General features: G+C 44.0%; 1 protein-coding gene across 3 annotated transcripts; it reads right to left on the reverse strand.

Moving 5' to 3' along the window:
* Positions 1–5,868: 5,868 nt before the first annotated feature.
* On the reverse strand, positions 5,869–60,272 carry CCDC102A (coiled-coil domain containing 102A). 3 transcript variants are annotated; one of them, XR_007950942.1, is made up of 11 exons: positions 57,782–60,272; positions 37,898–38,780; positions 36,251–36,468; positions 35,281–35,389; positions 31,372–31,488; positions 30,161–30,370; positions 23,571–23,741; positions 22,101–22,204; positions 14,254–14,800; positions 6,819–6,889; positions 5,869–6,430 (listed from the first exon to the last, which is right to left on the reverse strand). XR_007950942.1 is itself a non-coding variant. In XM_051979915.1 (9 exons), exons 2-9 carry the CDS (start codon positions 38,567–38,569, stop codon positions 14,674–14,676), a joined length of 1,728 nt encoding a protein of 575 aa, XP_051835875.1. In that variant the 5' UTR covers positions 38,570–38,780; positions 57,782–60,272; the 3' UTR covers positions 13,909–14,673. The 3 variants fall into 3 exon arrangements, 1 of the variants encoding a protein (XP_051835875.1); XR_007950941.1 differs by having other exon boundaries at positions 6,819–6,925; XM_051979915.1 differs by lacking the exons at positions 5,869–6,430; positions 6,819–6,889 and having other exon boundaries at positions 13,909–14,800.
* Between the last annotated feature and the right edge of the window lie 11,518 nt (positions 60,273–71,790).

Below are 71,790 nucleotides of genomic sequence, written 5' to 3' on the forward strand. Positions count from 1 at the left end.
CTTTGTGGAAGGGGGTCCCCTGCACCTTGGATCATACCTTAAGGGACTAACCAGGACCTGAAGGGTTAAGTGCCAGCAACACCAACTTCTTAATTCTTTTCTTGAAGCACCAATCATCTTTGGGGTTCATCTGAGTTCCATTTCTTTTTGGAGCTAACCTGTTTGTTTTAGGCTATCAGGGATCCTTTCTTCTCCATGGGCCTCCAGTTTGGGAGTCACCCATGGACTTTCTTCATTGTTTTAGTTGCAGAATCCTTCTGATAGGGTTGCTACTTCTTTTCCAAGAAATGCTACTGTTGCAGATATCACTTTCCTTTGGACACTTGTTCCCCAAAAAGTCTTTGACCTCATGAGGATACAGGGTAGCTACCAGGGCTAGAAATGCTCACTTCTTAGGAACTCAGCATTGTTGGTTAATGCCCAAAAAAAAGCGGAAAGAAGGGAGCCAAGAACTCCATTTAGGGAAGTACTTATTTTCACTTCAGGGTTTGAAGCTGACATTTCCAAAGAGGAGAGCAGTGGGGAAAGGAGAGAAAAGAAATCCCCCATTATTCATCCACCCTTTCTGGAAGTCAAAGGAAGACTAATCTCAAAAGAGAGGTAGATCTGGCTTTCTTCCACTTCGTTTACATCTCACTGAAGAACTCTTCCTGACTCTATGGTCAAACCCTTTTGACACAACTTCCATGACTGGTGACCAATCATGAGATTCTGTGTCATCTCACCAAGACACATGTCACTAAGCAAAGAGCCAGAGCAAATGTTGCACTACAAAGTTAGTTACATATTTGATACAAAGTGTAAAGTATAAAGAGAGAGATTCAAATGCTTTAAAAAAGTGATGATCTTTCTCATTTTTCCATCCCCCCGTGTATCATTTTTATCAATATCATAAAAATCTTAGCTTAAATTTTAGCTTAAAATGTATGAAGACTTTTAAGATACCTGTCTAGATGGGCAAACTGAGGCTAGGAATGATTCATTCATACTACTGCTCCTTAGGAAATTTAGACTTAGAAATGGACTCAGTCCCTCAGAACATTCTCCCCACTCAGTAAACTAACACTCCATAAGTCGGACTCTTTAAAAGGGAAAAGAGCTGACAGAGTCTTTTCAAACATAATGACTGTTCCTACTTTCCCATTCATTCACATCCACAATCATGGAGTGATGGGAGGACATTCTATAACAAGTGAAAAGAACTGACAGCAAGAGGAGATAAAATCTGGTGCCACATGGATTTCCCCAGAGTTGCTGCCTGATAGAACTAAAGCCCTTAGATTAGTAAAAGTTGTTTGTGTATTGTGTTTCTGTTTTAAAACTGTGCTTATCCTTATTTCAAATAGGGGTTGTTTCATTCTTTCTACAATTACCATCAGATTCTAACATTGTACCTGACACACAACAGATTCTTAATAAATACTTATCAATTGTAAAATAAAATTGTGCATATGGGATTTACCTCTGTCAATCTCAGCCAGGGTAAAAATCACATGGACCTTTCTCTGGTCCCTATGTAAGTGATAGGTAGGGAGAGAGGTATACAGATATTTAGAGGAAACTATTAGTTAAAACCATAGTTCACATTTATATAGTGTCTTGAAGTTTACAAAATACTTTCCTTACTAAAAAAATGTATTATTTGTGTTGTTATTCCCATTTTTCAAATGAAGAAGGAAATAGTCATAGGATCAGAGAGTCATAAGGAAGAGAAATTGCTTTCCTATGGCCATACAGCTAACAAGTGTCAGAGTGAGAGTTAAACTTCTAAATTCTGTGCTCTTTCTACTACACTACCCAAAATATTCTACCTTCCTTCCTTTCCTTAGTTTAGATTATGACAGTTTAATCTCTTGACTTTGGAAGAATATGAAAGGAGAAAAGGAAAGTTGAGAGGTTTCTGGCTCACTCCCTTTTCACTTTAGATGAGGGTCCTAGGATTATATTCTCACTGGTTTATAGTCCATGCTTATGTGTCATTCTGCTCTCTTAACTTCTATCTAGCTTGTCTCTGGATGGTACGTATCACACAAGAATAATATATTTGATACGCAAGTGACTAGGACGGGCAGACCAACGCTTAGGAGTCAAAAACACCTTTGGCTTTTCTTTAAGCAGACAAACTAGGCTGTGGAGGCTGAGAAGTCATATCCTTAGATCTGATGATAGTGGGACATTTTCAAAAGGTCTCCTTGTTTTTTTCTGTCCTCCATCTGCTCCTGCTGTCCTTGGCCTTAAACTTGTCTGTCTGGGGGAATGCCTCAGAGAAGAGATAGCTGGGAATCCTCCAATCTTTTCACTCCCATTGACATCTTAAGTCATCCTTATTCTCAGCTCCCTCAGGCAAAACCAAACAGTTACACTTTCTCCAAGGTTCAAAATCAGAATAAAGGAACATTTGCCCAGAGAGCCTGCCCTTTTAGCATTGTTGGTGATTGTGTGTATGTGTACTGATGAGCTTTTTACATTATTGATAATTTTGTTGGGTTGTGGGTTAGAATGATAGAAAAATCAGCTGAGGATCAATGGATTTGTAGGCAGAGAATCTGAGTTCGAATTCTGCACATTCCTTTGGCAAGGCATTCAACCTCATGGGACTCAGTTTTCTCATCTTAGAAAAAGGCAGTTGAACTAGTGAGTTTTAAAAACTCACTAGTTCTTAAGATCACCTTTAAAAGCTCTAAGTCTATGCCCCTATGACCTATGACATCCTACAAAATCCCTCTAGTGCCTCACATTGAGAAACAGTTCTTTAGGGTGAGGTATCATGGGGGTGTGAGAACCAGTTCTTGAGTTGTTTTATTTTCATTACAAACATTTATATCTGTAATATATATATATATATATATATATATATATATATATGTATATATATATATCAGCAAATGCTATAAATCAGGGCTTGATTTATTGTTTTGTTGATTATCTAAACTTAAGAAAGAAGGAAAAAATGTCAATAAGGCAAATTGAATTTTAAAATGTGCTACACTTTTAAGAGAGCTGGATGTTAAATATTTACCAGCACATCCCTGGGGTACCTATTGTAGAAGATTAATCTTGTTAACATATAATTTAGAGCTTTAGGAAATCTAAGTCGTTATTTTTCAGGGAAGAAAACCATGTTTTCCTTTCCATAGTCTACTCAACTGCCAAAATAATCTTCCTAAAAGCCTAGCTAGACCTGTCCCCACCCTACTCAAATACTTCTAATTCCTTTGTTGAAAGGCTTAACTACAAACTCCTCAGCCTGGCATTAAAGGCTCATTGTCATCTGACTCCTGCTAACCTTTCTGGTCTTATTTCATACTGCTTCCCTTCTTGGACCTGCCCATGTAGTCAAATTAGATGACTAGCTATAGCCTGACCTCAGCACGGTATTCCCTGCCTCCATAGGCTTATATGAGCCACTGCCCACAGCTGGAATGAACATCCCTGCCATCTCTGCCCCTCAAAAACATCAGCCTTTGTTTTTTTGCCAAGCTCAGCTCAGGTGCCACCTCCTCCCTCAAAGGTTTACCCATCCCCCAGTCAGTAGTGCTTTGAAAACAGTCTTCTTAATCTTAGCAACTTTTTTTTGAGACTGTCCCCAGTCCATCCTGTATACCTCTTGTCTGCACAGTTATTTGTATGTTGGTTCTTCCACTAAGAACTTTGAGAGTATGGACGGGGTTTTTCTTGCCTTTTTTTTTTTTTTTTAATTCCCAGAAATGAGCACAATGCCTGGTGCACAATAGGTGCTTAATAAGCTATTATTGATGGAGTTTGTCTCCCTCCTCAAATTAAGTAACTATTACATGTTTGTATACATATTGTGTTCCTGTCTCTTCTGTATAATGTAAGCCTCCTGAGGATGGAGACCATTTTTGTTTTTATATCCCCAGTGTCTAGAACAGTCCTTTGGACGGATCTAAGTACATAATAGGTATTTGTTGAATTGAAGTTATTTGCCCAAGGTCATTCATTACATAGCTAGTGACCTATCTGAGGTCTGAATACAGTTCCCTGATACCAAATCCAAGGCTCTTTCCAAGACCTGTTTCCTCCATGAAGCCTCCCTAAAACCTCTAGTCCATAGAGATTGCTTTCCTCCTCTGAATTTTAACAACATTCCTTGCCAAAACTACTCATTTGGCACTTATCTTAAGGTAAGTGTGTGTGTGCTCTGTGTGTGTGTGTGTGTGTGTGTGTGTGTGTGTACTTTTCTTATTCCTTCATCTAGACTATAATATCCCTGAGGGCAGGTTATACTTTATCTTCCCCTCTCAGGAGATCTTTCACTATGTTAGGTACAAAATAATCATCAAGTAAGCATTTGCTATTTTTCTGAGGAGCAGGAAGTGGTGTGTGCTGTACAATTATATATTAAATGAATATTCTTTCCTCCCTTTTTTTGACTCATTCTTTCAACAGACATTTATTGCTTATTGTGTGTGCCCAGAATCATGCTAAGCGCAGCAAATTGTGTGTATGCAAATCAGTATTTCAGCATGCACCAATAATTTACTAGGACTGAAATCCTGTCTCTGACATTAGATAAAGGCCTCTGGTCCATTGTTTTCCCATGGCACCTCCCTGCTGATGCCAGTGCTAAAGCCAGAATTCTCTTAATTACAGTAGTCTCCTTGATCCTGTTCAGTAATCTCCTTCTTCTGACAGCTGTGCCCTCTTTCCTCTCAGGCAATATCACCATCCCAAAGACTAACTTCCCTCCTGCTTCTCTTTCTCCTCCTCCTCTTCCCTCACTCCAGGAATCCTGTCCTTAGTCTACGCCATCTTCCTCTGACATTCTCATCCCAGCTAGACCAGGACCTTCTGGCTACCCTCACTAGAGAAAGAAATTGCTTGGGGTAGATTAGAGCTACCAAACTTGGGGCTCCTTGTGACTCCTAGAGAGGGGGAGGGGCGTACCTGTAATCCCAATTCTAATCCCACGCTTGCCTCCACACACACCCTGCCATCTCTCCTGTGACTGCATCCCGGGGCTCAGCTTTCAGTAGGGAGTATGATAGATCTGACTGGCATCTGGCCAGATCATTCCCCGTGTGCTCCCTGATTCCTCTGCTCTCACTGAGGCAGGTCTCTGCCGGGGCAGCCAGAACAAGGGGGGAAGAAGCTAGGATAAGCCACCGTTATCAGGAGAGAAGTGGGGCTGGAGAGGGGAGGGAGGGACCAGGATCTGCAGCAGAGACTGAAAAGTGAGTTAAGGGCTGAATCTGCCCTATGCAGTCCCTGGGAATTTGCTCCATCCTCCAAGGAAGGCTGTCCCATTGTACAAAGAGGCCCAATTCCTTTTCAAGAATGTGCCAAGTGGTCAGAGCAGAAAGAAGGAAGGCAGAGAGAAAGGAAGATCAGGAGGGAAAGAGAGATAGAGGGTGAGTGAGGGGTTATGGAGGGACATGGGGTCAGCGCAAGCTCTCCCCCCGGAGCCCTTGGGTTGCTGCTGGCTCGGACACTCCAGGGGCCTCTGTTTAGGCAGCCTGTCATGCTAATAGAGATGGATGAGGCGGCAGAGGGAAAAGAAACAGATACTGGCCATTTCTCGCCCAGCGGATTGTCCGACAGGCATTCACGGGCAGGGTGGTGTCTGCCCTCACGCGGGCTTCCCTCCTCCCCCACCCCCACTTCCTGGTTGAACAGGACATCCTTGGGATGTGTCCCCTCAGGAAGTGGGGCCATGCCCCAGACTTGTGCCTAACTCTTTTCAGTTTTCCCAAGCACTGTCAGAATGATTCACTCCCAGCCTGGAAACTCAGACGCTTCCATTAGTAGGTTACACAGGGTGAGGATTTCAAAACCTCTGGACTCTTTTGTACCACTCGCAATTTGGAAAGTGTAGGAAGCAGACTTATTTATTCAAGATCGCTCAGAGATTGCACAAATGGTCATCGACTGTCAGAGCTGAAAGGGACTTAAGAGAGCCTCTAGTCCAAGGTCCTCATTTTACAGAAGAGGTAACAGGCTTGGGAAGGGGCAGTGGTCTGTTCAAGGTCACACAGGGAAAGCCTACGATAAAAGTCTCATCATTTTCTTCCAAGTCCTTTCCCCGTGCCATGCTGTTTTTCCAGAACCATAGTTATTACCATGCCCTAGCCTACACCTTCCTATTGTCCTTCCCATCAGGCTTAGGGAGATGTTTCCAGAGACTATATCTCTGCTGACCTTCCAAGCTTCAAGCGAGGAGATGATCTTGGGCAGGTGCCAGGAAGCCATTCCCTTCACCAGAGGAGAGCCCCACTCCATCTTGGTGTCCTGAAAGTTGGTGCAAGGTTTAAGTTTGCTGAAAACATTACCTATCCCCTATCCCTGCAACCACCTCCCCTCATTCTGATGTCTGCAGCTGGCCCCCTTGCTTTATGGTCATCAAATTCGTCGTGTGGCCAGTTCCTCTCCTCCATCCGGATTTGATCATCCATAAAAAAATTAATGTTCACTGCAAATAAAAAAACACACACAACGGAGGAAGGCTTTTTAGGCAATCAATTAAAAGCCTGAGAGAGAGGGATTATCTCATTGAAATATCAATTTTTAATAACACTGCATCTTTGAGTTCCTCTAGAAAAACTTTTTCCATTTTATTTCCTTGGTTTATGGCTTTTCTTCTACCCATACACTATATAACGGTCAGAGACATTCTCCGGGATAACACCTGGCAGAGTCTAGGGCAAGAGTCAAATGGTTTTTTCGGTTAGAAGAGTTCAGTTCTCTTCTCTACTGCCTTGTGGTCTGCTGGCTCAGCCTAGGAACTGGAACCTTTTTTTGCATTCAGTACGTGCTTAGGCAAATAATTTCCGCTTGTCTTTGCCTATTTCTGTACTTACCAGAGAAATGCGGGGAAGCTGGAGACAGTGCAGAGAAGGATGGAATTGGTCAGAGGTTGGGAAAAAATACCCTGGAGGAGAAGTAAAAGGAATTGGGATGATTTATCCTAGAGAAAAAAAAAGCTCAGTATTACTTAGTGGCGATCTTCAGATTCTCTTGATTAACAACTACTGAGCTCCTACTATGTGCTATCAAGTGTCATGTATGTGTTAGAAGGTTTACAAATAATAAAAAGCTTGTTGCGTGCCCTCCCTTCTGAGTGGAATGTCTTTTTTTCCTTCTCAATAATATTTTATTTTCCTAATTACATGTAAAGGTACTCTTTAACTTCCCCCCCCTGAGGCAATTGGGGTTAAGTGACTTGCCCAGGGTCACACAACCAGAAAGTGTTAAGTGTTTGAGATCAAATTTGAACTCAGGTCCTCCTGACTTCAGGGCTGGTGCCCTATCCACTGCACCATCTAGCTGCCCTTAACATTCATTTTTGTAAGATGTTGACTTCAAATTTTTTCTGTCTTCCTCCCTTACTTTCCTCCTCCACAAGACCCCAACAATCTGACATAGGTAATACAAGTACGATCCTTTTAAACATATTTCCATATTTATCAGGTTGTGAAAGAAAGATCAGAACAAAAGGGAAAGACAATGGGAAAGCGGTAAAAAGTGAAAATAGTATGCTTTGATCCACATTCAGTCTCCATAGTTCTTTCTCTGGATGAGGAAGTAATTTTCCATCCCAAGTCTGTTGTAACTGTCTTAGATCACTGTACTGCTGAGAAAAGCTAAGTTCATCATAGTTGATCATCACATAGTCTCGTTGCTGTGTGCAATGTTCTCTTGTTTTACTCACTTCACTTAGCATCAGTTCATATAAATCTTTCCAGGCTTTTCTGAAATCAGTCTGTTCATCATTTCGTATAGAATAGTAATATTCTATTACATTCATATACAATTTATTCAGCCATTTTTCAACTAGTGTATCCATTCAATTTCCAGTTCCTTGCCACTATAAAAAGAGCTGCTACAAACATTTTTGCAGTGGAATGTAAACAGGATCCCCCTCAATTTTGTATTTTTATCTCAAACACCTAATGGGAAGGTATCTGACATGGAAGAGACATTTATTAAGAGAATGTGGATTTATGGATTGGTCAATTGATCAATTGGTCAACATGGATTGGAATATAATACTTATGAGAAATTCAGTGATTTCTCTTCATTGAGGAGCAAAGGAAAAATGAGCCTGAAATGAAGCTTGAGACCCTAGAAATGATAAGGAGATGGATCAAAGAAGCTTGAGACCTTATAGATGATAAGGAAATAGATCAAAGACTGCTGATTCGTCCTCCTTTCTGCCATAGCTATCAGAAAGGCCCTCTTGATTACCAGGGTAATGTGACAGTGAAATTAGTGAGCAGCCCAGGGTACAGGGTAGAATCTTTTGCAGAGGTCATTTCAGTAAAACAGCCTCTTTTTCTTGAGAAAGCAGCATGGCTTAGGAGATAGAGGGGTGTCCTCTGACCCAGGCAGAGACGATTCTGTGATTGACATGGTAAGGTACTGACCTAACTCACTACATGGTCTGCCTGCAAATTAAATTTAGCTCTTTCTTTGATCACCACAGTATCACACACAGGAAAAGAGGAAGCGGTGAGTTTTCTTCCAAGCAATTGCCAGTGTTTTCCTAATAGTGGAATCAAGAATAAACCAACCCTTAGATGTTTTTCACAGATGGTAGTTCTATCTTCTCCACTGGGAGAAACATTCTTAACTTATCAGCTGCTGCCCAGAGCAGGAACTACCAATTCTCTGGGGCCAGGAAGCTTAGGGATCTGTTTCTTCTATTGCCTCAGCCTTTATCTCCTGGGACAATTGAGATATTTCCATGAATCTGTGGATAGGAGTTTCTACCAATTTCCACCCCCTTACCAACTACTACCTTTCTATCTTCCTCCAACAAACTCAGAGCCAGGGGGAAAACCCAAGGGCAGAGCCCTGGATGGGAAACCTTGACTCCTTAGTGTATTTGACATGATCAATTCTGCATGTAACCTTGGACCTTCGTTTGTCTATTTTGGGGGTGGGGTCAGAGCCGTGGTAATGAAAATTTGGCTCTTAAAATTCATGAGATTTAAAAAACGAAAATCCTTAAGTCTGTTGAAGCCCAGATGATCTACAAACCTGGGTATTTTAAAATATCCTTTCCCCATCCCCAGTCCCATCCTCCATCTCAATAGTAGCTACCTTTCAGGGGGGAGGAATGATTCATGAAGGTGTTTTGCTGTGGGACAGTCAGAAAGCTCCCAACTCAACATCTCTCTCCCTAGGGAAGACTGGTATCAGTGCAGAGCTTCTGGTGAGAATCCTTGTCACATGCTCGTCTCTTCCTCTCCTGGCTTTCTCCCATCCTCCTTTCAAGATTTCCTTTCTGATTCCTTTTGCTTTTCCCTTTCCCTCCCTTCTCCCCGTCTGTAAAAGAAGCTAGCCAGAGACCTAGAATACCCCGTTGTTCTGGCTCAGATATGTTGAGCTTGGTCGGGATGGGCAGCCTCTTGCCCAAAAGTATTGATTTGGGGGCCCAATGAGGGATTGCAGCACTTCCCCCAAAACATTTCAGGGCTGGGCAGAGTATTGGAAAAGGCTGTTCTGGAAGGAGACCCATGACCAGCCCCAGGGGATGACTGGGGGGATGGGGGGGAAAGGGGTTGTTCAGGGAGTCAAGAGGAGGAACCAGCAGAACAAGTAGGTTTGGTTCAGCTCAGCACTTTCCCTTCTTCTCTCCCTCTCCCCCCCATTACACACACACCCCAGAGTGGTAGGAGGAGCTCACAGACAAGTTGTCTGGGCATCTAATGTCCTTTTTCCTCCAGGGTCCTAGCTTTGGAGGAGGAAATATCTTTAAGGGATTTCCTGCTCCTCTCTCCCCCTCCCACTCAGTGCATGAAGCCCCCAGCCTTGAAGGGTGATGGGTAGGGCTGGGGGAGGGGAAGCAGCTGGCATCTCACAACCTTGCAATTAACAGCCAGCAAGGAGCCAGCCTGGCTTGGGAACAGCAGCTGGTTCCCTGGACCCCGTTGGCCTCCCTCCCCCAAGTGCTTACCACTTCTTCAAACATGTGACCCTTTTCTCTGCACATACTCATGAGGCCGCTAAGCCAGATGGGTAGTCAATTCACCTCAACTATTCATCAAGCACAGACTGGGGCAAGTTTCAGAAGCCCTAAGGGACACTGGGCTGGGGGATGGGACTGAGGTAGCACAGGTTATCACTAAAAGATACCGTCTCTTGGGTCAATGCTTGTCTTGGATCAGAAGCAGTATTTTGGCATAGGGAGGAGAACACCTTAATTAGGTCCCTGGTAAGGAAAACTTCTCGGCAAACCATCTCCTAAGCTCCCTAACTCAGGCAGTTTTGCCTGGGGGCCTGTGATCCTTACTTTACCCGAGAGATTTTGGGCTCGGCAGATTGAGAGCTTCAAGTTTGGAGAGGGGAGGGCCTGGAAGAATAGACTAACTGGGTTAGAACTGGAAGAGATTTTCATTCTCAAGGCCAGCCACCTGATTTTACAGAGGAGCAGTTAAGCACCTTGCACAGGTAATGAAATCTAGCCTCAGTCCCTCAAATTTCCCTACTCACACTACCCACTAAAGCAATGCCTCTCCAAGCTCTCTTCCTCCATCACCCACCTTCCAGTCCAACCCTAATCATTCCATTTTCTTTCTTTTCACCAGAAAACTGTATAGGAAGGCAAGCAGAGAAATAGACACAATGGGAAAGAGGAACAAAGGCAGGACTACAGGGGAAGTGGAACAATGAGATGAAAATCCCTTCTTAGAGTTAATCATAAGTAAAAAAAAAATAATGGCTGGTCTCTATATAGTATCTGCCATGTGCCAGACACTGCTAAGTACTTCACAAATATTATGTTATTCGACCCTCACAACATCCCTAAAAGATGGGTGCTGTTATTATCCCTACTTTATAGTTGATAAAACTGAGGCAGGTAGAAGTTAAGTGAATTACTTGGCCAGGGTCACACAGCTAGGTCTCTCTGACCCTAAGCCTAAAACCCTTATCTCCTTTGCTACCTTGCTGCTCTAGTTTGTTTAAAACAAACTGGGCCATTGTTCCCTTCAGTCCTCTCATCGTGACCCTTGAGGATATTCTGTCCTCAGATCTCGAGCTGGAAGGAATTATGGACTCTCTATTTGAGCGTGAGCTCCTTGACAACGGCTCCTGTTGATTTTCTTTATGCTTAGCACAGTGCCTGGCACATAGTAGTCAGTAAGTGGCAAAGTATTCTGGAAGCGTTTCTCCAAAGCCTTTCAGAAAGCTGTGAGTCCAATCTGGGGAGAGGGGAAGGAGAGGAAGGGTAGCCCGACTTCTTTTCTCCTGCTACCCAGAAGCCAGATGGGTTGTACAAGATGATCTTTGAAGGGCCTTCCGGTTATAACTTCCCTCTCTGGGTCTCAGCCTGTGAATCCACAAAGTGTGAAAGGATGATCTCCATGGTCTTCTCTGGTTCAGATCCCTGTGTACCTAGGCCCTATCTTTAGGTCCTTAGGAGCTTCCACTGTGTCTCCCCATCTTAATGGGAGTGGGAGAAAAATACTCATCCAGGGACTCCATTGAAGAAGATGGCTCAGGGTGTGAGAAGAGAAAAAAACAGAGGAAATGGAAAGATGCTGAGGAGAAGCTGTGAAGACATTCTCATTTGGCTGAGGTCTGGCCTGGTACGGAGAGAGCCAAAAGGCATCAGGCGAGAACCTGGCTGCCCTGGCGCTGGCAACTCTCTCTGTCCCAACTGGCAAATGGTCTCTTTTCTGGTTCGGTCCCTCCTCCTTTCCTCTTTCCCTCTCCCTCCCTTCCCCGGCATGGGAAGAGTTCCATTGTGAAGAGGTGATTGCTACCTTTGCGAGCTGCTACTGCTGCTGCCTTTAAGGCTCTCTGAAGCTGATCACTTCTGGCTCGTTCCCTGTTGTAAGGAGGCCATTCCCAACTCATACATGCAGACACGGGCATCATGTGTATGTAGGGCAGGTGAGGTGAAGGCAGAGGAAAGGGGGGATCAGGGGGCGGTGGGAGGTTCTCCTCCCACTTAGGAGATGGGAGACCCTAGGGCTGGGCCCAGGGCAAAATTGTGAAGTTGGTCTACCAGTGTTGCTGCTGCAATGGCCAGCGTACTGGTCATGGAGTCAGGAGAGCTGGGTGCTGCAACACTAGCTCGGAACATTTCCCGTTCTGAGTGTTTCCCTATCTGTAAAACAGCTGGCTTGGACTAGATCCCTTCCATTTTGATGATTCTTTTATCTCTGCCTCTGTCTGCCATCCTTCAACCAACCTATTTCCTTCAACACCCAAGGAACTTTTCCTGTGTTCCGGTGGGAAAAATCTTGCCCTTATCGAGCTGCTGACTAGTCTTACTTAAGGCAGCAAGTGATACATTGGTATTTAGGATTAGGATTACTTCTAGCAGGAACATTTTCATTTTTATAGAAAATACCTGAAGCCAAAGAAAAGACCCAAAAGAATCTGTTAGAGAGAACTTTCAATGGAAGGTGATTGTTGGGAGTGGTAGGATATTAAGGGACTGGGGGACTCTGCCTGGTGTCCTGGAGGGTCAGACGGGGGAAGCAAGCACAAAAGGGAGACTCTGGGGGGCTCAGCTGGGACACCAGCTCAGCCAGTGTCAAGGCTGCTTATAGACTCATGACACATATCAAAGATGGAAGGGCCCTCAGGGACCATTCAGTCTAATTCCTTCATTTTACAAAGCCAAGATTAGCCCATAGGTCACCTGACTTGTAGATCTTTAGTCATTTCACTTCCTGGAATTGGTAAAGCCCAATAAGACCCCGGACTGCAACAGGACATAGCAATCCCAAGCTTTTTCTGAACGGCACCAGAATTCCCATCCCCCAAGATCTCCCCCGCTCTGTCTCCCAATCTCCTAGTGGAGGTGGGAGGTTCCTAGAGATCTTGCCACATGCAAGGAGTGGACAGGGGGCAGCCAGGCAAAGGAAGATACAGCCTCTGTAATTACTGCTCTGTTCAGACACTATCTTGCTTGAGGTGCCAGGGAGTCTGGCGGGGAAATACCAGCCCAGCCTGACTAGGTCTGTTGTGTGTCTGAGAATGTCCCGGCAGCTGAATGGGATGGGGGATGGTAGAAGGGGACCCCGAGTGTGGTGGGGGAAGGAAGACCGCTTCGAGATTTGGCTTTGAAGGTTCTTGCCACTCTATGCACAGGATTTAGGGCCAAGGGGAATGTCTTTTTAGTTTCTCCTTATGGTCAAGTTCCTTTTTTATTTTATTTTTTTATCTACCCAGGGCAGGAAACAGTCCCTCTCCTAGAGAAGGCTCCTGACCCATCCCTCTGGCTGAGCCTTGGAAAGTGGAGGGGACCCGGGGGCAGGAGAACGTCCTTGTGTTTCCCCATCACCCAACACTCCCTCCAGCACCTCCTCTCAAGGAAAATGAGCGTCCAGGAAGAGAGATGTTGCCTCCCGTTTCTATGGCAACAAGCCCCACATTGCCCATAAAATCGGCTTGCACCATCGTTTTTAAATTTTTTATCATCATTTTAGGCCTGTCTCCAAGAACGGTATTAGAGTGGGGCTTGGTGACATGGAAATTGTCAGGGCCCATGTTTTATTAACAGCTTGTCGGGGAAGAGGTGGAGAGGGAGTGGGGTGGGGCTCTTAGAACAATAACCTCCCTGCAGTAGATGTTGGTCTGCCCTCCTCACCTCCATGGTCGGAGGATCATATGCTATCAGCTTTAGAAGGGATCTTGGGAAGTCAGCCGGACCAATCCCTTCATTTTGGGGGGGGGGTCTGGGGGTTCACAGCAGCAGAGCCTGAATCAGGCTGTGGGCTCCTCACCCCCCACATTTCAGGGTTTCTCCCCGAGGATGGAGGTCCCAGATACTCAGGGCGCTATGTCTAGGGCGCTAGCCCCCATGACCTTGAGGGGAGGAGGAAGAGGCAGTGGTGTCTGAGACTGTCCCTCCCATCTCAGAGAGATACTTTCAAGGCCAAAAGCCTTGTTTTTGCCTCCTGTTTTTCCATAGTCAGGCTCAATCTCAGGTGATGTTAACTCAGTTTATTAAAAAAAAAAGTCTGAATCTGTAAAAATATGCTTGTTGGCCCACTCTTCTGTCCCATCAGACCCCTGGAGATGGGCTTGGGATGGTCTTCCCAATGGCTTCCTGGCTCCCTTCTTTTAATGCAGAAGTCCAAAGGGATACCCCAAACCAGGGAGAGGGAGTCCGAGTTAAATCCCCAAATCCTTTTAACAGCAGCCAGCCTCTCCCTTAGTTCATATGTTTATAAAAATAAAACAGGTACAAGGACACACACACTTATATGTATGTATGTATGTATATAAAATATATATATATATAAAATATGTATAATAAAACGCTTCTCCCACCTTTTCAGGGACTTGGATAGGCAGGACTGTGGTTGACCTCAGCTCCCACTTTGCTCTTTAGTGGCCCAATAAAGTCATTATCTTATTTTTAGTGTGTCCTTGTTGACTTTGCAGAAAGTTGAGGGTAGGGTGGAGGCCAGGGGAGAAAGCAGAGGCACAAAGGGGAGCAGGAGGAATTGGCTGGGGGACAAGGGGCATGAACTCTGGCCATGGGGGTCCACTGGATGGCCTCAGCCCGACCCGAGCGGGGTGCACCTATCTCAGGCTGGTGAGGGCCAGGTTTCAAGCAGCTCTGTCCCACTTTGTCCCACGGCTCGCAGCCCCGGGCCGTCCATGTGAAAAAAGACCAGCCGCGACTCCCAGAGAAGGCCCAAAAATGGTCCTCGATGCAGGCTGCACCCTCCCTCCTCCTTCCCGGCCCTAAGGGACTTGGATCTGGAGGTCTTCATCCTCATCCAGGTCACTCGTACCATCCCCAGCTTCTTCAGCTCCAAACCGAGAACTCCGGATCTTCCCAAAGAGGGGGGCGTTCTGCTGCCGGCGGAGCCTGCGGGACCGGGCCAGGAGTAATGAGATGGGTCAGAGACTTGGCAGAGAACACGGGGACAAGTTCTGAGCGCCGCCGGCCCCACCCGGGGCAGCAGTAGCTGCCGTGGAAATGCCCATCAGGCAAGAGGGGCAGCAGGGGAGGGCCCAGGTCCAAATCCTGCCTCTGACACCGGCTGCCAGCGAGACCGGAGGCGAACCTCAGTGCAAAAATGAGGGGAGGGGTCAGTGGGGCTCTCAGCCCAGCTCCAAGCTGGACCATCAACCTGTCCCCAACAGACCCCAATCAGGGAAGGAGCACTGACTGAAGAGAACAGGCACTGCTCTGGTTCTCCATTACCCTGTAATCTCGGGCTAGTCTCTTAGCTTCACTGCGCCTCAGTTTCCTCATCTGTTAAATGGGATTAATTTATTGTCTTATGTCGTGTTTCATTTGTGTCAGACTCTCCGTGCCCCCATTCTTGGCAAAGATACTGGAGCGGATTTCCATTTCCTGCTCCAGCTCAGTCTACAGATGAGAAACTGAGGCAAACAGGGAATTGTCCAGGGTCATGTAGCCGGTGTTTGAGGCTGGATTTAAACTCGGGTTTTCTTGACTCTAGCCCCGGTGCTAGTCTATTTTTATATTCCCCTGTCTATACACGTTGGGTAGTCAGGTAACTCAGGGAATACACTAGCTGTAAAATACAGGGAATATTCTCATCGATATCCCAGTCCAGTGGGTGAAGGCCTGCATACAGTAGGCATTCAGCGAATTTAGGCATTTATCATTGAAATGACTAATAAGAACACTGTTTTAGACAGAGTAATCGGCCACCTACCACAGGAAAGAGCGAGGAGACTAAAATGGGAGGTGGGGAGGAGGCTTCCGAAATGATGGATCAGGGTAGAGGCAGGGAGAGCGGAAAGGCAAGTAGACCGGCTGGGGAGAAGGGGACACCTTGAAGGAATTACTTACTGACTGATGGAGAAAAAGGCTTAATGAGAGGGATGAGCAAAAGTCAACTAACAGTTTGAAACTTGGGTTATTAAGAGTAATAATGCTTATAACAGAGAGAGGAGGTCCCCACCTGGGAGTGTAGAAGGTCAAAGAGAGGATAATTGTGAGGGAGGAAGATCTGGGTGAAATCCTTACTGATTGTGTGATCCTGGACAGTCACTTAGCCTCAGTTTCCTCAGCTATAAGCTGGACGTGATACTAGGATTCACAGGATTGTTGTCAGGATCAAATGAGATCTTATATGTAAAGTGCTTTGGAAATCTTAAAGCACTATAGAAATGGGAGCTAATATTATATTCCTCCTGGAGCAAAGGCAGCGTGGAAGAGGCAGCGGCTCCTGCCTGGCTCACCCCCACCCCCTGCGGCCCCTTTTCCGCGGCTCTGAGCAAGCGTGTGGAATGGACTTGATAGAAAAGACCTGAAATTGCTTTATAGCTTTTTCTAATCCATAGTACTTAGCAGCAGCACATTACAGGCTGGAGATGTTATTTAGGGAGCGGCAGGAGGGAAGTGAGGGGAGGTGGACAAACAAAGAATAAGGCTGTCTTCCGGAGGGCAAGGCCTTGGGCTTGGGAGGACCAGAAATTCCCTTTGGGCCTTAGAGCTCATCCTTCTTATGTCTAGGAGTGGGGGAATGGGGGAAGTGGGGAGGGGGACTGGAGAAAATGGTCTCTGTGCTCAGTTAAAGAGAATGGGTAGTTTGACAGGAGAGGGATGGGAATATACTTTCCACGGTTTTCATTTTATAGCTCTTCCTCCCAATCTTTCTCTCCCTATATAAATGAACACACACATGTGCACTGAAGAGGGACAGCATCTCCTAGGCTTCTCTGTCTCTCTGTCCGTCTTTCCCCTTCAGTAAAAGATGTTTCTCTTTTCTGTCATCCTGTCTCTCCTCTCTCTCTTTTTCACTCTTTGTCTCTCTTCTCTGTCACTGTCTTTCTACTTTCTGTTTCTCTCTTTTCTGACACTGTCTCTTTCCTTTCTGTTTCTCTCTTCTCTGACACTGTCTCTCTCCTTTCTGTTTCTCTCTTTTCTGACACTGTCTCTGTCTCTCTGTCCTTTCTGTTTCTCTCTTCTCTGACACTCTCTCTCCTTTCTGTTTCTCTCTTCTCTGACACTCTCTCTCTCCTTTCTGTTTCTCTCTTCTCTGACACTGTCTCTCTCCTTTCTGTTTCTCTCTTCTCTGACACTCTCTCTCTCCTTTCTGTTTCTCTCTTCTCTGACACTCTCTCTCCTTTGTTTCTCTCCTCTCTGACACTGTCTCTCCCCTTTCTGTTTCTCTCTTCTCTGACACTGTCTCTCTCTCTCCTTTCTGTTTCTCTTTTCTGACACTGTCTCTCTCTCTCTCCTTTGTTTCTCTCCTCTCTGACACTGTCTCTCTCCTTTCTGTTTCTCTCTTCTCTGACACTGTCTCTCTCCTTTCTGTTTCTCTCTTCTCTGACACTGTCTCTCTCCTTTCTGTTTCTCTCTTCTCTGACACTGTCTCTGTGTCTCTGTCCTTTCTGTTTCTCTCTTCTCTGACACTGTCTCTGTGTCTCTGTCCTTTCTGTTTCTCTCTTCTCTGACACTGTCTCTGGGTCTCTGTCCTTTCTGTTTCTCTCTTCTCTGACACTGTCTCTCTCTCTCTCCTTCCCCTCTCTTTCACTTTTTGTCTCTGTCTCTCATAAGAGCTGAGAGGCACCAGAGCCAAAGCTTGGAGATTCTTCACTATCTTTTGGTCCAGCCCACATCTGACTTAGCCAAAGCAGTGTAGCCAAGTGGTATATCCTCACGACTCGTGGCCCTGATCCACAGTACTTCTCATTACACCACCCTGCCAAGCCTATCTTCCCTTCAGCCTCTCAGTCTGTCCCGGATCAGAAGCTTTACAACTCATTTGTTAGGGGATAACTGTGTTTATGTAGCACCTTAAGATTTGCAAAGTTCTTTACAAATATTCTTTCATTTTATCCTCATAACAACAACCTTCAGAGGTAGGGGCTATTATTATTCCCACATTACAGTTGAGGACATTGGTAAGAATACTCTAACAGGAGCAATTATCTCAACCCAGAGTGATAGAAGTCAGGCTACCTTGGGGCTTGTGGGGGCTGAGGAGCTGCCCATTCTCTAGTGATCCCTGTGCCTGGATCTGGGCCAGATGCCTTTCCTTCCTCCAATCAGGATGAGTGAGGAAGGAGGAAATAGCCCAGGACATAAGCCATTTCCCACTAACAAGCTCCAGGAACTCCCCTCTGCGCTCAGAATCATATTTAGCCTCTCTGTCCGGTATTCAAAGCCCTGCACACTCCGCTGAGCCTTGCCTTCTACTAGTCCCCAACATTTAACTCTCAATGTATAGGTCATTTGATTTGAAAGAATCTTGGAGATCACTTAGTCCAAACCATTTCATTTATAAGATGAGATCCAGAGGAATTTCGTTCAAGGTCACCCAAAGAGTTAAGTTTTGTAAGAAAAAAGAAAAGCCAAGACCCAAATTTAGGGCTTCTGATTCCAGCAGGAGTGCGGGAGTCTGCACAATCCCACCATCTGTCCAGTGGACCCCTCCATTCCAGCCCGGCCAGGCTCATTATAAGTCCAGCTCTTCCCCTTTGTCAGAACATTCTCCCTCTTGGGGCACTGACTTCCTTCCTGTCCTCTCTGCTTACCCAAAGGCTGCCTGTTCATGAGGGTCTTCCCCATTTTACTGACATCAATCTCTCTTCTCTGAATGCTCCCACAGCACTGGGGGATCCACACCCGTGTCCTGGGCATGTTAACCGGATACGAATTGTTATTATGACTTCACTTCATCCCCAGTGTCTGTCTTAGATGTATTCCGCCCACAGTATAGCTGTGGTCCTCCGTAAACACTCAGAGCCCCAGATGGCCTTTTTGGCTCCCTGAAGGGGGAAGGTGACCTCTGGAAAGTGCAAGGACGTAGAGAGGAGATGGAGCAGGAACAGGGGTGTCGGGCGCTCTGTCTTAGCGCGTTTACTTTCCTGTTGTCAATGGAAAAGCTCCCAGCCTCCTCCCAGGCCCTCGCTCTTCCTCGCATTAAAATTCCATCGGGCCAAAATTTACGAGCCAAACTTCAACTCAAAGCCACTCGATTGATGGAGAGGGCCCCCCCTTCTCACCCTCCTCCCCCCCCAACCCATAACTCTCCCGGTAAAGTGGCCTCAATGGCTGCGTCTTTACTGGAAGGCATGAATTATTAAGGGAGGGGGGAAGGGAGGGGACCAAATCTCCATTACTCCTGCATGATTTAGTGGCGCTGTCCCCAGAACATTAAAAAACAAAAAGTTGAAGAAAAAAAAAAGGGAAAACCACTTGGTAGCCCCTCCCTAGATGAAGGCACTTCAGAGCTTAGATCTCATTGGGCCGTGGTCCATTTCAAGGGGATTTATTGCTGAAAAGGCACTTGAACACCAAATAAAATTTAAAAAAAAATCTTAAAGAACTTTTTAAGAGCTAGAAAATGGGAGATCTTAAAACGTGTAGAAACTCCTTTTCTGTTTTTGCAACCCTAAAGTGTTTTCCTTCAGGGGGTGTGGGAGCCTAAATAATCCACTGGTACATGAGATCTCTTCTCTTTTGGGGCACAAGAGATGAGGACTCTCCCCAAGAAGCAGGATTCAGAACTACACGGGCAGCAGACCCAGTGGAAGAGTCTCCTGGCAGGGCTATGACTTGTATGTGAAAAGGAGACACCGAGACCTTAAGCTGGCAGTGCCCAGGGACCAGGTCAGGAGGCTCAGGAGGAGCAGCCAGCCCAGCCCGACTGGAGATGGCTCTGTGAATGTGGGCCTTCCATCGGGGTGAGCCCTCCCCTGTTTGAATGCTGCTCTCAGAAGTTTGGATGGTTTATTAGTCATTAATATCTTAGTTTACGGGATCCTTTTCAGATGATTGCTGGGTGGGAACAGATCTAGGCAATGAGACACAGAAGGGCCATTTGGAAGAAGGGCAAATAAGAGGGAGCCAGGGAAGGAAGCTAACATCTAAGTATACTCTCAACTCTCTTAGCCCTTCAGAGATCCCTGTCCAAACATTTGATGTCTTAATGGAGAGAGTACTGGACTTGGAGTAAGATTAGGCCTGTGTGCGAGAAGGTTCTCATCATGCTCTGTCTGCTCATCATGTCTTAATGAGAGATGCTATTATTATCCCCATTTTACAGATAAGAAAACTGAGGCAAAAGGAGTCAACTGACTTACGCAGGATTCACACAGCTACTAAGTGTCTGAGACTACATCTGAACTCATGTCTTTGTGATTCCAGGCCCAGAACGCCATCTACCGTATCACCGAGCTGCCTAGGTGGGGGGAATAGATGTTTTTCTTTCATTTTTGGCTGAGGCAATTGGGGCTAAGTGACTTGCCCAGGGTCTCACAGCCAGGAAGTGTTCAGTGTCTGAGGCACATTGGAACTCAGGTCCTCCTGACTTCAGGTTCGGTGCTCTCTCCACTGCGACCCCTGGGGAGTAGATTTTTAAACCGGCCAATCCTGCTTATGGAAATGAAAGGTCCCATGGGGTGGGGAGGGGGGTTCTTGGCTCCAGGGACATCACTGTTGTCACCCACCAAGGATCTTGGAGGGCAGGGCCTGAGCAGGAAGCGCTGAGCTCCATTTACTGGTGAAAAAGGATGAACTGGGCCCTCTGTGCTCTCTGACCCTCCTGTACAAGGACCTCAGAACCCTCTTTCCTGAGAGGTTCCGATGGGGAAACAAAAGGCGAGAAAGGCAGAGAAGAGCTCTGGGGCTGTAAAGGAGGCCTTAACTCCAGTCCTTAAGAAGGGATGGGACGGGCCTAGCAGGGGCCTGGAGAGATCTAGGGACAAGAAGGGAGGTCTTTGTTTGTTCTTTCCCAGAGCTTCCCCTCCCCTTTATGTAGAGATGCTTCTCTGGTTTTTGAGAGGCAATCAGGGTTACGGGCCTGTCGAGGGCCGCACAGCGGGCGTCTCTGAGGCTGGACTTAAAGCCCCAGGCTCCTCACGCTCTCTCCACTGTACCACCTAGCCACCCCTGAGTAGAAGGCAAAGAAACGAGGAGGCGGGCGAGGAAAGGAGGAGGTTAATAAAGAAGAAAACATGCCCTGGGTTACAGGGGTGCTGGAGTACAGAGCACTGCGTTCAGAATTAGGAGGGACTTGCCCCAGTTCAGTGCCCTGACCCAGAGACAGAACAAGGCCCAGCCCAAAGGGGAGACGGAGAAGGAAAAGTCCAGAGGGGAAGAAAGAGAAAGGAACGAGAATCCAGGAAGAGCAAAAAGAAATGGGAATCACAGAGGGAAGGGCAAGGAGAAGCAGGAGGGAAAACAAAAGCTTTGATAGCTGGTGAGAGAGGGTGAATGAGAGTCCGGGCGGCGAGCTCCCCCGGGGCCAGCCCTCACACACTCGCTGAGAAGGCAATCTCTTTAAAGGCACTTACTGATCATTTCCCTTTTCCTCAGCTCCCTCTGTCCCACTACTGGGTCCAGGAAGGAAGATGAGGGTAAGTGGGTTAGACCAGAGTCACGCAGCTGATGGCTTTGGCTATTTGTCAAGGACAGAGGGTCTGGACCAGTCCCTGGGGGGCTCACCTACCCTTTGAGATGCAAGAGTGGTGAAGAGACAGTGGGAAAGTACTTATGAGAATTCCCAGACTCCCTCTGATCCAGCCTTACCATTCTTTCCCACCACGTTCGGGTAGCTGAGCCACCCCCAGCTGCTGGGGGCTGAACCCAGATCAGAAGTGGGAATCTCCTTCCTTGGCTGGGGCCCAGTCCTGAGGGACAGGGACAAAGTTGGACAGCCACAAGGAGCTCCTCACTGACGCAACCCCTACTCTTCTTTAACCCTTTCCACACGCTTCCTGCCTTCGGTATTTGTCCTTCCTGTTCTCCTCATTGCTCCTGGGCCCCCCTTCCCCAGATTCAATCCTCACTTCTCCAGCCGTGCAGGCTTCTTCCTGGTCCTCCCCCCATCCCCATCCTCTCCCTTCTCAGGTCACTCCTCTCTGGCCCTTTGCCCTCCCGTTTGGCCAACAGCAGGATCTTGCCCTGGATACTGAAGGAACTGATCTTCTCCCAAATGACCCATTTCAGGTTGTGCCCATTGTGGCCGGCCCATTCCTGGTTAAGGTCACCTGACCGAGATGAGCAGGGGGAACCCAATTCCTGTGGCTGGACCTGAATCCAGAGAGTCTTCCCTGAACCACTGAGGCACCAAAGCAAATCTGGTGTGATGGTTTTGCTGCTGGAAGAGGTGGCTTTCTAACCTCCCCCCTCCGCTGCTCCTCCCCTCGCCCCCCAAGGCCCCTTCTTCAATCATATATACCTTGACTGCAGATGCTCCAGCTGTACTTGAAGGTTTTCACCGTGCTCTGTCTGCTCATCCAGAGACCTCTGCAGCTTCCGAGCCTGATTATGGGCTTCATCCAGCTATGGGGTGGAGACAATAGCAATCATCCCGGGCTCAGGTTCCTTCCCCCCCTCCAGGGTTGCTGTGAGAGGGCAAATCCTCTGCTCTGTCTGCCTCTCCCCTTCCTCTCTGCCTTGCCAAATCCTGGTCATTCCTCAAGGCCTATCCCTAACCCCTCCGTGTAGTCATCTTTGTCCCCACCCTCTGCCCTCAGCTCACAGGTATCCCTCCTTCCCATGAGCCCCCACAACCTGCAAATCCCTCTCCCCACATTTAGTATGCTACATGCTCTGCCCAGAATCATCATTTTAAAAATTCTCTTAGCATTCTAATTTTAATTTTTCAAAATATATGCAAAGACAGTTTTCAATTTACTGATCATTTCCCGCTCCCTTACATAGCAAGCAATCCAATGCAGGTTAACAATCTTTTTTTTTTTTTTTTAAACAACTACAACCATTGATAATACATGAATAATGAAAATTCCCATTTTATGATATTTATCATATAACCTGACATGATATTTATATATCACAATACTATCACATAACCTGCTATAATATATTGTCATATAACCTGATCTTCTTACAACAGCTCTGTGAGGTGGGTAAGGCAAAGATTGCTTTCCTTTGGACACTGAGGCTGAGAGGTTGTGACTTGCTCAATGTTGCTCACCAAGTAGAGGTCCAAACTGGAATTTGATGACAGGACTACTGATTCTGGGTCTACAGCTGTCTCTACAGCACTATTGGGTCACTTTTTACATGTCCGTATCTCAACTTTCTTTTGGGAAAATTCTGAGGGCAGGAGTTGAACCTTTCTTATCTCTGTGTGTCCCGTAGTGTAGTGCACAGAACCTCCACACTGGGACTGTGCAAGGTGATAAGGTGGAGTCAGGAAGCCCCAAATTCAAATCCTGCCTTCAGACGCTCCCTATATATATATTATAGGGCAAATCACTTTTTCACTCTTAGTTTCTTCATCTGTAAAATGGAGATGATAATACCACCTACTGAATAGAATTGTTGGGAGGAGCTAATGAAATGATATATGTAAAATATACTCTCAACTTTCTTAGTCCTTCAGAGATCCCTGTCTGAACATTTGATATCTCAAGAGAGTGCTGGACTTGGAGTGAGGTAAGGCCTGAATTAAAAATCCTTCTTCAAGGCTGACTAGCTGGATAGTCATTTAATCCCTGTCAGCCTCAGCTTTCTCATCTGTAAAATGGGAATGATAATGGCAGCTTTTTCCCAGGACTGTTGGGAGGATCAAACGAGCTAATAAAAACGCATTTTAGAAATCCCATAGCCCTATGTAAATGCCAGCCATCACTTTAGTTGCTTTTCCACCAGCTCCACCATCTGGCCCCCCGGCCCCCGTCACCTCGTCTTCGGCTTGGGCCAGCTCCTTCTTCAGTTCTTCCACGCGCAGCCTCAGCTTCTTGACCTCCCCCTCGTGCTGCTCCACCCGACGGTTGGCGTGGGCCAGTTCTGCCATCTTCTCCTGGTACTGCTTCTTCAGCTTGGTGTGCACATGCTTGAGGTCTGCCAGCTCCTGGAAAGAAGGCAGGGGCCAAGGATGGGGTGAGGAGCCCGTGGCCTAGTAGGGCTGCCAGGGCACACCGGCTCTCCTTTGTGGAGCTGTGTTACTCACGGCACAGCCCCCCCCAAAATAAAGCGAGCTAGATTCTGGAACTAAAGAGAACCCCAAAACCACTTCCCTCGGAGGGTGAGACGCAGACAGTGGTGGGCAAAAAAGCAGAGGGGGGACCCACGCCCAGTTCTGCCCAAACTCCTTCTGCGGCCCTCCCGGTGCCTCAGGACACCTTCAGAGCTTGCAGGTGCAGAGAAGGCCGAGGAGGCTTTCCTCCATCAAAGAAAGCAGGTTTTTGGAAGGGGAAGCCTGCCCCAGGTGGAGTGGCCCCAGGCCTGTGCCCGCTCCGGGCTCCCCCTGACATTTTCTTTTTTGCACCACCAGCTACGTCGCCAGGGTAAGGAGCTCTGGACGAATGACTCCTTCCACCAAAGCAAGACAGCCCCTCTCTGCCTCTTCCTCACTCAGTCTCAGAGCGCTGCCCGGGAGCACTGAGCGGGCAAGGGACTTACGGCCGGGATGCGTCAGTCTTCCCCAGTGAAGCCGTCTCTTTGACCACATGTCACGAGGCCATTCTCACTTAATGTTATCATCAATGATTTGAATACAGGCAAACAGCACTAACAAACATAACGGAAGATGAGGACTAGCATTTTATCGCACCCACTACGTGCAGTGGGGTGGAGCACCGGACCTGGACTCGGGAAGACCCAAGTTCAAAGACTGCCCCAGATTCTTCCTGGTTTTCTGATTCTGGGCAAGCCACTTAACTCTGTTTGCCTCAGTTTCCTCATCTGTCAAATGATTTGGAGAAGGAAATGGCAAACACTCTAATATCTTTGTAAGAAAACCCAAATAGAGCTATAAAGAATTGGACATTACTGAACAACAACACTAACAATGTACCAGGTACTGTGGGAAGCACTTTACAAATACTATCTCATTTGATCTTTACAACAACCTTGGGGGTAGGTGCTATTATCCCCATTTTACAGTTGAGAAAACTGAGGCAAATGGAAACTAAGTGACTTCTGCAGTAAGTTACAACCAGTACAAATCTGAGGTTGGGTTTGAACTCAGATCCTCTGACCTCTAGACTCATCATTCTGTGCATTAAGCCATCTAGTTGTCTTTATCTGGAATACACTGTATAGTTCTGAGTGTTGTTACTAAGAAGCTGGAGAGTATGAGAAAAAGGGCAATGGGGAGAGTGAAGACTCTTGATATTGAGCTATATAAGTCTGGCTGAAGAAGTCACTGGGCATCTCAAATTCAACACAAGAGAGATAATGTATCTCTCCCCCCCTCCCTGAAAACCTTTCCCTTCTTCTGAACTTTCTTCTTAATGTGGAAGAGACCACCAGGCTTATAGTCACCCACATTTGCAACTGGTATCATCCTCAACTTTTATTTCCCATTCATCATTTATAGCTAAATTGTCATTCCCTTCTCTAAAGCATCTCAAAGAGCATCTCTCTCCCCCATGGCAACTATCTCATTCAAGTTTTCATCATCTTTCTCCTGGAACGTTTTAATAATTTTCCTAACATTTCTCCCCTTTCAAGTCTCTTCTGATTCCAATATATCCTCTACTCAGCTGCCAAAGTATAAAGTATAAGTTTGTTCACGTAACATGTACTCCCTGCCCCCAGCCCCAGTCAACACACACAAACTTGGCAAACTCAGTGGTTCTGGGATCAATTATAAAGTCCTGTGTTTGACTGTGATGACTCTTTACAACTTGGCTCCTTCCTACCTTTCTAATCTTTTTATGTTCTACTTCCCCTCTATGCCCTTCACTCTAATCATATTGACTAAGACCATTTCTTTCCCCAAACACTCCATCTTTTATCTTCATGTCTTACAGTGGCTGTTCTCCCTGCCTAAAATGGTCTCCTGCCCAATTTCTTAGTCTGAGGATACCGTAAGAGTCTCCTTCAGGGAAAAGTCTGTCCTGGTCCTTTTAGGTGCTAGGGCCATACCTCAATGGTTATCTTTGATCTATCCTGAATTTATCTTTTCTGTTCTAATTTATTTATGTTGTCTCCTCTGTTAGAAAATGAACTTTGTGTACAAAAGAATTGTTTTTCTTTTTCTTTGCACAGTAAGCCTTAATAAATGCTTGTTAATTGATTGATTGAACTAGGGATAGCTAGCTCAGAGAGGAGGAGACTGAGGGGATATGATACATGTGATGACTGTCTTAAGTATTTGGCAGCTGGACTGTGAAAGAAAAACTGGATTTTTTTTGTCTCACCTCAAAGGGCAGAATGAGACACAGTGGATGCAAGTGTAGAGTAACGGATTGAGGTTCATGTTAGCAAAAACCCAACCAGCTTCCTAACAAGCAGAGCTGTCCAAAGTAGAATGAGCGGCCTTGGGAAACACTGAGTTCCTCCTCAAGGAAAGAGAATAGTGACCACTTGTTGAATATGTAGTAGAGGAGATTTTTGTTGGGTTGTTCTTGATCTCGAAGGCCAGCTCTGAGATTCTATGACTTAGAGATTTAGGTACTTTTAAGATTTGCAAAGTACTTTGCTTACATAATCCCAACTGACCCCATAATTAACCTATGAGTTCAGTGGTACAAATATTTTATTGCCACTTTACAGATGAGAAATGAGAAATCTGAGCTTGGCAAGAGGAAATAACTGACATTTCACATAGTCAACCAGCAATTACTATGTGCCAAATGCTGGGGATCCAAAGAAAAAAAGGGTCCCTGCTCCCAAAGTGCTCATGGTCTGGGGGAAGGGGAGAATACATGCAGTCACGTACAGACAAGAGATACAGGGGTTAGCTGGAGATTTTCTCAGATGTAACACAGCATGATTGCAGAAGGTGAGATGTGAGTCCTAAAAGATTTGAAGGAAACCAGGGCAGCCATGAGGAAGATGAGGAATAGTGCTCCAGATATGGGGGCTATTCAGGGAAAATACTCAAAGGGAAGGGAAGGAGCCTCTAAATAAGAGGCTTCTTGTTACCTGAAGATCAATCTCACTGCACTAAAGCAGAGAGAAAGAAGATGTAAGGCATACAAAGGTGGGAGGCAACCAAGTTTTGAAGCCTTTTAAAAACCAGAGAATTGTATTATTTGACTCTAAGGAGAGGTATAGGGGCCAATAGGGGCAACTAAATAGGAGAACAGATAGAATGTCTGGCTGGAGTGAATAAGAATCATCATTAGCTCAAATACAGTCTCAGACACATAGTAGCTGGGTTACTCTGGGCAAATTACTTAACCATTTGCCTCAGTTCCTCATCTGTCAAATGTACTGGAGGAGGGAATGACAAACTGCTTCAGTATCTTTACCAAGAAAACTCTGTGGGTTCACAAAGTCAGACACATCAAATGACTGAACAATGGAGTTGATTAAATAAGGGGGTGACAAGACAGAACTAAAACTCATAAGTAAGTATCCTCTTTCCACTATGGGATGACTTAATGGTTGCTGTACAAATTCCTCTTCTTCCAAGGTATTTCCCTCACCTCTTTTCTGATGATATTTCATCATCCGAGGTTCATTCTTTAGCATTAAAACACTGAGGGTGGAGATTAAAACGAAGGACTTTTATTAAGCCAATATTGGTCACCAATATTTTAGTGTATATTGGTTTATCAGAGCTTTATCAACCCTGTAAATGGTCTATAGGGTAGAGTGCCAGGGCCTGAAATTAAGACTTATCTTCCCAAGTTCAAGTCTATTCTCAGATACTTGCTGTGTGACTGGCAAATCACATAAATCTGTCTGCCTCAGTTTCTTCATTTGTAAAATAAGCTGGAGAATGAAATGGCAAGCCACTCTAGTACCTTTGCCAAGAAAACCCCAAATGGAGTTATGAGGGTTGGACAGAACTGAAATGACTGAATAACAAAGGTGGGCTACAAATATGGGAGTGACTTAGACATTACTCTTTAGGGAAGACCTGGCTAAGATTAGTTCATACTTTCTATCTGGAATGGTCTTTCCTTTACTCCTTTTCAATCTAAGTCCTATTCATCCTTGAAGGCACAATGAAAGGCCTTATCTCTTTCCTAAACTCTAGTCCTCAGGGATCTCCTTCTTTGAGGCTTAGATCAATAGTGTATCGATCCTGGAAAGTACTTTAAGGATCCAAAACTACGCTTCCTCATTTTATAGAGGAAGACTTGTGGTTCAGAAAGAGGAGACCACTTTGTCCTACATCACACAGCTAATGAATTTGATAACTTATCACCCTGTGGGGTTACCAAATTACGATCTACTTTGCCCCAACTAGATGATAAATTCTTGGTAGGTAGAATTCCTTTGGTTGGATGATTGCCTTATCATAGCAGACATTCAATAAAGTTTGTAGAATTCAATAGTAAGCACCTAAGACATAATTGGTTATTAAGAGGTTAAGATGAAATACCAGGAAAACAATATCATGGAAACCAAGGGAAGAGATTTTTGAAAAAGGTTAGTGGGAAGCCATAGGGGAAAGTGTAGTGGAAAGGCCAAGAAAAGAGAGAAATGAGGAAGAAACTACAGACTTTGGTCAAGAATGTTCTTGGGAGGGCAATAAAAGCTTTCTTCCTTTGCTTGCTAGGATAAGGATGGGCAGAGAAAGCACTTTCATTAAAGAACTACTGAATGTTAAATGAAGATCAGAAGATGACAGAATTTGAGATTCAGAAGGGAGCTCTGAGACCATCTAGGTCCACAGCTGAACAAGAATCCACTTTACAAAATACTTAACAAATGATCATCTAGTCTTTGAAGACCTCCAGGGATGGGGGACTCACTTATTCCAGGAGACTCCTTCCACTTTTGAATAGCTCTAATTGGGAGGAAGTTTTTCTTTACCTAAATTTGTCTCTCATTTCCATCCACTGTTATTAGTTTTGTCCTCTGTGGTCAAGCAGCATATGTGAAGTTCCTTTTCTAAATTCAGATATTTAAAGATAGTTATCATGACTCCTGTAAGGCTTCTTTCTTTAGAATAAACATTTCTTATTCATTCAACAAGCATCTAAGTGTTTCCTATAGGCCATCTGTTGGGGGATGGAGAAAAATAAAGAAGGAAAGAAAGAGAGAGAGGGAGAAGACAAGAGAAAGAAAGAAAAAGAGAAAAAAGAAGGAAGGAAGGGAGGAAGGAAAGAAAGAAGGAAGAAAGGAAAAGAAAGAGGGAGGGAAGGAAGAAGGAGGAAGAAAGGGAGAAGGAAAAAAGGGAAGGAAAAAAAGGAGGAAAGGGGGGAAGAAGGAAAAGAGAGAGTAAGAAGGAAAGGAGGGAAAAAGAAAGGAAGGAAGGGATGAAGGGAGAGAGGAAGAAAGGGAGGAGAGAGGGACAGAGGAAGGGAGGGAGGAAGAGAGGGAGGGAAAACAAAAAAAGGGAGGGAGGGAGAAAGAAACAAAGAACAGCTTCTGCCTTTAAGGAGCTTTTCATTCCCTTGGAACCTCATATGTCATGATCCTGTCATGATTCATTACCTCAGTTACCTCCTCTGTACATCTTCTGAATTTAAAGTCCTTCCCAAAAATCTGGTAGCCAGAACTAGACACGATCTTCCAGGAGGAAAGGAGAAAGACACCCAAGACCTGACTCTCTTACAGTTTTTTGAAGAATACTCCTTGACTGTGGGGTCCTTGGGTGAAAAATGGAGATGTTTTTGCTTCTCACTTCACAGCCTAACTCAGGCAAGGTCTGTCACCTGCTGATTTTCTCCAATTTACTGTCTCTATCTTGTTTGTATAAGCTGTTTTCACGTCATCTCCTCCATTAGACTGGGATCTCCTTGAGAGCAGGGACTGTCACTAGCCGTTCTTTGGATCTGCAGTGCTTAGCACAGTGCCTGGCTCATGGTCAGTGCTTAATGAATGTTTACTGACTGACTGTCCTAGGAGCCCATTCTAGTAGAAGAGATTAGATGTTCCCCAGTTGCGGCTCATTTTTATGTCTTGATTGTGGTTTTCCTCAGATTATATTACACAGGAAAGAACACTGGAATTGGACTCAGGAAGACCTGAAATCAAATCTTGCTCAGATAATATGATGATATAGTTGAAAAATCCTAAAAATTCAACTAAAAAGTAATTTGAAATAATAATTTTATAATTTGGAGTATTCCTTACTATCTCTTCTTAGAAGTTCTGTTGGTGATAATAGAGAAATGCTGATGATTTACATGGGTTTATTTTATATCCTGCTACTTGGCTAAAATGTGTGTCCCTTAAACTTTCTCAGCCACAATTTCTTCAATTGTAAAACAGGGATACTTTAAAGAGTTGGTATGAGGACTAAATGAAGTAATACATGTAAAGTGCTTGACAAACCTTAAAGTGCTATATAAAATCCTGGATATTCCAATTACCCCTCACCTGGGGTTGAAGTACCCACCCAGGTCCAGGTCCCCCCACCTTGTTCTTCTCAAAGAGCTCGGCCTGAATGGCCTTGAGGTCCGAATCCAGGGCGCTGGCTGTCTGACGCCGCTTTCGGGCCAGCACCTCCTCCAGGTCCTCAATCTGTGCTCGAAGCTTCTTGTTTTCCCTCTCGAGATTTAACTTCTCTGTCTCAAGCCGCTCTCGACGGCCCCACTCAGCGGCGTTCTCTGCCTGCAGACGCTCCATCTGGGGAGGAAATAAAGTTAAGGGAGAGTCTTAAGGAGACCCCCTCTGCATGGGGAAGAAGGAAGAGCCCCAGCTGGGCTCCCCCAGTCCCCAATCCTGCTAGGCCATTTCTAGCTACAGGAAGTAGGTCCAGCTGCAACAGCTATAATTAACTTGGGTTTGTTTGTATGTTGGTGCTGTACGTGTTCTATGTCTTCCTCACATGTGCATGTCCTTCCCAAACAGGCTGGGGGCTTCCTGAGGGTTGAGACTCCCTATCACACCAAGGACTTCCTGAGAAATAAAGCGTCATTATGACAAGATTCCCAGGAAAGGGAAGTCTATATTTATATAGGTACGTATGTATGTACGTCTATATATAGTGCCATATATATGTATGTTTTTTTTGAACACACACATATATATATATATAAACCTGTAAATGTGTGCCCATGTATCTATACATAATACACATATATGTCTGTCAGATATATATATAGTATATGCAAATATGTGTAGGTATAGGTATATATTTGAATATATATGTGTGTGATATATACATACATGTATGCTTCTGGTATATTTGTGTGTATCTATAATTGTACCTATGTTATTTTATATATTATGTTTTATGTAGCACGTATTTATTTTATAAATACATATAAATTTTATAAAACACATATGTATATTTTCTATAGCATATATATGTATCTATCTCCCTGACCAAACTGGAACCCCTTTCGGTGTCCAGAAAGGGTGCTGGCCACCTTTATCTTTCTCCTAGCACCGAACAGGATCTTCACATAGCAAATGCTCACAGAATGCTGGTGGTCGCTGGTATGTCCCCCATCCGAATGGAGGCTCCTTGAAAATGGGAATTAGGTCTCCTTGCCTCCCTCCACATTGTGACTGCTTGTAATAGAAGCCCTATTAATGATAAATGCTTGCCTGGCTACAGTGGAAGAGCAGGGTCTCGGGGCTGAGACCGGTGCTGGGGCCCCCTCCTCTTCCCTCCAGCTCACCTCACTCCGAAGTTCTGCTATCTTTTTGTCCATGCTGGACCGAGCCCCGAGTTCATCTTCCAGGTCCTCTGACATGCGGCCCAATTCATCCTGGTGCATCTCTTTAAGGATGTTGAGCTGTGATTATTAATCAGAGAAATGCAAATTAAGACAACTCTGAGATACCACTACACACCTGTCAGATTGGCTAGAGTGACAGGGAAAGGTAATGCGGAATGTTGGAGGGATGTGGGAAAACAGGGACACTGATACATTGTTGGTGGAACTGTGAACACATCCAGCCATTCTGGAGAGCAATTTGGAACTATGCTCAAAAAGTTATCAAACTGTGCATACCCTTTGATCCAGCAGTGTTTCTACTGGGCTTATACCCCAAAGAGATCTTAAAGGAGGGAAAGGGACCTGTATGTGCCAAAATGTTTGTGGCAGCCCTGTGTGTAGTGGCTAGAAGCTGGGAAATGAATGGATGCCCATCAATTGGAAAATGGCTGAGTAAATTGTGGTATATGAATGTTATGGAATATTATTGCTCTGTAAGAAAAGACCAGCAGGATGAATACAGAGAGGACTGGAGAGACTTACATGAACTGACGCTGAGTGAAATTTGCAGAACCAGGAGATCATTATGTACCTCAACAACGATACTGTTTGAGGATGTATTCTGATGGAAGTGGATCTCTTCGATAAAGAGCTAATTCAGTTTCAATAGATCAAAGATGGACAGAAGCAGCTACACCCAAAGAAAGAACACTGGGAGATGAATATAAACTGCTTGCATTTTTGTTTTTCTTCCCGGTTATTTATACCTTCTGAATCCAATTCTCCCTGTGCAACAAGAGAACTGTTCGGTTCTGCAAATATATATTGTATCTAGGATATACTGTAACCTATTTAACATGTAAAGGACTGCTTGCCATCTGGGGAGAGGGTGGAGGGAGGGAGGGGAAAAATCGGAACAGAAGTGAATGCAAAGGATAATGCTGTAAAAAATTACCCTGGCATGGGTTCTATCAATAAAAAGTTATTTAAAAAAATAATAATACCATCCATTAAAAAAAAAAAGGATGTTGAGCTGTGGAGACAGCACCATTTCCCCAACCCCATGTGTCTGGGTCACCAGAGAATCCTGAGGGCAAGGACAGAGCTGGACAATTTGGAGCAGAGGAGTGAAGTAGAACACAGACAGAATCAGCCATAGACTGAGCGCTGGGAGGGCCTCTAGAACACAGAATGTTAGAGTAGGGATGTCCTTAGGCTACAAATGTCAGAGCAGGGAGACCCTGGAGATCCTTCGGCCCACCCACTCATTTTTCAGAGGATCCATAAAGAAGCTGTATCTCTTGTGTTAGGATAAGCAATGGGAACAGGGAAAGCTCCTTGGGGAAAAAGCCCTAATGCTCTTATATCAACCAGGGATGGTTTTAGCTTGATGGACAAAGGTCAGTTCCTAATTCTCTGGCGATTATCTTCAGCACAGTGTATAGTCTTAGGCTGGGAGTTATAGATCTAGATTCCAGTCCTGACCCTCTCATAGAATTGACAAATTCAAAGCTGGAAAGGACTTTAGATGTTCTGAAGGCAAACCTCCACTAACCTATCTTGCAGAAGGAAATGGAGTCCCAGAAGGGTTGGATGACCTTCCCAGAGTCATACAGCTAGTAACTGTACGAAGCAGGACTTGAACCCAGGTATTCCTGATTCTGCATCTAGCATTCTGTCACATTATTTATCGATTCAGCAAACATTGTCTCCTCATACAGAGCACTGTGTTAGATGCTGGAGGAGATGAAAAATTTAATCAAGACTTAGAGCCAAGTAGAGATGAGATAGACACATTTAAGTGCATAATTCAAAACATTCCGTGGCTAAGTGCATTAGGAAGGTGCAAAACCAAAATACTATATGAGGTCTGATAGGAAGATTGAGACTTCCCTGAAATCAGGGAAGTCTCAGGAAACAGTTGGCATTTGAACTGATATTAAAAGATGGATAAGAACAACAGGTGAAATGGGAGTCATTCTTGGCATAGAAAACTTATAAGCAAAGGCATGGAGGCAGGAATGTGCAGTTTCTTTGGGAACAGAGAGCAGTCTACTGGGGCCAAAGCATAGAGCTGGAAAGAGAAGGTGGCAATTGATTATCAAAGGTCTTGAATCCAACCAAAAAACTGGTTTAATAGAAATTAATGGGGAAAGGTTGAAAGAACGGGAGGAAGAAAGTAAAGGTAGAAAAACCTGTATGGAGGATGCTGTAATTCTTCAGGTAGATGGTAATAAAGGGCTGTTCTAGACTGATAACAAAAGTCAGAGAAAGAAGGAACTGGTATGAAAGATGGGATACAAGGGCTATCAGCAGTACCTCACCACTACTTGGATAAAAGTCAGTGAGAGAGAAGATGGACAGAGGTCAATTTTTAATTCTCTGGTGATTTTCTTCAGGCTAATGTATAGTCATAGACTGGGGAGTTATAAATCTAGATTCCAGTCCTGGCTCTCCTACCAAGTTTGTGGGACTTTGGGCAAGTCAAATGTAGATCACAGAATCTACTGACTGACAATAGTAATAAGAAGAGGAAAGAACTGGTGTGAGAGATGGGATACAAGGGATAACAGTAGGATTTTACATCACAACTACTTGAACAGAAGTCAATGAGAGAGAAGAGTCAACTCTCACACCAAGATTTCAAACTAGGGATACGGGATCAATGGTGACACTACAGATAGAAACAGTGAGGTCAGAAGAAGAAACAGATCTAGGTAAATGATAATAGTTTAGTTTTAGACATGGTGAGTGAGAGGTAGAACATCCTGATAGGGACATCTTATGGGCAATTAGAAATATGGGCTTGGAATTTAGATAGATTTTGGAATCATAGGCTCAGAGGAGATAATGGAAGTAATTGGAGTAAACGAGATGGCCAAGGGAGAGAAAGGTAAGAATACAATAAGGCCAAGAAACCCCACTCCCTGAAGAGTACCCACTATAAAGGGTCAGAAAAGGGATGAGGAAACAGGAAGAGAAATGGAAGGAAAAGACAAAGGAAGGAGGAAACAAGCAGGTTATTTGTGAAGACTCATGAAGGGGTATCCAGTAGGAGAAAGTTGTCTGTAGAGTTAAAAGTCCCAGAGAAGTCAAGGAGAATGAAGGAAAAAAGGACCATTAATTTAATGATTAGGTCACTGGCAACCTGGGAGAGGACAGTTTTAGTATAATAGTGAAGAATACAGATTGCAAAGGGCTGTGGAGAGAGTAGAAATAAGAAGCTCAAGATATCTGGTTGAGATAGCTTTTTGTCTTGCAGTGAAACAGAGGAGAGACACGGGATGATAGGAAGTAAAGGGTCAAGGGAAGGTTTTTAGAAAAAGAAAAGAAGGAATTACTGGGAAGATCTGAGTATATTTTTAGGCATAGAGGCAGAAGACCTTGAAAAGGGAGAGACTGAGGAAACAAACGAGAAGCTACTTGAAGTGGGAGGGAACAGGATCAAAGGGACAGGTAGCCCTGGTGACAGGGACAGCTCTTGTTTGATGACCAAAAGGAAGGAGAAGAAAGATGAAGACGCTAAGAGATAGGACCAAGGAGAGCAAGATGGAGCTCATCTTGAATGGGTTCAGCCAGACTGGGGGGACAGAGTGGAGGAAAGAAGAAAGTCTGCTTCCTAATCCCAGTCTCTCCATCCGTAAAATCAGGTGGTTGGACCACATGATTTCCAGAATCTTCTACAGTTTTTAATATTTCTTAGTGATTTTGTGTTTTTCTCCTGAGCCAATAGCGCCCTCTGGTGGGCAGAGTAAGCCTACAGGAGAGACCAAGAGTTTGGTCTTCCCCTTCCTCTAAGGCAAGAGGATAAGGGAAGGCTGGTCCCCAGAAGAAAGGCGCTGGGGGGTCAGCAGAGGTAGGGGGTCTCACCTGCTTTAGCACCTCCTGCTTGTTTTTGCTTAGCTCCTCGTATTTGATCTTCCACTGGCTGAGCTCCCCTTCCAGTTTTTCAATGTTCTTGCTCAGTGACAGCTTATCCCTGGGGTTGGGGGGGAGATGGGGATCCTGGTTAGCCTTCGGGAGCCTGGCTCTCCCTGTTCTATCCCTTAGGGACCTCCAGCGGTGTTCCCAGTGAAGGCCAGATTTCTCTGCCCCTCCTGGAAGGGTTATTGGTTACTGGGGGGGTGGTCACAGGTTCCGGGGGAAGCAGCAGCTTCATCCCTACCCCTTCTCTCCTTTAAAAGGCAAAAGCAGACCCACGACCCAGGCAGCCTCCGCCCCAGCATCCCCCACTCCAGGCCGCATCGACACTCCCGGACTTGCTCTGTACATCCTTCCGGGCTCATCGGAATAATGGCCTACACTGCTTTGCCCCAAACTGTCTCCCTGCCTTCTTCCCTTCAGGGCTGGGAGTCTTTTCCTGACAAGAAATGTCCTGTTCTACCATTCAGCTCTCCGCACTATACTGAAAGATCCACCTTGTCTTCTAGTCTGGGTCCCAGTTTCTTTTTCTTTCATTCTTTTCTTTTTTTTTTAGAAAAAAGAAAAGTTCATTTATTTATATTTTTAAAAGCAGAGATTGGAAAGAGAAAAGGTAGAAAATAAATTATATTTTCTCTCTCCTTAGTTCCAAAGTCTAAAATCAACCTAGTATTCAATTAGGAAAAAAGTTACTCTAATAACTCACTAACTTATTCATTAACTTCTTCCTCTCCTTTAGAGTCACTCGGTTAGTACTGAATTACTTTTTTGCTAACCTATGCATCCCAGTTTTTAATCTCTGTGGCTGTTGCAACCCCCTGGCCACTGTGCTGATCAGCTGGCGAAAAGGGCGATCTAATCACAGCCAGAGTGGATCCCCTTGAAGAACCTCAAACACCCACTAGCTGCCCGAACTCACTCGCGTTCCTTGAGCAGCACCTTCTGGGACTCATCCAGCCGAAGCTTCAGGGCGGTCACCTTGGTGACATCCTCCTCAATGGTGGATACCTCCTCCCAGAGCAGCCGGCTTCGCTCCTGCCGGCTGAAGGTCGTGCGGACACTCCCCATGCTTCGTGCCTCCCAATTCTCAGGCCCCTCTTGCTTGCTCTTCAGAAGGTTCTCCATCAGTTCCAGCTCCTGTGGGGAACAGCCCAGGTTGGGGCATTGTTCAGCAGGCTCCCTCACTCACATCATCACTTTGGGGTGAGTGAACACTAGTCTTAGTATAGTGGGAAATCTCTGAATCAGAGTCAAGACACTCAGGCTGTAGTCTGGCTGTAGTCACTTACTAGCCAGGGGATGGGAGATGGGACTTCAGATCTCTGAGCCTCAGTTTCCCCATCTGTTACCTATGCATCCATGGTCCTATAGTACACAGTGATAGAAATGGAATTGAGAGCGCTACAGCTGGGAGAGAACTTAGAGACTTAACCCTTGTATTTTACAGAAGACCAAACTGGGCACTAGATGGCACAGTAAATAAAATGCCAGGCCTGAAGTCAGGAAGGCTCATCTTCATGAGTTCAAATACCTAGCAACTGTGTAACTCCATTTAAGTCACTTAACCCTGGTTGCCACAGTTTCCTCATCTGTAAAATGGAAAAGAAATGGCAAATCATTCCAGTATCTTTGCCAAGAAACCCCCAAAAGGGGTCATGGAGAACTGGACACAGTTGAAAGTGACAACATCAAAAACCGAAAAGGGTTGAGAAAGGATAATCACGAGGAAATGGCACGTTCAAGTCCCATGGCCAGCTGGCAGTAAAGCAAAGTTTGGCACCCAGGTTGTAGGGCGGTATTCCTTTCACTATTAGCCCCCAATTTTCTGGTTCCAGTGTGCTTCTGCATTGTGTTAGGTGTTTAGCTAGTGCCTATGTGACTGGATTTGCCCTAAGTGATATGGATTCTTAAAACTCAAATGATGACGGATTTTCCCAAACAGTGCCATAGATCCAAGGGTCCCCTTCCTGTCCCCCAAATTCCTCCAATCCCCAAGCTGTGGTCTCTCAAGCACCTCAAGCACTGGCTGCCAACAACCAACCACGGGCACCAAGGAACCCATTCTCCCTCTCAAGCTGCTCTTGGGGGCCTGTGGGCAAGCCCACCATCCGTTCTAGCTCTCTCCAGTTACCGGGCCTTCTGCTGGTGGTAGGGGTCTGGCTTTTGGGTCAGCATGAGGAGAGAAGGGGATCTCTTGGATTTTGTAAGGCTAGAGGGGCTGAGTCCAGACTGGGAGAAAGGGCCTGCCCCACCACTTCCAGGAACACTCCCAGAAGTGACTTTGCCAGTGCATTAGTTAGGGGTTATTAAACTTTTTCCACATATGCCCTTTTCACCTGAGAAACTTTTATGTGGCCCTGAGTATCTAGTTTATAAAATAGGTATGCAAACCAAACATTTACTGAAAATAAATTTTCCAAGCCCCATGTGGGATGGCAAACCGCAGTTTTGGACGCCGTTGGGCTACGAGCCCGGGACCGTTGAGTCTTGGGCACCATGCCCGTGGCACAGGGCGAGCGGGCCGGTTCGGAGGAGGCAGGGAGAACGCCCCGCCTCAGCTGCTTACCTTATTCTTGGCGGGCTTCTCGAAGCCCACGTCGCGCACGGGCTCCTGCTCCAGGCCGCCGCCCTGGCTCTCCTTCTCGGAGGCCTCCCTGTTGTCCAGCTCCTTCTCGCGGCCCCTGGCCTTGTGCTCTTCGTGAGCCTCCGCTCTCTCCTGCCGGTTCTCCTGCTCTGGCTCCTCCTGCAGCCGGGCGCCCTTGAGCCGAGCCACCTCCTTGCCCAGCTGCTCGCTCTGGTTCAGGGCCTCCTGCCGCTCCCGCCGGGCCCCGGTCAGCTCCTTGGTCAGGGCCTCCAGCTTCTGCCGGAGCTGCCGCACCTCCTCCCGGGCCTTGTTGCGCTCGGCCCTCACCTTGCTCCACTTCTCCCTCCAATTGGCCGTGCAGTCTGACCACCAGCGCATGGTCTTCTCCATCTGGGCTGCCCGGGCGCGGGCCTCCTCCAGCTCCCGGAGGCGGAGCTCTTCCCGGCTCTCCCAGTCCCCATCCAGCCCCGGGGAGCCTCCGGGCAGCAGGGGCAGCGGCGGGGGCCCTGGGGAGGGGGTCCCGCTCTGGGGGGTGGGCGGCAGGGAGTCGGCCAGGCCCATGCGCTCGGGCGAGGGGCTGCCCAGGATGTTCAGGAGGCTGCTCTTGGAGAGCTGGGGAGAGTCGGCCAGCCTGGAGCCGGCCCCGTGACTCATGGTGCGGGTGCCGAAGCGCAAGACTCGGGCTCGGGCGTGGCTGGGGGGCCAGCGCCTCGGCTCAGCCGGATCGAGGAGCCGCAGGGGGGCGCCTCGGGCTGATCATTGCGCCCCTCGCGGGGGTCCCGCAGACGTCCTTCCCCGGGGTGACTGGCCACTGCTCATGCCCTCACGGTCCGGCTGGGAAAGGCCAGGCGGGGGTCTTCAGATGCTGGGACAGAAAACAAAAACAATGATAAGAGTGGCCCTGCACTCGCATCAGGGCGAACGAGGAGGAGACGGCCTTTATAAAATGCTCTCACATCCTTATTTAGTCCACATAATGCCATCTGTGAGACAGGTAGAGCGGGGATTATTATTCCCGTTTAACAGAAGAAAAGAAAGCCTCAAGGAGAGTCAGAGAGCTTAAGACATCTGCATAAGGTCCCACCGCAAGTCCGGGCAGCATTAGCTCTTCTGGCTCCTGGGACACAACCTTCCCTTGCGTCCCACCGGCCGCGTAGTGGAACCGTCGTTTGACCCTGCGGCTGCACGGTGCCGGGGATAGGGCTCAGACCGGATTCGGCAGACTTGGGTTCGACCCCGGCTCTGAGGCCTTCTACTCGGGGCCACAGGCAAATGACCATCCGTGAGCCCCAATTCCCTCGTCTGTGGGAGGAAGGGGCTGGGGCAGCTGCCTCTGGGGTCCCTTGCAGTCTAGAACTGTGATTGTATGAATCAGGTACTTCAGAAAAGGGGCTCAGGCCGGGAAATTTTGCTTCTCAGGTGCTCTTGCTTCCTCTCCCCTTCCCCCTTCTCCCCCATGCCCACTCTGTCTGTCTGCCTGCCTCTCCTATTTCTGCTCAGAAGGAGCTGGGAGTCTATTTATTTTATTTTATTTTTATTTTTATTTTTATTTTTTTTGTTGTTGAGGCAATTGGGGTTAAGTGACTTGCCCAGGGTCACATAGCTAGGAAGTGTTAAGTGTCTGAGACTAGATTTGAACTCAGGTCCTCCTGACTTCAGGGCTGATGCTCTGTCCACTAAACCACCTAGCTGCCCCACTGAGAGTCTCTTTTATTTCTCTCCATAGCTCCTCCCTTCTCTGCTCAAGCAGCAAAACCCAGTGCAGAAATCCCGGCACTGCCCCAGCGCATCCTGGAAAGCCCCCAGCCCACCTCGGACTCCCTCCAGCCCAAGGCTCTGCCTCTCGGTTCCTTTCTGGGAGGGCAGGGTTACTTTCCTTGCCCTGCCACCCAGGATCCCTAGGCTCCATGTCACTTCAAGCTTCCCTAAATAACCCACCACTGCTCTGGCCTCTTGGAGGTTACCCAAGCACTTCTAGACTGTGGGCCTCCAGCTTTGGCCCCTTCTCAGAGTAGTTTCTCTCCCAAATTTATTCCACACTGTGTGAAGCAGGATTTGGCCCGAAATGTTTTCCGTCAAGCTTCAAGGGGCTGCCCTCCTCCTAGCATCCAGGGCTTGGTGACCAGGTCTAGGTTCTTGCTTCTCCCCTCCATGCCCCTTCTTGACTTTTATATGCCAGTGTTCAGTGTGATGGGAAAGAATACTGACTTTGCTTCAGAGGACCTGCGATCACATGCATTTACTTATGCCATCCTCAAGTCCCTGAGGCTCCCAACCCGATGTCATTCTTAGCTCCTCACTGTCTCCCACCTCCCATGCCCAATCCTTGCAGCATCTCTCAGATGAGCCCCCTCCTCTCCTCTGACACTCCCCCCTCGTCACCTCACACCTGGAAAACCTGCTGGTGGGTCTGCCTGCCTCAGGGCTCTCCCCACTACAATCCATCCTCCATCAGTCACCAGAGTGACTTCCCTAAAGCTCAAGTCCAGCCATAGTACCCCTCCCCACTCAATAAATTCCAGTGCTTCTCTGTCACTTCCAGGATCAAATACAAAATCCTCTATTTAGCATTCAAAGTCCTGCATGCCGTAGCTCCCTTCTTCCACCTTCCTGCTTACATGTTGTATCCGTGTTCTCTTCGATCCAATGATTTTGCCTCCTTGCTCTTTCTAAAACAAGGCAGTCCATCTCTTAGCTACGGACTGCCCCATGTGCCTGGAATGCTCGCCCTCCTTACCTCTGGCTACTAGTTTCCTGGCTTCCTTCAAAATCCAAACAAAATCCTACATTCTACTGAAGATGCAGAAGATAACATAAGTACACAGGTGACGAGTGTAATGGGGGCAAAGGAGAGAGACAAAGTGCCCTGGGAAAAGTGATCCTGTCCATGCAAGCTCTGAGTAAAGTGTCCCTCTAGGCTCCTGCATTCCACCTCTCTGGGTGGAGCTCAGCTTTTTCCTACTCTGTCTCCCCAGGTTTGTCTACTCCCCTTCCCACCTAAGTCACATGCCAGCACACACTGATCCAACAGCCAGGAGAGTTCTGCCATCTTGGCCAAAATGGGTGCCTGCCAATTTTACCTTACTGCCTGGGGGGAAACTGAGGCAGAAGATAGACAAGGAGATAGAGATTCCCTGAGTCTTGAGGGTGGGGAAGGGAAATCAAGTTAAAAAAAAATAACCCAAGAGCCCTGGCTTTAAACCCCTGGTTTGAGGTTGGGCGTGTGTGTGTATTGCAGAGGCTGAGCCGAGGCCCAGAAGTACAAACCAGCCGCAGGCCCAGTACCGCGCCCAAACTTTTCCTGGAGGATTTCCCTGACCGCTTCATTCACTTTGCTTCCATTCATGCCTCTGAACAAGAAGCTGCGGTATAGGTTCTAGGTCAGAAATATCAAACTTGCTCAGATCAGATTAAAATACAACTGTCATGTAATTAAATTTACACCAAAATAGATAATGTTAATATATGGTTTTCTCAAGTCAGGTAGCTGGTCTATAGAGTTCTCTATGCTTTGGTGTTCTCTTTAGGAACTTTTTTAGTAGCATCCTCCCCCCTCTTTCTCCTTGCTTGACACTTGCTTTAGGTTCATAGAGGCTCTGGGTTTGAATCTTGGGCCGGAGACTCGGTGTGACCCTAGGGAAGTTACTTCCCCGTGTGGATCTCAGTTTACTCCTGTATAAAACGAGAGGAGCATCGCTAAGGTCCCTTCCAGCTGTAAATCTACAATCCATTGCCCTCCTACAGTCTGTGGAATCTCCTTCAGGCCCTGGGAAGTCAAGCCAACCCCCGCCCCAGTGGTCAGATCTGCCCCCGAGGGGAACTGCAGTCACTCAGGGTGGGGAAAGGAGGGTCCTGTGCCAGACAGAGGGTGTCTGGGTTTCTGGCCAACATCCTGCCATTGTCTTTCTCTGCCTCCCCCTCGCCATGCCCCCCCAAGCGCGGCTCCACACACTTACATGTACACGCTCACCATAACCCAAAGTCACATTCGCATCATAACTCCCCACGCGGAGACCCGGGGCGGTGCCGGAGTCGCTCACACTCGCACAAGCGCACGGAAAATCAGTCATACGTGTAATGTACATAGCATCACACGGCGCCCGGCGCACACACGCATTAAGCCCTTTCCTGCATTCTTGGAGCAGCTCCACGTGGGGAGGAAAAATACTTTGGAAAGCCCTGAAAGCAGGAAACCAGAGAGGCTCCCGGCGAGCCAGGCGGTCTGCATTCATGTCTGCTCTCAGCCAGGCCGAGGGGCTGCTGGGGATGGAGCGCCCCCCCCCCCCCAGCCCTCTCCTCCTGCCAGGACCAGACCCCAGATTCAGCGGAAAACAAAGCAGAGAAGACGTTCCTGCATGGGTGGGGAGGTGGGGGGGGGTGTAACGTTCCTGCAGGAGACGGGCCCAGATGGGGTCTGCCTACAGCCACATCCTCCTCCCGCCTCTGCTCCCCGGCCCAGATATGTGGCTGGGTCCCAGCATCTCCAGCCAAGTGATCCAGGGGCTCGGCCAGCATTCGAGGTTGGGGGCTGGGAGGCGGAAGGTGAGAATCTGCCTCTCTCGGACCTTTCCAGGAAACTCTCCAACGTAACTGGGTGGGGGGAGGGAGAGCAAGAACAAGCCACCCATTGCTCACTAATATACTACAGATTTACCACATGAAAGACCAAGGCCAGCCGTCTGACAGACAAAAGGGGGCGGAGGGGGGGACACGGGGAGCCAGGAAAGGCCTCCACCAATTTTCCACTCCACCATTCACAGCCTTACAGCCCAACCTCCCAGGGCCTGTGAGGAAGGATGAGGCTGCCCCAAGCCCCCTTCAATGTCAGGGCTGTGGATCTCAGTTGGAAGGGATTCCTTCATCGTATAGAAAACTGTGGCCCAAATACTAAATGCCTCGCCCAGAGTCTCATAAGCCGGTCCGGTCCGGCTGCTCCTCCAGGTTCCGAGAACTTCTCTACTACACTAAAGCCCCAGGACAAAGGGAGAGGCAAGCGTACAGTCTAGCAGGGAAGGGATAAGATAATATCAATGGGGCCGAGGTACTTTGCTAAGTATGATGGAGAAATGCAAAGGGAATTATGACGTAAAGGTCCTTGGGGGAGAGAAGGCAGTCAGGAGCCTCCTGGCCAGGAGGTAGGGATCCATCCCAGGTCTTGAATCTTACGGTAACTCGCCTCGCCAGCGCCTTTTCTATTATTAATAGCAGAGACGTGCTTAGTAATGCTATGAATTGGAAATCTAACCACTGACACAAAATGCAAACACTACTCAGCGGTTAAAGGCAAACCTTTGAACTCCGGACAGGAAAAAGAGGCCACAAGGAGACTAAAGGCATTTGGGAAAAGATACTTGAGACAATGGAATAATACACTTTGCTCTGATGTGTATCTCAGCCATTCACATCTCTGTCTGGGTAACAAGGTCCCGGGCTTAGGGGGCTAATCATTTACTTCCGTAGGTCTCGCTTGGCTATGGGAACTTCAAAGGATGTTTGATTTTAAGTCAGGTATTCCTGACTCCAGGCCCAGCCCTGATAGCAGAGAGGATGGAAAGGAAAGAAGGACAAGAGATGATTATTTAAAGCCCTCCAGAATATGGCCCCAGCTTAGCCTTAGAGGCTTATCACACATGAATTTCCCTTTATGATCCAGGTACCTGGACTATTTCACAAGCTACATACTATTTGTGAGGCATATGTATATTCTTCCACCTCCACAATTGTTCCCACAATTCCCTCCTTTCTCCCTCCTCTCAAGTTTATCCATTCTTTATATCCCAGCTCCTCCAGAAAGGCTTCTCTAATTTCTCCCTCCTTCCTCTCAAACTAGTGTTTGAGACGTTCCCCAAACTTGACCTTCCATCTCCTGTCTCTCCATCATAACTGGAAGGTGATCTCTATATTTCTGCCTCTTAAGAGCTGTTTCCCTCAGACAGCTGCCGCCTACAGATCATTCTTAATTCCCTCCTCACTGGAGAGTGCTGCCTCTCTCAAATTGTCTTGCATTTACTTGTCTGCATGTCGTGTATCCCTCAGGTAGAATGTAAGCTTGTTGAAGGCTGGAAAATTTTTTTGTCTTTTAACATTCACAGTGTCCTTGGAAATTATAAGCAATCAATCAAAAATTCACTAAGTACCTACTGTGTGCCACTTAAATATTTGTTGGATTGAGCTAAGGAGATATTGTGGAGATAAGATCACCAGATGGCAGTGACAACCACCTTATTTTGCCTTTCTTTTTATTCCCAGCACTTAGTAAGTGCTCCAAGCTCACAGAAGCCAATAAAAAAATAAAAACCAATAAATGCTTATTGACCATTTCTCTCTTGATTGCTTTAGTAGCTATATATTAGCAAGAATTTTCAAAACTTTTTCAGAACTTTTAAAGGGAAGAAATGTGCCTTATTTTTCTGGAAGCTGACCTAGTCTTCAGAAATTCTTCCATTGAGAAGGGTAGGTGAATGGTGGTGCAAAAGAGAGATTTGTGGAGTCTATAAGAGAATCAAGTTTGGGGATAAAGAAAATAAACCCATAGATAAGAATAAACTCTTCTATCTATTAAGTGAATTTCTGGGTTTCCACTGGCTCTTGGACCTGCTTGCCTCCAATTATGGGCTCTGCTGTGAGTCCCTAGAAAGGCATACCATATGTTGTTTGCTCTTGTTGTTCAGTTGTGTCTCACTCTTCATGATCCCATGGACCACGACAAGCCAGGATCTTCTATCCTCCACTCTCTCTCAAAGTCTGTCTAAGTTTGTGTTCATTGTTTCTATGACACCATGCATCTCATGCTCTGCTTTCTCCTTTCCCTTTTGCCTTCAATCTTTCCCAACAAAGGTCTTTTCCAATAAGTCCTGTTTTCTCATTATGTGGCCTATTTTGGCTTAAATCCTTTTTTATGCTTTTGCTTCAATATTTGACCTCCCAATAGATAATCTGAGTTGACTTCTTTTTAACCAGTGACTGATTTGATTTCCTTGCTGTCTAAAGGACTCTCATTAGTCTCCTGCACCACTATCAGAAAATATTAATTCTTCAGCACTCAGCTTTCCTTAGTGTCCAACTTTCACAGCCAATACTGCCATTGGAAAGATCATAGTTTTGACTTATATTGATCTTTGTTAACAAGATAATGTCTCTGCTGTCCAGACTGGCCATTGCTTTCCTTTCAAGGAGAAAACATTTTTTTAATTTCAAGGCTGCAGTCAAGCTCTGCAGTGATCTTGGCAACCAAGGATATAAAATCTGACACTACTTCCATTTTCTCTCCATCTATTAGCTAGGAATTGGTAGGACCAGTTGCTACAATCTTAATTGTTTTTTTTTATGTTAAGCTTCAAGCCATCTCTTACACTTTCTTCTTTCACCCTCATCAAGAGGCTTCTTAATTCTTCTTTACTTTGTGCCATCAGAGTGGTATCATGTATATATCTGAGATGGTTGATCTTTTCCAAGCAACTTTAATTCTAGTTTTTGATTCATCCAGCCTGGTATTTCACATGATGTACTCTGCATATAAATAAATAAAGCCTAGTCATACTCTTCCCATCTTAACCAATCGTTGTTCCATGGTTGGCCCACATATGGATTCCTGAGAAGAATAAGTAAGATGATTACTCTTTGATCTCTTTGAGGACTTGCCACTTTTTGTTGTGATCCACACAATCAAAGGCTTTAGTGTAGTCAATGAAGCTTTAGGAGATGTTTTTCTGCAACTCTCTTGCTTTCTCCATAATCCAGAGATTGTTGGCAATTTGGTCTCTGATTCCTTTGCCTCTTCAGAAACCAGCCTGTTCTGGTAGTTCTCAGTTTACATACTGCTGAAGACAAGCTTACAGAATCTTAAGCAATCTTGCTGGCACGTAAAATGAGCACAATTGTAATTTGAACATTCTTTAGCATTGCCCTTCTTTAGAATTGGGATTATAAATTGGTCTTTTCTAATTCAGTGGCAGCTGCTCAATTTTCCAAATTTGCTGGCATATTGAGTAAAGCATTTTAATAGCATCATCTTTTGGGGTTTTAAATAGCCCAGCTGGAATTCCATCACCTCCACTAATTTTATTGTTAACAATGCTTCCTAAGGCCCACTTGACTTTATTCTCTACAATGTTTGACTCAAGATAAGTAACCACACCATCATGGTTATTGGTGATGTTAAAATCTTTCTTGTATAGTTCTCTTATGTATTTTTGCCTCTTCTTAATCTCTTCTGCTTCTTAAATTCCTACCATTTTTGTTTTTTATCATGCCCAATTTTCCCACAAAACATTCCCTTGATACTTCTAATTTTCTTGAAGAGAACTCTTATATTTCCCATTCTATTGTTTTCTTCTATTTCTTTGCATTATTCACTTAAGAAAATCCTCTCTCTCCTATTCTCTGGAATTCAACATTCAGTTGGGTATATCTTTTTCTTCCTGTTTTCCCTTTTATTTTTCTTCTTTCTTCAGCTATTTATAAAGCCTCATCAGACAGCCATTTTGCTTCTTGCTCTTCTTTTTCTTTGGAATGGTTTTTATTACTACTTTGTTGTCCTAGTTGCCCTATGCCATATATTATTTTGTATTAAATAGAGGAAGGTTTCTGACATATTAAATGCACCCCTTCTAGTGAACTTGTGAAAAGACATAGATAAGAATTGTATATAGGATGGACAGGCATGAATGGGTTGCAACCAACCATCATTCAGAAATTTAGAACTAGAATGGACCTCAGAGGTCATTGAGACAAATTCTCTTATTAAAAACAATAAGAAAATAGACCAGAAGTTAAGTGACTTGTCTGTGGTCATGTGTCATGAGTGTCTGAGATGGGATTTGAATCCCATCTTTTTTGATTCTAAGTCCAATTCTTTATTCATTACATGATATTATGCTGCCTCTTAATGAGGTAAGATTTCAAATCCATTTGAGGATTTGAGCTACTTGATTGCCAAAGACCTAATCTGATACCTCATCATGGTGTGGAGGTGACCCTGAGTTGTCCAAGTCTATAGCAAGTTAAGGACAAACTCACAGGTCCTATGATGCTGGAAAGATTTCAAATAAGGGCCCAATAACAGACTGCATTGTGGTGGCTATGTTCAGAGAACCTCAGGATGGCTGTTCAGTGATATAAATTTTAGCTATGGCAACTTTCAAAGATTATCTATTAATTTTTGTTGTTCTCATTCAGTCATTTCAGTCACATTCAATGCTTTGTGATCCCATTTGGGGTTTTCTTGGCAAAGACACTGGAGTGGTTTGCCATTTCCTTCTCTAGTTCATTTTACGGATGAGAAACCTTAGGCAAGCAGTTTAGTGACTTGACCAGGGTAACATAACTAATAATTTTCTTATTTATTTCTATAATGCCGCTATTTCAGGAAATACTCTTCTCTTTGCAATTGTGAGAAGGAAAAACAAGCAAAAATATCTGATAAAGTGACCTTGCCTGACAATGTGCATAACATTTTTCCCTAGTGTCCCCCACTTCTCTTTGAAGAGAAAGGGCAGGTATTTCATTAACTAATCCCTATGATCATTAGTACTCATAAATGTTCAAAAGTCCATTAAAAATGGTCAAAGAATATGAACATACTATTTTCAGATGAAGAAATTAAAGCCATATAAGTCATACAAAAAAAAAATGCTCTAAATCACTATTGCTTAGGGAAATGCAAATTAAAATAACTCTGAGGTACCACCTCTCACGCCTATCAGATTGGCTAAAATAACAGGAAAAGAAATGATAAAGTTTGGAGGGGACTGGCGAAAACTGAGACACTAATATATCATTGCTGGAGCTGTGAACTGATCTACCCATTCTGGAGAGCAATTTGGAACTATACTCAAGGGGCTATTAAACTGTGAAATCCTTTGATTCAGCATTACTACTGGCCTGAATACTAAAGAGATTATAAAAATGGGAAAAGGACCCATATGTACAAAAATTTTTGCAATTGCTCTTTTCGTGGCGGCAAGGAATTGAAAATTGAGTGGGAACCCATCAATTGGGGAATGGTTGAATAAATTATGGTATATGAATTAATGGAATACTATTGTTCTATAAGAATGATAAGCAGGAGGATTTCAGAAAAGCCTGGAAAGTCTTATAAGAACTGATGCTGAGTGAAATGAGCAGAATCAGAAGAACATCATATATAGTAACAATAAAACTGTGCAATGATCAACTATGATAGACTTAGTTCATCTCAGCAATATAATGATCTAAGACAATTCCAATATATTTGGAATGGAAAATGCCATCTTCATCTAGAGAAAGAACTATGAAGATTAAATACAGATCAAAGCATTGAGACTGCCTATTGCCTTGGGGAAGGGAGATTTAAGGGAAAGAGGGAGAAAAAAAATTGAAACTAAAAAATCTCACAAAAATGAATATTGAAAACTGTCTTGACATGTAATTTAGAAAATTTAAGTCATAAAAACTCTAAGAAACAATTAAAATGGTTTTTAAAAAGCTAAAAATTAAAAGTATTTTTAAAAATCTCCAGGATTATGCCAGTAATGCATTTAGCTATTAGGATTAGTAATATGGCACAGTGAATGGAGTGTTGGACTTGAGATTGGGAAAACCTGGGTTTAAATTCTCCCTCATAAGAAAGTGAAAACTGAGTGAATGTCCATTAATTGAGGAATGGATGAATATGAATGTTATGGAATGTTATTTTTCTACAAGAAATGATGAGCAGGCTGACTTCAGAAAAGTCTGAAAAGATTTATAAGAACCTATTAAGATATTGAGTGAAGTGAGCAGAAGCAGGAGAACACTGTATGCAATAACAGCAGCACTTTGTGAGGATGAGCTATGAGAGACTTAGCTATTCTCAGCAATTTGGTGATTCAAGACAAAACTAAATAAGATTTGGGATGGAAAAGGCCATTCGGATCCAGAGAGAGAACCATGGAGACTGAATATGGATCAAAGCACAATATTTTCACCTTTTTTGTTTGTTTACATTTACTTTCTCATGTTTTTCCCTTCTGGTCTGATTTTTCTTGCACAACATAACAAATATGGAAATAAATGTCAAAGAATTGTACATATTTAACCTATGTTAGATTGTTTGCTGTCGGGAGGATGGAGGTAAAGGAAGGAGGAGAAAAATTTTTGGAACACAAAGTTTTACAAAAATGAATGTTGAAAACTATCTTTATATGTATTTGGAGAGATAAAATACAATTGAGGAAAAAAATAATAAATCTCGCCTCAGACAATTACTAATAGTGTGACCCTGGGTAATACCATTAACCTCTCAATGCCCTAAGTTTGCTCATCAGTTAATTGGGGATGATAATAGGATCTGGGATCATTAGGTTACACAGTGGGATCAGGAAGATTCACCTTTCTGAGTTCAAATGTGGTCTCAGATACTTCCTAGTTATGTGACCTTGGGCAAGTCACTCAACCCTGTTTGCCTCATTCCTTATCTGTAAAATAAACTAGAAAAGAAAATAGTAAACGTACCCTACTATCTTTGCAAAGAAAACCTCAACTGGAATCATGAAGAGTTGGACACAACTGAAAACGACTAAATAATAACAACAGCAGGACCCATTTATGGTGAAAATCAAAGGAGAAAATACACATAAAATGCTTTAAAAATTTTTAAGATCTATGTAAAAATCAGCTATGATGATGAATCATGCAATAGCAGAATTCCATAAAAATCACAACTGCAGGTGATTCAAAGACAGGGTGAATGAGGGAAGGCTTGATAACTTATAAACAATTGTTATAAAAGATTTCATCAAGAATATCTTAATGTTTATTGAGAATATGTGAAACGTGTATGGGCTTTGGAGTCAGGGGACTTAGATTTGAAACCAGGCTCTGATACTTGCCACACAGTCAGTTAGTCAATTAGCATTTAGTAAGCACCTACCACAGTGCCCAATGCTACCAGTGCTAGCTGACTGACTGACTGCATGACCTCAAGAGTTCTGTGCCTCAATTTTCTTACCTGTAAAACAAAGCAGCTGGATCAGATGGTCCCTTCCTGCCTTAAATCCATGACCTTAGGAAGGATTGGAATCAGTCAAACAGCATTTATTAAGCACTCCTAAGAGCCAGATGCTGTGTAACACCGAGGACACAACCAAAACCTTGGAAGGAGAGCCAAGAGCTGCATCTTCAAAGAGGAAGTTGTCATTGCAGTCGGTAAACTCTCTGAGGAAGATTTAAGGAGGGACGTGCAGATGAGAAGCCATGGGTACGTTATGATCTGCTCTGCTGGGGGGATATCAATCCCCGAGATCTGGGGCACAGAATCAGAAAGCTGGAAGAGACCTCAGCGGCTCTCTAGTCTAACCTGCCCCAAAAAGGGGATCCCTCTCTATAACCCACACCCAGTGGTTATCCAGCTCCTGCTCAAAGGCCTCCACAGAGACAGCCCCCCAGACGCAGCCCATCCCACTGGTGGGAGGCTTTCACTGATAGAAGCTTCTTCCAAATATCAAGTCAAATTTTCCCTCTTGTGAAATTTCTGATCACTTCTTCTGGTTCTACCATCAGGGGACAAAAAAGAGTACTCAGTCTAATAATTCTTGCATATGATAGATACGTGAATGTCTTTGATTATCTAGGTCTGACTTGCCAGACTATAAACTCCGTGAGGGCAGGTATCCTGCCTTCTCTAAACTTCCTCCTCCTGAGTCTAACACACAATTTGGGGAATCGAAAAGCACCTGTGGTCAGAGCTGGAGAGACAGATTGTGGCCCTGGGGCAGGCCCACATAAAGACTGAATCCTCCTTCAGAGACTCCGAATGAGGCTCTAACTAACCACTAAATACTTATCCACAGTAATGATGGGGATTGGGAAGAGCCTTTCAGCCAGGACCTGCAATCTCCTCTCACTCCATATTACCCACTTTCTTGATTAAGAGGAATCCCTTCCTTTTTCATGCCTTCCAAGGAACGATGTGTTTCCGCAGAGGGACAGCCAGACTCTGCCTTACCACCCCTGCAACTCCACGCCAAGACTGCTCCAGTACAGAGCTGGAGGCCACACGCCCCATGAGGGGGGGGGGACTTTAGACAGACCTGTGGCCACAGGCCTGCTGGGCCTGCCAGGCTGGTGAGCCACTGCAGGAAACCTCAATAGGAGGCTGCTTTAATTGGATAAGTACAGGGGGATAGAGAATGGTCAGCCCACAGGAAGCCTTTTCCATATAACCTGCAGGCTGGGCTTGGATAACTGTGGAGACTCAAGAGCCTAGGAAGGGAATTCTGGCCTATGCCTTAAAGAGTGACCGGGTCAGAGGGGACATAGAACCCCAGATCTAAAAAAGAGATGTTAGAGGTCATTTAGTCCAATCAAATCTGAACAGGAAATAACAATTTCAACAAGTGGCTTATATGCTTAGCTTGAGGATTTGCAATGATGGGGGACCCAATACTCCATAAGGCAGCCCATTCCACTTTTGAACAGCTCTAAATACTATGATTTGGGGTGTAAAGGTAAGAAATCGGCCTCCATATAACTTCTACTTTACTAGTTTGGCCCTCTAGATACAAGCATCACATTTGTTCCCTTTTCAGACACTGGGAAAAATTTCTTATGCTGCCTATAAATTTTGTTCTTCCTCGGCAACTATTTCTAGTTCTTTCAACCCAAAATCACACGACTTCATTTTCATAGTCTCCTTCCTTACTGGGACAGAGGCAGGCAGCTCAGTTTAGGACACAGAAAGATGGTTCCCTGTCCCATCTTTCCCAGATGCCTCCTACATGTCTTATGGACCAATTCAAGGCTATGAGCACACGACCATGGCGGAAAGGCACAGAAGCCAGCCCAGCTTATGGAGTAGAGCAATTCCTTTGCCCACTTTCTGATTAGCAGGGCAGTCTATCTACAAGGCAGTTTTCCCTCTAGGAGCCTTCTTTAGTGGGTCTTCTGAACATCAGAAAAGCCTGCTATACTTTAATTCTCTTGGCTAGTCAATTCAAAGGTATCTCTGATTTCTGGTGTCATGAAGACTAATCAATACTTGATTATTGTATCAATAGAGGGTCTCTCCCTCTGTTTCTCTGTATGTGTGTCTCTGTCTCTCTATTCAGGGGCTTTGGTGCAACAAGCATAGATTTGCCTATCTATTGGAACAGATTTGCACAGATGCCTCCAAATTTTCTCACCTAGTGTTCCTTATGAAAAAAAGGATTTCAGAAAAGCTGTTTAAGAGTTTAGTTAGTATTTACATAACTCTTTAAGGTTTATAAAATGTCAGACATATATTATCTTATTTGATCCTAAAACAGTCTTATGGTAGGTACAATTATTATCCTTGTTTTATAGATGAAGAAACTGTTGCTTCAAGGGGTTAAGTGACTTGCCTAGGGTCACAAGGTAACAACTATCTGAGGTAAGACTTGAACTTAAGCCTTCTTGAGTCCATCTACTTCATCACCTAGAGTCTATGGTCATGGAAATAGTAAAATGAACTAGCTTACATGAGTATTAAACCCATGATCCTGGTACTGCATCCCCCACTCTGGTCCATGAGCTGTACTCCTCCCCAGAATCCCTACCTAACCAGCTTAGGCACAGAATCACAGCACGTAAGAGCTAAAGAAGAAAACTCAGAAATCCAGTTCAACCTTCTTAAGAGAAGGATAGCATCTAGGAATAAGGAGACAAATAACTAGTCCCTCAGCATTAGGTCCTGGTCAGACTACATCTGCAACCTTATGTTCAGTTATGGGCACAGCATGTGTTGGAAATAACACTGAGATGGATGTGGTGAAGAACCTGTGATTCCCACTACTGGAGAAGCTAAGCTTGGTGCACTGCTTGAGTTTGGGAGTTCTGAGATACAACGATGCTAAAACCAATCAGGTACGAGGGTGGTACTGGTGCCAGACAGTACCAATATGCCAGGCTCCTGAGACAGGGATCCATAGTCTACCAAAAGTGGTGAAGTGGTCTAGCTTGGAAACAGAGCAAGTCAAAGCTTTTGTGCTAATCAGCAGTGGGATTGGGTCAATGAATGGTTCCTGTACTTCCATCCTGGAGGAAGAAAGGAAAAAGGGAAGAAGGATGGATGGAAAGAAATAAGGAAGGGAGGAAGAACAACACTGATAAGCTGGAGATTATTTAGAAGGAAATCAGTAGAATTGGTGAAAGAATCCATGGTTGAAGTGCCATTGGGATTAATGGAGGATGGAGGTAGGATATGAAGGGTTTGTTCTGTTTGCTTCCAAAATGCAGAACCAGGAGAAATGAGTGGAAGTTACAAAGAAACCAATTTAGGTTTAATGTCAGGAAAAAAAACTCCCTAACTTTTAAAGATATCCAAGAATGGAATGGCTACTTCTGGAGGCAGTGAGTGTGCTGTTATTGGAAGTCTTGAAACAGGAATTGGATGAGCACTTGTTAGGTGCATTGATGCAAGGGTATTTATTTGGATATGGATTGGATTAGATGACTTCTGAGGTCCTTTTCAACTAAAGACATATGATGCTACTAAGGGTCAAGTTAATCTTTCTAACTGTACCCTTGATCTCATTCTATCTTCTTTCCTCTAAAACCTTGCTCCAGCAATCTCATTTCATTTGTCATTTTTTTCCATATCTACCCACATATATGCTCAGATTGTCCCAATTCACAACAAAAGGAAATTTTGCTTTAGCCTTTTTAAAATCTCATCCAGCTGGGTGTTGCAGTGGATAGAGTATTAGAGTTAGGAAGACTTCCCTTCCTTAGTTCAAATATGGCTTCAGGAACTTCCTGCCTGTGTAACCCTGGGCAAGTCACGTCACCATGTTTGCCTCAGTTTCCTCATCTGTAAAAAATGAGCTGGAGAAGGAAATGGCAAACCACTCCAGGATCTTTGCCAAGAAAACCCCAAATGGGGTCACAGAAAGTCAGACATAATTGAACAACAACAAATTCTGCTTGATTTCTCTTCTCTTAAACTTTTTGAAAAGAGTGTCTAAACCTGACATCTTTATTTCCTCACTACTCACTCTCTCCTTACCCCTTACAATTAGGCTTCCACCACCACTACTCTATTGAAACTTCTCTAAAGTCATAAACAGTCTAGAAGCCTAAATCTAATAGCCTTTTAAAAATACCTTTATCTTCTTTGTGGCTTTCTGTCACTGATGACTGCTTCCTCTTCTTGGACACTCTGGTCTCCCTTGGTTTCTGAGAGAGACATCACCTCTCCTGATCCTCCTTTGATGTTTCTAACCATTCCTGTGTCTTTAGTTTGTTCCTTACTTTTTCAATCCCTTAATGTAGGTTTCTAGTGGTCTGCTCTTGGCCATATTCATTCTCATTCTCTATTTTTCGCCTTGTCTCTCTCTCTCTGTTTCTCTGTATGTGTGGCTCTGTCTCTCTATGTCTCTCCCTGTTTTTCTCTGTCTCTGTTTGCCTATCTCTCCCTCTGTTTCTTGGCGTATGTGTGTGTACGTGTGTGTGTGTCTGTGTCTCTTGTCTTTCTATGTCTCTCCCTCTATTTCTCTGTATTTGTGTCTCTGTCAGTCTGTCTCTAACTTTCTGTGTGTCTGTCTCTATCTTTCTGTGTGTCTGTCTCTATCTCTTTTTCAGGAAGTAACATGGATTAAGCAATTTGCCAGAATCACACAGCTACTAGGCATCTGAGACTGGTTGTCCTGACTCCAGAGCCAGTGTGTCACTTAGCTGCCCTGTTTGTCTCTTGCTATATTCTCTCCCTTAACAATCTTATTTACTGCCTTGGCTTCAACTAACATTTCTATGCAGACAATTCCCAAATCTCTAACCCTCCTATTCTTTCTCTCTTTTGACCTCCAGACCAACAACCCCAATTGAATATTTTTATTTATATGTCCCACCAACACATTTAATTCAGCTCATCCATAACTGATTTCATTATCTTTCCCCTTAGACTTACATTTCTTTCTGATTTTGCTATTTCTGTCTGTGACAACACAATTTATCTTGATTCTAATGTTCATAACTTCAGTTGTATCTTAATTTTTTTCCTTTTCCTCACCATACATATCCAATCAATTACAAAATCCTGTTAATTAAAAAAAAGAAATATACAGTATCCCATACAAGAGATTTCTTTGTATTTTGCCTTCATTGATTAGTCAAAAAATAAACATTTATTATGAAAAAATCCTTTGATGCCATTTTTCAACATCTTTTAAATTCCCTGCCCATTATTCCAATTGGGACTAATAAGAGGATAATGTCTCACCACTACCTGCAAGGACTATTGTAATGGTTTTCTTATAGATCTTGCCTTCATTACTGTTTTAGTCCTGATCCTTCTTTTGACCATCTCCAATGGACTTTAGGATATTTTTACTTGTCCTACTATTATATCAAATTCAACATGTCCAAATGATTTCATCATTTTCCCCCTTAAATTTACTTCTTAATTCAATAAGCATTTTAAGTTCCTACTATATGTCAGGCATTGTGCTAGTCGATAAGGATACAAAAACAAAACCCAGAAATAATCCCCACCCTCAAGGACCATAAGTTCTACTGAGGGAAATAATAACAACAGTAAAATGACATAGCAGGTCAAGATTTACAAAAGATTTATAAACATTACCCTATTTAATCATGCACACAAGTAAGTATGAAATACATACAAAGTAATTCAGGGAAGAGAGGGAGGGCTAACAACTGAGGGAATTATAGCAGCATAGACTGAAAAAGCTGAAGGGAGCCATAGAGGTGATCCAGCCCAAACTCCTCAACAAAATTATAAGATTATGTGACTTGTTCATGGTCCCATAGACAGTAAACCCCAGAGTAAGGTTAATGACCTTTTACAGGAGAGACTTGACCTGAGACTTGAAGAAAGGTAGGGATTCCAACAGGCAGAAGAAAAGGAGTCAATTCTAGGCGTGGGGCACAGCCCGTACAAAAAGCAGAAGGCAGGATATGGAATATCACATGTGGGGAATACGAGGTTGATCAGTTTCTTGGGAACGTGGAATATATGAGAGGGAATACAAAGAAAGAGTAATAATAATAGTTATAGTAATAAGAGGGAAGAAGAACTTCAGGGGAGTGGAACTCTGACAGGCTTAAAATGGCAAACAAGCATTAAGTTATTTTAAATGATCTTTCTTGTTTATGTTATCTGGTCATGTCACTTAAGTGCTCAAAATTTTCTGGGTCTCTCTACTGCCTGCAGAATAAAGATCAAACTCCTCTGCAAGGCACTGAGACCCTTAATAATATATGACAGTGACCTGTTTTCCCATTTCTACCTCAAACTATTCCCTTCTGTATATTCTGTACTTCAGACTGGACTACATTCTTCCCGTCCTCCACCAAACAAAACTCCTTCATCTAGCCAACTATTGTACTTTTGCTAGTGCTTTTCCTTTGTCTAGAATATCCTCCCTTTCTTCCTTCACCAGCTGAATTCTTATTCTTCCTTTAAAATATAATGTAAGTCACCCTTCTAGGAAAGCTTTCTCAGAACTCCTATAAGGATTTTCTCCCACAAATTTCATCACATCTTCTTTTGCTTTCTATGCTAAATTGTGTATTATGGGTAGCTGTATCTGTATCCATATAAATCCTGGAGGTGGGCGAGTGGACGACTTGTGTCTCCTCTAAGTTCCAGACTAAATACAAGAGGTTCATCACTAGATGGATGGCAGGGTGATGGACTTTTTGGATACAGCAACTTTCCTCTAATTCTTTGAGGGCCTGAATCAATAAAGGAAATGCCCACAAAAAACAGAATCCCATATGTTTATAGGTTATTGATCTTCAGTAACTAGTGATTCCCACTAGTGAGGCCCGGCACTCTCTCAGACACCTAGTACAATGTTGTGCACACAAGAGTGGTTTAGTAAATGTGATTGATTTTTTTTTTTTTTTTTTTTTTTTTGGTTTTGATCATTTTACTTCAAATCAGAGAATTCATGAGAGCTTAAGAGCTGTACCCGGAACAGTTATTAGAAATCGTTTGCACAGTTTCGATGTTAGCAGGACCCTACATGCCCGTCTGATAGACGAAGAAACTGGAATCCACTCCCTACTTTCAAGCCAGAATGGGCAACTCACCTTTCTCCTGCCAGGCCCCCCCACCTGTGGCCTCCCATAAACGTATCGAACTTCCAGATGTGCATTCCTGCCCCCACGCAATTCTCCCTCTTTTCCAAGAGACAATACTCGAGTCTTCTTCAAAAACCCAGAGCCCAATGATTAGGGGCAGAACCAACGCTTCTCCTAATTCATTACGATAGTTCCCTACCATCCTACCACCCTACCACCTTACCACCTTACCTCCCCTACCTCCCTTCCCCTCCCGCTGCCTCAGCGCCCAATTACTTCCCATCTCCCCCAACACCGGGAGGTCCCGCCTACCCCCTTCTGCGAGGCCCTCATTGGCCCCTCCGAAGTGGGGGGGCAGACCGAGACGAGAGGGCTCCCCACGAGGATTGGCTGCCAGTGCTAGTCTATCCCACGCTCGCCATGGTGACCACGTTAAGTTCGGTGGGGAGAGCTCCAAATCCCACCCCTGGCCGCCCCCACTCCCGGACCGCTGCATTCCAAACCCCGGTGCCCCCTCCCCCCGGCATCCAGGCTAGGGCCAGTGAGGGAGGTATTCGGTCCCCCAGGAGATAGACACACAAACACACAAACCACCCCCACTCCCAACGTCCGCCAAAAAAGTTGTGAGAAGAAAGGTTGGAGTTGAGACTGTCGAGCTTCTGCGCTAGGAGAAGCCCACACCACTCCCTACTCCCCGAAACTCGGGAATTTCCTACTTGTCCCGGGTCGTAAAGCCTCAGTGCTCGCGTTCACCTCCTGCCTGCCCCATGGAAGGGGCGTGAAGTGTTTCTCCGGGATGGCCCGGGATGAGGACGGCTCTCTCCCCCCCAGCGCCCGACTCACCTGGACCACCTTGCTCCGCTCCCGGCCTGGCCCGGCCTGGCCCGGCTCAGCTCGGCTCGGCTCAGTCCTCTGGAAAGGCAGAGCGGAGGGGTCTTTGCGCAGCCGGCGGCCTGGGCAGCCGAGATTCCAGCAGCAGCGGCGGGAGGAGGGACCAAGGAAGCGGAGTCTCCTCCTCCCGGGGGGAGGGGAGAGAGAAAGGCGAGGAGAACGGTCCGGGGAAGGGGCCCGCGCAGCCAGTACGGGTGGGTCGCTAGTGCCAGACTCACCTCAGCCAGGTTCGACCCGCCCCATCCCATCCAGCTTCTTGGGCCGAGTTCGGGTCTGACTCCGACGGGCTAGTTCATCAGCGTCCGATTTGGCTCGGTCCGCTTTAGGAGAGGCTGCCCGGCGGCTCGCTGCCTCCCGATGACCCGAAAGAAGAGTCCAGCAGGCGCAGTTCCCGATCTTTGACTGGGAAGGGGTCAGTTTTGTTGTTATTCGGCCGTGACCACGGACCGCCATCCCTCACCATCTTCCAAAGTCCGTCCAAGCCCACGTTCCTTTCTTCCAAGAAACTATTCATCCCGCCCTCTGCCGTCCCCTTATGCCTTTGCCTTTACTCTTTCCCAATATCAAGTCTTTTCCGACGAGTCTTGTCTTCTCCTTAGGTACCCAAAGTACTGGGGACCATATGCAGGGTGCCGCTCACTTCGGGGGAAACAAAGGTGAAGGTCAGCAGGGAAGGACTAGGTCAAAGCAGCAATTCGATGACATAAATAGAGCTATATAAGCTCAGGGAATGAAACCCCTACTCAGGCACACACACCCCCATAATGGGAAAAGGAGGGGCCCGGGGGGACATTGGAGAGCCAGTTTTAGCAACTATTCGGAAAGCAAGAGGTAATGTGGCATAGTAAATTAAGAACCGGCCCCAAATCTCTGACATTTATTGGCTGTGTGACCCCCAGCAAGTCACTTACCCTCCTAGTGCCCCTCGAAACTGTAAAACATTATAAAGTTCAGAGAAGATACCAACTTGTGTTGAAAGAGGGACTTTCCTTATCTAGGAGATCCCTATAGCAGTCAAAATTCCGGTCCAACCCATATTACTATTAAAAAAAAACGTTATTGACAGTAATATAAAAATGCCAGGTGCCCTACCTATGGGCTAGGTATCTCTTTAGGAAGAAACTAGAAAAATTAACGGGTCAGAATCAAAAGAACCGGTAGGTGAGCTTGGCCCTACCCCAATGTACTACTTTTTCATTTCTGAGACTGTTTCTCTCCCAGTACAATTAGGTAATGGGATTAAGTGAGTTCTAGATGTTCCTTGTTCTAAGGTCTATGTTCTAACATCCTATTCTCTCTGGGTCTTGGTTGTTTCATCTATAATAAAAGGGAACTGGACTAGATGGTTTCTAAGATCCATTCCCAGTCTAAGGCTCTATGAATTCTTGATCTGAAAATGATTCACCAGTCACTGTCAGCCCTGGCACTAGCTCCATAAGTACCACTATTGCCCTCAGAACAAACATTCTAGGCGTTGGAAAAAGCTGGTTCTTCAGAGATTCCATGAAAGTTACGTAACAGTGGGGATATTTTCTCTGACTTTTCTGCAATTGTATGTAAGAGTGTCTGCAAATGTATATACTATACCAATATACTAGGGAGATAAAATACCAAATTTGAGAAACAGTCTTGGAGAAGAATATTTATATTCTATTATGGAGGTCTATGGGGGAAGATGGAGAATATCAGAGACAACTGGGTGGTACTTACATTTTCTCCCAAAATGTACTCTAGAAGTTGATGATTGAAGTTAATCCTTGATAGAGGTTTGTTTTCTTTGCATTTAGTATTTTCACCTTTAAGAGGAAGCTAAAAAACATCTAGTTATTTCCGAAGTTCCTCTCAGCCGGACTCTTGTTATACAAGGATTTGTAAAGTCAAAAATCTGTAAATGATTTTAAAACATGGAATATCAGAGCTCAGGGAGGCCTTAATGATTCGTTGGTCTACCCCACCCCCCATTTTAAAGATGAGGAAATTGAACCCAGAGAAAGTGATTTGATTTCTACTCTTATCTGGCAAGGTCATACAACCAATTTGTGGCAAAGCCAAAACTTGACACCCAGAACTTGTTATTGTGCCATGTTGTAAATTTCCCCTCAATTGAAAAAAGAATGAAATGGAAACATCTGCATTGCTGGTGATTATTTTTCTTTGCTTATTGTTCACTACTGAAGGCTGATAATAAGAGAGAAGACAATTAAATTGTTCAGAAAGTGAAGGTCAGATTCCTAAATCCATCTAACATGGCTTCATTTCAAAGACCCAGTGGTGTAAACCTTAAATGGTTCCAGGAATGGTGAGAAGTGGATGGTTTAGTTCTTTGGAACATTAAACTTGGAGCTGACATTCAAATCTCTGCTTTTCTACTTAAAACCTGCATGACTTTGGACAAATCAATCAACTCTTTGGTTTGCAATTTCCTCCTTAATAAAATTAGTTACTCGAAGATTGTTTGTGAAATCCTCTCTAATTCTAAATCCTATGTCTAAAGTAGTAGTTTTTAGCTCAAAACCATGTGTTCATTAAGGGTCTATCCAAAATCCTCTGAACTTCTCTTGTCTTTTGGAAGATGCAGATTGGCACTGGGAAGTTCCTTTTATAATCTTTTACCTCCTATCTGGCAAGGTAGTAAACACTGCCACAGGAATTCAGGATTCTAGTTACTTGTGGATTTATGGTCTTTGAACTTGGCATTGGAAAAGAATTTGGAAAAAGGATAGAGAAAGTTCATCTTCTAGAACTACTTGGAGGAATAGAGGTACGGTAAGTATGAAGGGACCCTGTCCCTTCCTCCAGCATAATTATGGGCTACAGACAATTTTTTTTGGACAATTTGTTCCTCAGACAAATATATGAACATTTTCTGGCTGCTGATCCTGACTTGTGTGGTTAATGATAGCAATCAGGGAAAGTTTGGGAGGAAGAATGCCTTTTGTCCCTAAACAGATGGGAGAGAATTCCTTTTATCTTGGTCTGAAGATGGTGAAGAAGCTTCTGGATCCCCCCAGTAGAGAGACAATATACAAACCTAAAGAATCATCCTATAGCCTAGAAAGAGAAATTAAATTTTTTAATTTTAATAATATTTTATTTTTCTAATTACATGTAAAGATAGTTTTCAACATTCATTTTTGTATGATTTTGAGTTCCAATTTTTTTCTCCCTCTCCTTTTTAAATCCCCCTTCTCTAAGACAGCAAGCAATCTGATAAAGGTTATATGTGTCCAGTCATTTTAAGCATATTTCTATATTAGTCATTTTGGGAAAAAAAAGTCAGAACAAAAGGAAAAAAACCACAAAAGACCAATCCCCCCCCCCAAAAAAAAGTGAAAATAGTATGCTTTGATCTGTATTCAGTCTCCATAGTTCTTTCTTTGGATGAAGGTGACATTTTTCATCCCAAATCTTTGGAACTGTCTTGGATCACTGGATTATGAGTCTATCATGGTTCATCATCACACAATTTTGCTATTATTGTGTACAATGGTTTCCTGGTTCTACTCACTTAACTCAGCATCAGTTCATATAAGTCTTTCTAGGCTTTTCTGAAATCAATCTGCTTATTATTTCTTATAAATCAATGGTAGTACACTACACTCATATATCATATCTTATTTAGCCATTCCCCAATTGATTGGCATCCATTCAAAAAAAAAGAGAAACTAATGAAGCCATATATTAGAATTATTTTACCAGAAACCAATAACAGTACACATCAGTACCCTTTTCATAAATGGGAGCTATAATAGATAAATAAAGAATTTGTTAAATATTTAATATGTGAAAGGCAGAGTGCTAAGCACAGGGGACACAAATGCATATGAGAAAGTCAGTCCCTGATCTCCAGAAATTTACATTCTAATTATGGTATTCTACACATAAGAAAGATCCGGAAAGGATAGTGAAAGGATACCAGTTTGCAAGGTATGGAATCAATGGGAAAGTAATGTAAAGGCCTACAAAGTAAAGCAAAAGCTCTCCTGGTAGAGCCATGGGCCTCAAGAGCAGTCTAGGTTACCAGTGGGGAGGAAGTTGAGGTAATAGCCCAAATATAAAAGACACAGTGTAGATCAGACCTTTATTCCTGAAAAATAAGTGTTTCCAACTAGGAAGGGCTCATCCTCAATTCCCTGCAAATTTCCTGAACCTTCTTTTTGTTATTGTTTAGTTGTTTCAATCATTTCCACTTTTCATGATCCCCTTTTGTGGGATTCTTTTGGCAGAGACACTGGAATGCCAGCACATTTTATAGATGAACTGAGGCAAACAGAGAGAAGTGATTTGTCCAGAGTCATCCAGCTAATAAGTGTCTAAGGCCAGATTTGAACTCAAGATGAATTTTCTTGATTTCAGGCATGGCATTCTATCTATCCATTACACCACCTAGCTGTCCCACCCCTTCTTTATTCAGCCTTTATTCTACCCAGATTTGACCTTTTTTGGGTACTAGGGAATTGGACATGGAAACATCTAACTATGGCAATATACTCCTTGTTTACAAACTTTATTCCTCTTCCATTTCTTTACTTCTTCCAGGAAGCCTTTTACATTACCTGCCCACTTCAGCCTTTACTACCTTTCTTTAGCCTTCTCCTTCTCAGAAATTTCAGCCTTTTTATGGTTACATCTGTAATGCTGTAATTAGCTGGGTGCCCAAGTCTGGGTCATTCAATTAGTGAATAAACATTTATAAATTGTCTACTATTTATCTATGTTTAACCCTGGGGATATAAGGAAAGGTAAAAGAACTTTCCTGCTCTTCGGAGCTCACAATCTAATGGAGATGACAATATGTAAACAACTAAGTACAAACAAGCTATATGCAGGATAAATTGGAAGTAATCAACAGAAGGAAGACACTAGAATTAAGGGGGTTCCAGAAAGGCTTCCTGTGGAGGATGGAATTTTAACTGGGACTTGAAGGAAGCCTGGGAAGAGAAAAAACATTCCAAGCTAGGGGGCCAAGCCAAATGCTTGATTGGGAAATGGAATGTCTTTTTCAAGGAATAGAGTAGGGGAAGACAGAAGGAGTAATATCTAAGAAGACTAGAAAGGTGGGGAAGCAGCTTATGGATTTTGGGAGTTATTTATATGAATATTATATGCTGGTCTGTATCCAATCACTTTTATTCTAGACAAAATATAAGTTCCTCAAAGCTTTTGTCTCCACCTTCCTTTGTCCTCCCCCAGTCATGCCCAATACCCAGAGGTCTCTATGTACAAATCAATGCTCAGTTTTCTTTGTTAAAAAGGTTGTTCTCCAAGGCTAACATTGTCAACTCCAGCTGATGCAGACAACCATCTGCGAGTCTGGGATGTGTGGGAAATGAGCCAGATATGATCTCATTCCGGAGGTTTAAATGTCTTCAGCAGTTGGCTAGGAGCTGCCTAAAGGATATGGGATAGTCAGTAGTTTCCATTGGACTCCCTCTCTGTGAACCCCAATGCCAACCTCAAGTGGAACACTTCTTTATGACAGACATCATCAGGAAGAGTAGTCTTGGCAAGGGAACTCCTTAAGACTGACAGTGGGGAAAGATGGGATGACCTGGGGCTTAGAGGGGCCCAGAGTCGCACAGCAAGGCTTTAGCAGCCCAGGGATTCCAAGAGCCTTGCTCAGTAATAGTCTTTAAGATTGTAGCCTCTGTTAAACCTCAGAATGGAAAAGAAATGTCTAGTCATTACATATACAATACAACTGATTTGTAGGATTTTCAGGCCCTCATAAAGGGAACTTTCTAAGGAGCTCCCCCAGAAGACTGGTGGTATGGTAGCTGGCAGGTTCTTGTGGGAACTCAGCCTTTAGGAGAGATGTATATACAGCATTCTCTCTGACAGGCTGAGTCTGGTCTTTAAATCATCATCTTCAACATCTTCTCCCCTCCTAGATGCTCTCCTGGAGCCAGCTGAGATCTTGTGTCTAAAGATCTAGATTAAAATCTTGGCTCTGCCATTCATTACTTGTGTGGCCATGAACAAATAGCTTAATCTTTGGGGACCTCAGTTTCCTCCTCAGTAAAATGAGAGAGATGAGTTAGTGGCTCTCCAAGATTCCCTCCAGTTATGATATTCTATGATCCCATCACTTTCACCACAGGGAGTCACTGACTTTAGGTAATTAGAACTGGGTACTGACAATCAGAGTACCACATAATAATATGCTTTCACCTTCCAGGGAATGAACTTAGTGTACAGGAATACTGGGGCTTCAATATATATTCCCATCATGTGGCCCTCTTCAACAATGAGATGAACCAAGTCAGTTCCAATAGAGCAGTAATGAACTGAACCAGCTACACCCAGCAAAAGAACTCTGGGAAATGACTATGAACCACTACATAGAATCCCCAATCCCTCTATTTTTGTCCGCCTGCATTTTTGATTTCCTTCACAGGCTAATTGTAAACTATTTCAAAGTCCGATTCTTTTTATACAGCAAAATAACTGTTTGGACATGGATACATATATTGTATTTAACTTATACCTTAATATATTTAACATGTATTGGTCAACCTGCCATCCTGGGGAGGAGGGGAGGAAGGAGGAGAAAAGTTGGAACAAAAGGTCTTGCAATTGTCAGTGCTGAAAAGTTATCCATGCATGTATCTTGTAAACAAAAAAGCTATAATTAATGTATATACATATTCCCATCAATAACTATCAAAGAAGCATCATTGCACTTTGCTTGGGATGGAGTTAAATGCTGCTGTTTAACCCAGAAGCTATTCTGCTGATATATCTTGTAGAGTTCTTGTTTCTCATTTAGAAGCTTCTGAATTTCCCCTTCATTTTTGCCAACTCAATCCTGATGTTTATGAGTGTTCTAACCTACAGAAGCAAATGTGGTCCTGTATGCCAGGCCTTTGAAAGCTGCCCCCTCTTCTGCTCCACTGTTACGATGTAGTGACTTGGTTTCCCCTCTGGTCAGCAATAGCCTATTTATACAGGGAAAAACACCCTAACCTGTTCATATGGAGTCTCCTGACAGTCATCTTGCCTTGGGGCCACCCCTTCTGCTGAGTGCAAATGTTTAGCTTGGGGTGTGTGATAGATCCAGCACAGAGGGCTTCACATTGCCTTCATCACTCTCACCTTCTGCCTATTTCTTTTCCTGACAATGTAGTCTATTTAATATCAGTGCTTTCTATGAGAACGCATCCATGACATTTTATTATGCTTAGGTGGGGGGAGGCGGGTGATAGGATTGGTGTCCACATATTTGAGAAGATTGATGTGCATACTTCAAGAGCTAGTGCAACATTTGGGAAGCTCCATAAGAAAGAGTGGGAGAGAACCTCTGGCTATCATACTGAAGGTCTACAAAACTGCTGTGCTGACCCCATTGTGTGCCTGTGAAACTGGGACAGTCTGCAATGCCAGGAAACTGAACCGCTTCCACTTGGATTGTCTTGGGAAGATTCTGAAGATCCCCTGGCAGGATAAGGTACCAGAAGCTGAGGGCCTTTCTGGAGCTGACCTGTCAAGCATTCCAAGCCCACTGCAGAGGGCACAGCTCCAATGGACGGGCCACATTATTTGAACGCCACATGTATCTTACTCAAAAGAATTATTTTATGGAGAACCCACACAAGATAAGTGCTTACACTGTGGTCAGAAGAAGCAATATGAGCACACTCTCATGGCGTCTCTGAAGAACTTTAATGTTGACTTTGGGGCGTGGGAAATACTGGCACTGTTCTTCATGAGCAAAATAGAATTGTGGAAGCACAGAGGAAACATGAGTGCTCCGATCTGGAGCCACTTCCACTCTTGTGGACTGATCAACCACAGCCAAACACACCATATCCCAGCTCCAACATTGTGATGTTATTGATCTTCAGAAATGAAGAATGGGCAGCATAGAGTACTGGACAGCACATGGCGTGGGGAAGACCTGGGTTTAAATATCATCTTTGATATTTATTAGCAATATGACGACTGACAAATCATTTGACCTCTCTGAGCCTCAGTTTGTTCATCTGCAAAATGGGAATACTATTACTCAAAGATGAATCCTGATCTAGAAATGGAATAGAGACTCTAGTCCAAACTTCTCATTTTACAGTTGAGAAAAGTTGGGCCTAGAGAATTTGAGTGATTTGTGTAGTTACACAGGTTGTAAGAATGAATGAATGAATGAATGAATAAAATGATTTAATACTATGTACAAAACCCAGAGCTAAGTGTTAGAGATACAAATAGAAAAACAAAAACTGCCAAGTGGGCAATAGGAAGATGTTATTTCTTTTTGTTTTAATTAAAGCTTTTTCTTTTTCAAAACATATGCATGGATAATTTTTCAACATTGACCCTGAAAGGTGTGTATGTTCTCAAGAAGCTCACATTCTCTCTTTTTAAAAAAAAATTAATTTTTAACATTTATTTTTTTAAAATTAAGGCGTTTTATTTTCAAAATATATACATGGATAATTTTTGACATTCATCCCTACAAAATCCTGTATTCTAATTTTTCCCCTTCCTTTTCCCACCCCCTCCCCCAGTCAGCAAGCGATCCAATACATGTTGAACATGTGCAATTTCTCTATGCATATTTCCACAAATATCATGCTGCTCCAGAAAAATCAGCTAAAAAAGGAAAAAAAAATAAGAAAGACAACAAAATGCAGGGAAACAACAACAAAAAGAGTGAAAATACTATGTTATGGTCCACATTCAGTTCCCACTGTCCTCTCTTTGGGTGCAGATGGCTTTCTTCATCACAAGACCATTGGAACTGGTCTGAATCACTTCATTGTTGCCAAGAGCCATGCCCATCAGAATTGATTATCGTATAATCTTATTGCCGTGTACAGTGATCTCCCGCTTCTGCTCATTTCACTTAACATCAGTTCATGAAAGCTCAAGGAGCTCACATTCTAATGAAAATGATTTTATAGAGAAGATTTCAGCTGCAAGTCAAATGGAAAGATTTCATGGTCCTCAAGATACAGCAACAAAGCAGATGATAATGATGCTTCTTTGATGTAATGAATGCTTCCAGGAACATTGCCAGTCATCCTGACCTATGTCTTGCCACTGGACTCAGATGGCTCTGGAGGAAACAGGGAGGCTGATGACTTTGCACAGCCCTGCCTCACTGAAATCCAATTCACTAGCAAGTCAAGACACCACTTTCCTGATGTCATTGATCCCCTCCAAGAACAAAGGATAGACAACAAGAACAACAACTCATAAAATCATATCAGTTTTTGATATGAATTCTGATGTGATTGAACCATTTGATAGTACCAAGTCAGGTCATTTTACTTTTCCTATTGCATGTAAAGAGCTTTGCAAATTTTAAAGCATTATTAAAATGCCAATTATTATTATTGTGGTAGTTCCTGTTCTTGGCACTGTGAGGTATAAGAGAGAAAAAGATTTTGAGGCGTCAGACTTCATCAGAATTAGTGAAGAGTAGAAATACAAAGAGGAATCAATAGTTAGGAAAGGCTTTTTGGAGGAAATGAATTGTGACCTGGGCCAAGAAGGATGGTAAAATTGAAGTAGGTGAATGGTTGTACAGAACAAAATGGTTGAGGAACATAGGACAAAAAGAGGAACATAGACAAGAAAGAGAATGAAATAAGGAGGAGATATATAGGATAGTAGGTAGCAGGAGATATGTAGCTGAGAATAAATTTGGAAGGGTAGCCTGGCACTAGATCAAAGAGGACATTAAATGCCAAATGTTAAATTTAGACTGAATGTTCCTTGTATTTCTATCTGGATCTTGCTTTCTTCCTCTGTATGATGAAGAAATTGACTAGATAATCTATCCCTAAAATCCTCTAATCTCTATGAGTCTCTGATTTACTGGGCAACAGAAAGCCACTGTTATTTCTTTTTGTTTTCATTAAAACTTTTTATTTTTCAAAACATATGCATGGATAATTTTTCAACACTGACCCTGAAAGGTGTGTAATGGTATCTCAGTTTTCTTAATTTGCATTTCTCTGATCAAGTGATTCAGAGCACCTTTTCATATTACTAGAAATAATTTCAGTTTCTTCATCTGAAAATTGTCTGTTCATATCCTTTGACCATTTATCAATTGGAGAATGGTTTGAATTCTTATAAATTTGAGCCAATTCTCTATATATTTTAGAAACGAGGCTTTTATCAGAATCCTTGAATGTAAAAATGTTTTCCCAGTGTATTGTTTCCCTTCTAATCTTATCTGCATTAGTTTTGTTTGTACAAAACCTTTTTAATTTAATATAATCAAAATGATCTATTTTGTGATCAATAATGATCTCTAGTTCTTCTTTAGTCACATTCCTTCTGAGATCTGAGAATTATGAGAGTATGTTCTTCTAATTTGTTTATAATATCATTCCTTATGTCTAGATCATGAACCCATTTCAACTTTATCTTGGTATAAGGTGTTAGGTGTGAGTCAGTCAATGCCTAATTTCTGCCATACCAATTTCCAATTTTCTTAGCAATTTTTGTGAAATATTAAGTTCTCACCCCAAAAGCTGGGGTCTTTGGGTTTGTCAAACATTAGATTACTAGTCATTGTCTATTTTGTTCTGTGAACCTAACCTATTCCACTGATCAACTATTCTGTTTCTTAGCCAGTATCAAATGGTTTTGATGACCATTGCTTTTTAATGTAGTTTTAAATCTGGTATAGCTAGGCCATCTTCATTTGCATTTTTTCATTAATTTCCTTGAAATTTTTGATCTTTTGTTCTTCCAGATGGACTTTGTTATTATCTTTTCTAGATCTGTAAAATAATTTCTTGGGAATTTGATTGGTATAGCACTAAATAAGTAGATTAATTTAGGTAGTATTGTCATTTTTATTATATTCGCTCAAGCCACTGTTATTTCTTGAGGAAGGGAGTGACATGGCCATGAATCCTTCAAACCAGTGTCCATGACTGAGCACTGATTCAGGGAATGACTGACCTTGACTTTTGGGTGACAAAGAGAACAAGGGGTTTACAGGTATTCAAGAGGACCAGCTATATCCTAGGTCAAGCATTTACTTCTTTCTAACCCTAAAAATGGTAATTTCTCTTCTCAATTAAGGGGGTAAATGTATACTCATCAATTTCAAAACTACTGTGAGACTGTAAAAGGAAAGTACATGCTAAGGAGCTTGATATGTGGATCATGTAGATGAGGATACTGAAGCCCTGGGAGATAAAGCTTCAAGGTGACACAGTCAGTAAGTGATAGAACCAAGCCTATTAACCCAGACCTTCTAATTGAGGGTTTTCCCCACAGTGCTTCAGAACTTAAGCATTCAAGTTTGTAGCTTATTTGTGGGCAGGGGAAGCAACATGATTTTCTTCATAGGTTGCTCCAGGCTTCCTAGAAAAGAAATCTTAGAATCTTATGGCTTTGTTTGAGGTTGAAATGATGCTGAGTGAGATTTTCCTTGTGGGGCTCACGTTGATACAGGCAAACCTATGTTTCTTCTACTAACAGCATTACAATGAAGAACTGAAAGTGACTGCTCAACTTGTTAGAACTGAATAAATCACCAGGTGGCACTCTAAATTTGAGCTATCCCAGCTCATACCACTAGGCAAGTACCAAAGAAACAGAAATTCCACTGGATTGCTATATCTAATTGTTCAAGGCCAGAAATGACTTAGACTATAGAGAATCAAGATGGGGATGAAACAAGTCCCCTGTAGGCCATATGATAGTTAACAAAACGTTTACTCAACAATAGTAAGGAGAGGGTATTCAGCAAAGGTACAGCATCCACTGACTTGGGCACAGCTTCCATTTTTACTCCCTCATTTTTTGCCCCAACTAAGCAATAGAAAGTCTGTCAAGCCTGAGGAAAACTAGCTATTTGTGCACTGGGATTGTGTATTTTAAGCTGGTACATCAACAATTGGAGTCTTAACCCCATGAAACACAAGTCTCAAAATTGGTTTCATTTTCTTTTTAGGGGAAAGAGCCTATTATTTTCATTAGGAGTACATGCTGCCAATACCACACTGATTAAGCCACTGGGTGGTGCTCAAAGCTTGCCCAATATACTTTACCTCTCATGCCTTTGTAGAAATGCTAATTTTTTCAGACTTTAGCTTTTCTCAGTGCTTTCTAGGGCTATTGTTTAAGGATATGTTTTAATCTCATAATAATTCACAATTTTTCTTGGCTAGGTTCTCTCCCATCCCATTGAGATTTTAACTTCTTCCTCAACTTCATGGAATCTGAAAGGGTTGCTTATTCACATGTCAATTAAGTGAGAAATTGTGCCCAGTGATTTTGGTAGAAAAGTACTACAGAAAACAGATAGAATGGGAGTTGAGAAATGACAGTCCTCCATCCCAAATCTGACAGGAACTGCATTTATTTCCTACATGGCAGATAAGTGAAAGCCTCTGCTTTTAGTGATAGAGTAGGATCATCCCTGCAGGTTTTCTCTGATGTTTCACACCAGACTGTCTCACTGTCAGATGCAGTAAACTAAGTTTGTCTCCCATCTGACAGCAGAACATTTCTCTCTCCCAAATCAATCTAGCTGGTCTGTGCTATGCTTCAAGTATGTTTAGTGTGGGGTATGTGTGGGGTGGGTGTGTGTGTGTGTGTGTGTGTGTGTGCATGTGCATGTACATAATCTGACATTTCCCACGAAGCAGGTAATTTACTTTGTTTTAAAATGTCCTACTATAATATATAAAATTAAATGATCTTAAGCAACTCTTTACATTTAAAGTCCCAACTCCTGAATTTCTGCTTTTCTGTTTTCCCTTGGCTAAATTAAAGGGAAAATACAAGAGACTGCTGCAGCCTGGTGTTAAAACAATCTCATTCTCTTTGCCTCCAAAGTAACTTGGAAAACAAGTTCCTCCAAAAGAGGAATGGTCTTGATAGAGCTAGGTTTATAAATGGAATAAGGGGAATGAAGCTTATTCTTGCAGGTATCTGCTGTCTACTATTTGCTTCTTAACTTGGCCATAATCAGCTATGTAGTTCTTGGCTTCCATCACTTGAGGTACTACTCAACTCTCTTGAGGATGGCCATTGTTTACCAGGTTTCCATATTCAGGCTACCGCATTTCACTGTGCTCCAGACAGAACTCTTATTGTCTAATATAACTAAGAAACACTGTAACTGTTGTGGCTATTTCTTAGAGGCCTCCCTTGTTTGATCACAAACCCCTCTCCATCCCTAAACACACATCTTTGGGAATGGGAGATTTTGTTCTCCCATTGAGTGTTTAGAGAGGAATTGAGCTCAAGGATATTGAGGAATGTCTTTTCCTACCTCAGCTCTGTTAATGGCCCAGGCATTCTGGAAAATATCATGCTTTCCTTCCTCTCTTGAATCTATTATACAGCAAACATTTATTAGCAGCCTACAGTGTGCAAAGTGCTTAGCACAGTATCTGGCAAAGAATAAGTACTTAGTAAATGTTTTTGTCTACAATAACATCCTCTCTGGACTAATCCCTCAATTTGTACTTTTAGTTGTGGGTTGTATCACCAGAGGGTTGCTATTCCCAAGTTCAAAGATATATCTTGTGCCATAACCTTTCTAAAATTATATAGTTCACAAGCCCCCACTGGTGTGCTTCCCATTAACATTCATTCAGTAGACACAATTAGCTCTTAGCAAAGGCATTTACTGTGAATGCATAGTAATAATAGTAGCTAAAAAAATCATTCCATCTCATAAACCAGGGGTATACATAAAATGACCATTGGGAGAATGGTCATATTTAGAGTGGAACAGTAATGAAATAGCTGTGTATTGTACAAATATGGCAAAGAAAATTCAAAACTGCTTACTTTATAGAATCTAGAAACAGTTGCTCTCTTTGTAGAGAGAGAACTCACACCACCCTTTGGGTACCCTGTCCCAGATAGATAGGTTCCTTAACTGGGTTCTGAGGGTCTACTCCTTTCTCTTCTTAAATGAACTGGATAAACTACAGAACTTCTAGATGGGACACCATCTACTCTGCTATCACACAGTCCAT

Source organism: Antechinus flavipes, chromosome 2 (assembly GCF_016432865.1).
Source record: "Antechinus flavipes isolate AdamAnt ecotype Samford, QLD, Australia chromosome 2, AdamAnt_v2, whole genome shotgun sequence".
In the NCBI taxonomy this organism is placed as follows: Eukaryota; Metazoa; Chordata; class Mammalia; order Dasyuromorphia; family Dasyuridae; genus Antechinus; species Antechinus flavipes.

Excerpts from the sequence above, each read along its gene's own strand:
- CCDC102A (XM_051979915.1), bottom strand. The coding sequence starts at position 38,569 with ATGAGTCACGGGGCCGGCTCCAGGCTGGCCGACTCTCCCCAGCTCTCC. Across the intron at positions 35,390-36,250 it reads GTGCTGCTCAAGGAACGCGA|GGATAAGCTGTCACTGAGCA; the intron begins GTGAGTTCGGGC and ends CCCCAACCCCAG. Across the intron at positions 22,205-23,570 it reads TGGCCCAAGCCGAAGACGAG|CTGGATGAAGCCCATAATCA; the intron begins GTGACGGGGGCC and ends TCCACCCCATAG.